Genomic DNA, 72,089 nt, shown 5'->3' with positions numbered 1-72,089 from the left:
ATTTTGTGGGTTTTTAGGGGAGTGGCGGCGTTCTTTCGATCCCCATGGACCGTTGCGGCGATTTCGGAATCGAAACGTCGTTTGGTATTGAAGCATTGTTTCGTGGTTATCACCATTATGACACACGTTTCTGGGAGACTGAGATGTTTCGTGCCCTATCAGATTCGATTGGCGACTCTTAGGTTTCGTGCTCGGGGGATTTATGTCTCTTATAAATAGAGAAAACTTGTCATTCGATTGACACACTTCATCTTTCACTTGGGAGAATCCTGCTGATATACTTCCTTTCCGATACCTCGAATTTCTTCGTGTCCCCTTTGTTTACTGAAAACTTTCATATCTTCTTTCTATTATTTCTTTGGCGTACTTTGTGACAAGGATGGCTGGTGATTCTTCTTGTGACAATCTTCTTGCTGTTGATCCGGCACCGGAAAGTGCTGCTCAGATCACCGGAAGGGCAGATGTGGTGGAGGATGAGGGGGTCCCATCAGTGATTGAGATCTTACCCCACCTTGGGAGAGAGCCGACTGACTTCACTATCCCGCCGGGGTCGAACCGGAACCTGTTCACTCTGTTCTGAAGGAGAGGGATATTGCAGAATTGAAAAAAAGGTATGGGATCCCTGGTTATGTCGATATGCGGCCAGCAGTGGGAAAATACATAGTTCACTTCGACCGCCCTGGGTACTGTGTGTTCTACGCCTACCCCTTTATTGTAGGGTACACATTTCCTCTTCCCCTATTGGTGGTGGATTTTTGCCGTTTCTACGAAGTGTGCCCTGCCCAACTTTCGCCATAGTTATACAAGGTATTCCTTATGCTGCTCAAGTATGCTGAACTCGTTGGTCATGAGGTCACTTTGGACCATATGCTCAGCATCTTTGCTCCTCAACTTATTCGCGGTTCGATGATTCACATGCGCCCTCGGGGGTCGAGGGGGCTGGTGGTGAAGATGGACGACAGGACTAACCGTTGTTTCTACGAGAATTACTTTTATGTGCTAACTGAGCATATCGTGGCGGACCCAATGGGATTCCCTGAGAAATGGAACTTTGCACGTAAGTTTGTATTTTTAGTCATTGAAGTGCTCGACCATTTTCTATGGGTACTAAATTTTATCATGTCTTTGCAGCTGAGAGATTGCCTCCTCCGCCTGTCGAAGGTATCCGTGAATGGGTGGAGGCCATACTTCCCCAAACGGTGGGGATTCGCACCTGATCAACCTTTCATGAGAGGTTCGGACGCAGGCCCCTTACAAGTGAGATGACGTCTTTGCCTACTATTCTTTCCCTTTTTATTTAGCTTCTAATGCGTCGTTTGTCGATTGTCGTCCGTTCGTTTTTTTTTTGGGTTGGCTTGGGCCATATGTAAGCGGCGATAGCCTGCATTGTGGCTTTATATAAAGGAGAGATTTTTTTTACTTCGTTGTCTTGTACTTCACCTTTATTTCAACTGTTTACGGCTTTGGTGCAAGATAGACGCTTGTATAGCGAGTCTCAGTTTTCTTTCCTTCCAATGGTCTTCGGCCTTATGAGTATTTTGATTGAGGTCTGGGTCTTCTCCTTTTGGCGAAGGCCCTTGGCCCTAAAGGATGTTATTTTGAACTTATCAAAATAATAGCACGTCGTTTCTCGATCGAGGTCAAACTCCTCTTTTTTTTGCGAAGGCCCTAAGCCTAAAAGGGTGTTAATTCGATCTTATCGAAATAGCAGCCCATCGTTTTTCGATTGAGGTCGAACCTTTCTCTTTTTTTTGGCAAAGGATCTTGGCCTTGAAGGGTGTCATTTCGAACTTGTCGAAATAACAGCCCGTCGTCTTTCGATCAAGGTCGAACCCTTCTTCATTGGCGAAGGACCTTGGTCTTAAAAGGTGTTATTTCGAACTTATCGAAATAATAGCCCGTCGTTGTTCAATTGAGGTCGAATCATTCTCTTCTTTGGCAAAGACCCTTAGCATTAAAGGGTGTTATTTCAAACTTATCAAAATAACAGCCCGTCGTCGTTTGGTCGAAGTCGAACCTTTCTTTTCTATGGCGAAGGCCCTTGGCCTTAAAGGGGTGTTACTTCGAACTTATCGAAATAACAGCCCGTCGTCGTTGAATCGAGGTCGAATTTTTCTCTTTTTGGCGAAGGCCATTGGCCTTAAAGGGTGTTATTTCGAACTTATCGAAATAACATCCTGTCATCTTTCGATCGAGGTCGAACCATTCTCTTCTTTGGCGAAGGACCTTGGCCTCAAAGGGTGTTATTTCGAACTTATCGAAATAACAACCCATCGTCATTCGATCGAGGTCGAGCCTTTCTCTTCTTTGGAGAAGGCTCTTTGCCTTAAAGGGCGTTATTTCAAACTTATCGAAATAACAGCTCGCCGCCGTTCGATCGAGGTCGAACCTTTCTCTTCTTTGGGCGAAGGCCCTTGGCCTTAAAGGGTGTTATTTCAAACTTGTCAAAATAATAGCCCGTCGTCGTTCGATTGAGGTCGAACCTTTCTCTTCCTTGGCGAAGGCCCTTGGCCTTAAAGGGTGTTATTTCGAACTTATCAAAATAACAGCCTGTCGTCGTTCGATCGAAGTCGAACCTCTCTTCTTTGGCGAAGGCCCTTGGCCTTAAAGGGTTTTATTTCGAGCTTATCGAAATAACAGTCCGTCGTCGTTCGATCGAAGTCGAACCCTTCTTTGTTGGCGAAGGCCCTTGGCCTTAAAGGGGTGTTATTTCGAACTTATCGAAATAACAACCCATCGTCGTTCGATCGATGTCGAACCATTCTTTGTTTGCGAAGGCCCTTGTCCTTAAAGGGTCTTTCGATCGAGGTCGAACCATTCTCTTCTTTGGCGAAGGCCATTGGCCTTAAAGGGTGTTATTTCGAGCTTATCAAAATAACTGCCAGTCGTTGTTCGATCGAAGTTGAACCCATCTCTGTTGGCGAAGGCCATTGGCCTTAAATGGGTGTTATTTCAAACTTATCGAAATAACAGCCCATCGTTGCTCGATCGAGGTCGAACCATTCTCTTCTTTGGCGAAAGCCCTTGGCCTTAAAGGGTGTTATTTTGAGCTTATTGAAATAACAACCAGCCGTCATTCGATCGAAGTCGAACCCTTCTCTGTTGGCGAAGGCCCTTGGCCTTAAAGTGGTGTTATTTCGAACTTATCGAAATAATAGCCCGTCGTCGTTCGATCGAGGTCGAACCATTCTTTTTTGGCGAAGGCCCTTGTCCTTAAAGGTCTTTCGATCAAGGTCGAACCATTCTCTTCTTTGGCGAAGGCCCTTAGCCTTAAAGGGTGTTATTTCGAGCTTATCGAAATAATAGCCCGTCGTCGTTCGATCGAAGTTGAACCATTCTCTGTTGGCGAAGGCCTTTGGCCTTAAAGGGTCTTTCGATCGAGGTGGAACCATTCTCTTCTTTGGCGAAGGCCCTTGGCCTTAAAGGGTGTTATTTCGAGCTTATCGAAATAACAGCCCGTGGTCGTTCGATCGAAGTCGAACCCTTCTCTATTGGCGAAGGCCCTTGGCCTTAAAGGGGTGTTATTTCGAACTTATCTAAATAACATCCTGTCGTCATTCGATCGAAGTCAAACCTTTCTCTATTGGCAAAGGCCCTTGGCCTTAACGGGGTGTTATTTCGAACTTATCGAAATAATAGCCCGTCGTCGTTCGATCTAGGTCGAACCATTCTATTCCTTGGCGAAGGCCTTTGGCCTTAAAGGGTGTTATTCCGAGCTTATCAAAATAACAGCCCGTCGTCGTTCGATCAAAGTCGAACCCTTCTCTGTTGGCGAAGGCCTTTGGCCTTAAAGGGGTGTTATTTGAACTTATCAAAATAACAGCCCGTCGTCGTTCGATCGAGGTCGAACCATTCTCTTCTTTGGCGAAGGCCCTTGCCCTTAAAGGGTGTTACTTCGATATTATCGAAATAACAGCCCATCGTCGTTCGATCGAGGTTGAACCCTGTTTCGTTGGTGAAGGTCCTTGGCCTTAAAGGGTGTTATTTCGAACTTATCGAAATAGCAACTCGTCATCGTTCGATCGAGGTCGAACCCTTCTTCGTTGGCGAAGGCCCTTGGCCTTAAAGGGTGTTATTTCGAACTTATCGAAATAATAGCCTGTCGTCGGTCCCAGATTCTGGAGAGTTGGACATCTTCCGTGGGAGTCCCAGTTTGTTTGGTATTGCTTGCACCAGATGGTGCAACGCTGGTGAATACGAGGTGTTGACGTTTCGCTTAGGTTCGTGCTGTGTACGCATTATAGTTTTCTTGTCTGACTCCTGCCGTCCAGCTCGGAGACGTTGCCGGCAAGAGGTATTTTAGCTGTGTTGAAGCAATTTTTGTCCTTCAATCGAGATGTTCCTTTGTACTTTTGCCCATATGGGTCTTATGTGCTTGCTTGGACAAAGAGTGGGAAGTGAGGATGAGCTTTTCTTCGCTGCCGCTCGGTGGTCCGGTGGGGGTGAACAGGTTGGTAACACCGTTTGCCTTATTTAGTATATCTGCAGTTGATGGGGCGGGGATTTCTAAGCTTGGTAATCCTACTCGGCTCTCCTTCCCTTACTGCGTTGCTCCCATGTCTCGTGTAGGTTGGATTCTCCCTTCGTGCTTCTTTTAGTGGGTAATTGTGTTTCTTGGCTTTGATCTAGGAGAAACTAGGAATTTTCACTAAGAAATCCCCACAGACGGCTTCAAATTGTTTGACTCAAAAGATATTAAAACATTTTTGAACAAATCAATCAAAGATGAAGGGGTAAATCTTATTGAGACATAATTAATTCCAGATCAAAAAGTTAACAACAATGATTGGACATGAGATGAAAGAAATATGATTGCTCTTATTAGGATTCAACGTTGTGTCTCTCATCAATCAATGAGGAAGTAGGCTTACATATTTTCTTCGAGTTCATTTAGAGCTTTTTGTTTTCTCTTAGAGAGATTGCTCAACCTCCCACCCCCACCCCACCCCCCATGGAGAGAGCTTTCCCTGGCTGCCCTTTGCTTGACTCGACATCTTCTTACCGCTAATGTGTCTTGGTCATGATTTTAGGCGTCACTCTTACCGATTCGTCGGATGTCATAGAGGAGAAATGGAGTAGACTCTGTTGACTTTCACTGCCCAGTTACTGAGGCGGGGCATCGATCAACTTGATCGTGACGGTCAGATTTTGACCAATACAACCCCAGTATAGTCCGCCTTTGCCTCTGATGATGTCTAAACTGCACATAATAGGGAGTATTTTAAATTCTTATCACAATTTAGTTTTTGGAAGTTCTAAGCAACTATCGTTTAGAAAAGTAGAGGGTGACATCCTTTGCTTATAGAAAGAAAATGTGTATAGTGTGTGGCACACTCACAAGTGACGGAAAAGTTAACGAGGTAACGAGTTAAATGGAAGACACTATATGTTTTTAGAGTAACATATAAATTAGCAATTTTATAAAAGACAAAATATGTATTTTATTAATTAGGAGATGCCAATTGTCAGAAATTATTGAGTTTGACTGGAAAATGTAAATATTTAGGATAAAGGCTGTAAAAAAACTCAACAAAGTTACAATTCTTTTCATTTAATAAAGGATTAATTTATATCTATCTTATATAAAATGTTGTTTAATTGAAAAAAAAAAAGATGTAGAAGAATGGGGAGGGATATGCTTATTGGAAATGGGGAAGTAGTGGACTTTGTGCCGACCGTACCAATACGGATTACGGAATCTATTGGAGATTGTATTATTTGCACTTATACCCTTTTTTGGCCGGTATAGGTTTTCAAAGTGGCCCCTCTTTCTTCTTGTAATTTTACATTTGGTTTACTAGTTACTCGTTCTTTTCTTTTCCTTGTCTTCCACAAATTTGATAGTGGAGCAAAGAGAATAATACAGTTTCTAGATTGAAGAAGAATGGAAGGAGCTTTCAAAACTCTATGTCACATGTGTCAATTATAAATGTGTAATTCAATTTTAATAAATTATGTACTTTTGTTTATCCCATTTAAATAAACTAATTCCCAAGATATGATTGATTATTATACCTCTAATCGATAATAGTTGTAATAAAATTTTATTTATATGCACCGACAATATTTCATAAAATGTGTGTGAGGTATATAATCTAAAAAATAAGATACATTATCGAAAAATAGGTAAAAGTAATTTTATCGTGTATATTTATTTTTTATACTATCAGTATATATAAGTTAAACGTTCTCGACTAACAATTACATATTCAGGGCTATCACACTTTTGATGCTTAATTCAGACAATTTTCCTTGTCGTCTCTTCTTAATTTACTTAGTTACCATTTTATATTGCAAATGACTTATGCACGCCTCTTTTGGTCATTGTGATTTATTATAGTCACTAGCATTTAATAATTTTTTTTAAAGCACAATCTTTTTTAAATGTTAATTATAGGTTAAGGTGAGCTCATATACAGTGAAAAAGAGGACAATAATTTTTTGGTGAGATTGTAACAATTAAACTAAGTGACGTATAGAGATCCCAAAATTGGAATTTCAAATTAAACAGTCCATATTTTTCTAAAGTTTTTCATTCTTTAATTCATGCTTTCACTTTTTTTCTCCACTATCAAAGGAGCCAGTCGATAAGATGCTTTGGTCCACCACTGAACTGATAACTACTCAGTGTTAAGAATAATGATTCTTTTTTTATTTCTTATTTTTTTATGTTAAGAGTAATGATTCATTTCTAGTTGAGTTTTTTTTTTTTTTTTCCTTTTCTTAACGAGGCCTATTAGTGCCTAGTGGGGTTCCAAATATTTGACAAACTAGTTTTAGTGTACATGATGTTGCTTCAATCAATAAATATATTTATATATAAGAAGAAAACAATTTCTGAAAGATAGCAATTTATATCAAAATAATTTAAATATTTTCTTAAGGAAATCATTTGTAAAAGGTGGTTAAAATTTTAATTGATTTTAAATTTTATACATTAAGACTTCTGACATGATTAAAATAATATATATTCGATAAATAAAACTACTTTTAAAATCTTAAATGAGTAAATATTAGGAAAATTAGCACATAAAATAATTATAGTTATGAAACAATTTAATAAAATATAATTTAAACAACCAAGAAAATATTTTCGTATGAAAAGGAAAATAAAGGATAACAATTGATCTTGTACGCTAAAATTTTCAGTGTACGATATAGGAACAAAATATTTACATGAAAACTATACAATATTTTTGTCCTGGGTTGAAAAGAAACTTTACTTTTTTATATTCTTTTTTTTTCTTAATATAATTTTATCCTTATTTAGTTGATTTCGAACTTCTAAATATTAGGTAATATTTAAAATTTTACTTTATTTTAAAATCCTAACTATTAAGAAAGTAACTTAAATTATATACTTGTCAAATGTGAAACTTATTTTAAAAAGTTAAAAAAGACGAACTACATTTCAGTAAGGGCATTCGTATTTTTAATATATTTAAAAATTATTGGATTATATTTTTTTAATAATATTTAATTCATATACTTAATTATTATTTTTATTATAATAATAACTCATTAGATTTTGTTGATTAAAGTTCTTAATATTAGCACATCCCAGATTTTAAATATTGAACTGTAACAAGAAAAAATGACAATTATGTCAAGGATACTAATATAAAGAAATAATTGATATAAGGTAATTTAAATTTAAATTAGTTTTAAAGTAACACAAAAAATTAATTAGCCCAAATAGTTTCCATGTTCCCCTATATTTCTTACCAATTGAATGTGCATGTATTGGGTGAGTTTATTAAAACGTTTAATTAATAGAATTTTAGTTGATTTTAAAATCCTACGTATTAAGAATTTAATATGGAATGATTATAGTTATATAAATAATTTAAATAAGGAAAAATCTTAATTGATTTTAAACTCCAAAATATTAGAACTTCATTCATAATTTAAATCGAAAACTAAGTCCTAAATATTAGAAAAATAATTTGAATTACTATTTTGTCCAATATGAAATTTATTTTTAAAGGGTAAAAAAGGCGTACGACATTTCGCTAAGGGCCTTCGTGCTTTTAATATAGTATAGATTAAAGAGAAATTTTCATAAAGCACTACCTTTTAATAGTAATTAGTCATCTATAGATATCATTTGCTATATTACGGATTATAGATACCTTTTTCTGTGGTTATAAGATGTATTTGATGTATTTAAGCTATTGTATTCATAAATACAGTAGCAAAAATAGGCGTGAATCAGGGAAGTCCAGCTAATCAGTTGTTGTATTCGAGTGTATTCGACTGTATTCAAGGAGTGAAACGTGGGATTACAGTTGGACAGATTATTGTATTCGACTGTATTCACGGCGTGAAATAGGAGATTACACTGTTTTTAAAACGGAAAGTGAATCAATTAACATAATAGACTCCTAATATAACTCAACAAACTCAATTATAACACACAAATTTTGTATTTTCAGTTATAAAAAAGATTCTCAACCGAAAAATACACCAAAAACATAGCAATCTTCAGAGAAATTATATAATATATCTGAATACATAAATTATATTAATTAAAAAAAACATATGAATACATTCATGGCATATAGCGAGACATCGAATACAATGAAATACATAGAATACAATGGGATACATTGAAATACAATGAAAAAAAGATAGTAAATTCAATGAAATACATGGAATACAACGAAATATTGAATTACAATGAAAAAAAGACAATGAATACAATGAAATACATGAAAATACAACATGATACGTTGAAAATACTTTGAAATATATTAATAGAAAAACAAGTTGCTCAGCCCCAAAATCCGTCGTCTTTGTTTAAGAACAAACCCTAATTTCCGACGAATCTGCCGTCGAGCAAAAACCCCGAATCTCACTGTTCTCACGCATCCTGTACATTGCTTTTGACACATCAGTACCATCGTAACTTTTGTACCACTTCTCGCAACTCCCAGGTACGAAGCCATGATCAAATTCACCAATCCAAGTTCAGATTTTCATCTGTATTTATCCAAAAATACCCAGGTACGAAGCCACGATCAAAATCTTGGATCAAACTCTCTTTATATGTATTTATCCAAGAATAACCAATCTAAGTTCAGATTTTCTCACTTTCCAGTAGCTACCTGCATACCCATTTTAGAGAACCAAAAAAAAAATCCAAGATTTTCACATTAGGGCAACGAACCAGAAATTGGCTTTTTCAGCCATGTTGAGTCGAACCAGAAAAGAAATCTCTGCTATAACCACTAGGGCAACGAACAGAGGCAACAATCGTAGTTTTGTGGGAGAAGAGAGTAAAGTGTATGCAAAAAGAGAAAGAACATGGTTTGTGAAATTTATCGTGATTATGTGAGAGAAAATCTGAAAAAGAAGAGAGAAAAATATTAATTAGCGTATATGGTGCCTTAAGTGTAGGATATAACTATAATTAGATATTTTGATATAAAGAGTAAAAGGTAGCTATATAATATATTTTTTTTAAATGGTATTTATTTAAAATAAATAGGGTACTAAGCTTTTCTATAGGGTGTAAAATTTCCTAAAAAATGATCCTTCTGTCCTAATTTGTGTACAAAGGAGTATTTGTATTAAGAACTACGATATCCGTACGATTTAAAATGTTTACGTAACAGGTTGTATAAGTACTATTAGTTTCACCTTTTGAAAAAAGGAAAAAAAAATAACGTCAAATAATTAGGTAAAAGTGAAACTATATGAATCACACGATGAGGATTTGAATTTATGTTTTTTTTTTTCAACAACTGCTAAGGAATTGAGAAAAGCAAGCAAAATTAGCTGGACGTTAAAATTAGTTATCTACATATTGTTAATATACTCTTGCTTACAAAGTAAAGCTCCTTTTCTACTTATAATAATATAAAGATCTTGTTATTCACATGCATAGTTTTCTATTATAATTGGACATAAAATTAAATAACACTTTTAAACCATGCAATAGGTTGATATACTTTTCAAATTATATAACTTCATCTAGTCAATTAAATATTTCTAGGGATTACATATTTTTATCATTAAGATAATTATCCATGTTATTTTATCTTCAATGATTGCCCTCTTTGCTTATATTTTTGGTTTGAGGACTTAATTCTTTATTTAAGCATAATGGGAAATGAAAGAGCATTATGCATGGCCAAGCATGGAAGCAACTCGAACATTTTTAGAAATTCTATGTTGTACTTTTCGCCCCCCTTTGTTGTTTCTATTTTTGAACTGGACAAGCTAGGAACCTTGTGTCCTAGAATAGTCCCAACTTGTATGTCACGACCCAAACCGATGGGCCACGACGGGCACCCGGTAATTTACTCAACCGAATACCAACGTAACGTATCTTTCTTATTACATCATCATATACACATGACATACGGGCCTAATAGGCCAACATGATCCTTTATAAACTCAAAACATAGGCCGACAAGGCCGTACAATCTTTTATGTACACGTCATTTGTCTACAAGTCTCTAAGAATACATAAATGTCATAAAGGTCGGGACAGAGTCCCGCCATACCAAACAATACACGTCTAAATCATACTAACCAAACGAGCAACTCCGAAGCAAGTGGAGCGCACCAACATCTTCTGTTGAGCTGATAGCCTACTTGGAGGGCTCTCGACCTGTCTATCGAGCCCTGGGGGCATGAAACACAGTGTTCCCAGGCAAAAAGAACGTCAGCACGAATAATGTACCGAGTATGTAAGGCACATAAATAAATACATAATAGACATGGAAGACATATAGAGTACATGACTCAACCTGTAAGTCTGAATAACATTGTAAATCATAAATTACTTTTAGCGTCATGCATATGCGTATGAATGGCATGTCGTGCATAGGTGCATGTTTCATAACATCATCAGCCTCTGAGGGCATCACATCATATCATACCGGTCACTGTGGGTAAAATCATCATTGTATACCAGCTGATCAGGTGGTGGTGCGTATATAACGCCATAACATTTCCCATATCCCATATACATATATATACATACACATATACACGTATATAACACTGTTTGAATCATATTTCAGCCACTGTGAGCAACATCATCATCAAATACTAGCTGATCAGGTGGTGGTACGTATATAACGTCATAACCTCTTCCCATATCCCATATATATATACATACATATATACGCGTATATAATGCCGTTGGAATCATATTTCAACCACTGTGGGCAACATCATTATCATATACCAGCTGGTCAGGTGGTGGTGTGTATATAACGCCTTAACCTTTTTCCATGCCTATATACATTTATTTACATATATACGCGTATATAACGCCATCTGGTCATGGGTCAATGCGCATGTATAAATGAGTGAAATGCATGAAAAATACATAATAATCTCGATATTCCTTCCGGATAAACTTTTCCAACTACGTATTATTCTGAGACCCATGAGCAGATCGTACGTTGTTCATATTTACCTTACTTACCTTGAAACCTGGCATCGTATCATCTTTCTCTTTCATGACATCCCTTCCACATAGGTATAATTTGTGTCCATAAATTGAAGCTATATTATAATACTTGCACCTCTGGTGCATACACAATCCGGTTGGAGCTTTGTACTAACTTCTTATGAGGCTGGTACTTTTCTAACCAGCTTTATCGTAGGGCCATTATAAAATACGATTGTTGTACTATCTCTCTTGCACCTATGATATTAAGAGTGATTCTGCAATGTTCTCAATCACGATGTCCATAATTTCCTGGGTCCAATAATCAAACTCCTGATTTACTTGGGTGATGTAATTCTTTAGTTTCCTCTTTCCTCTGATCAACCTTTATGTAGGCTTAATTTATCTTCCGATCCGCGGCTCATGGTGTTAGTTATTACTTTAACCCTTCAAGGACGCTAGGAATATCCATGATTCAAGCTTCTAACAATTCGATCCTTTGTCTATAACCTGGGCTCAATTCTTTTATTTAACTTATACCAGAGTCTTCTACGGTTGTATGATTGTCAACATATATACTGCATGGATAACACTCCAAAATCTTAAGTGCTTTCATAACGTAACTAACTCTGTATCATCGGTCAAATAATTCCTTTCGTTCCATCTTAGCTTTCTTCAAACGTCATCAATTACTTTTCTTGGTCTTCCTGCCCCTTGTTTCGTACATACTTAGCTTACCTTAGTGCCCACACATATTGGAATTCCATATAACTCATATGATCTTGAATATCACTTCTGATTTTTACTTCCCATTCATTAGCCATGGTGGGTGCCACTTTATTATGGAGTGCATGCAATGTTGTGTAGAGACTTGTTATTATAAGACCATTCCCTCTTTGGGTCACTGAGCTTAGGTTGAAGTCTTCTTTCTTATTTCCTCAACTAGTCTTTCATTGTAGTACTTAAGGAGGACCCTCTGACTCTTGTAAAGCTGCACGCTTATTACATCATATTCCCAATAGAATTCTTGATATTCGTACTCACCTATATTTATCCTTAATTACTTACCTCCACACGCATGTGCTCGTATGGTTGCTTTTGAACTAAAGTTTTGACTGTCTTCACGGTGGGATTATCTTTTATTTTCGTAACACTCATACAGTCCCTTTAACTACCCAAATGCTATCTGAATATTCCTCCAGTATTACAATGACATTACTGCGAGGCTGAATTCACTATATTAAGTTTTACTATGTTTATCTTGCATGATCTGCTGATTCGTCTGTAACCTCTTGTTTAGCCATAACTAGGCTCTTCCAAAATCGATTGTCAACTACTCGTTGGCCCATTCTCATATCAATATTCCATGTAATCTTTCCTGGGTTATTTCCTTTGTCTTAACTTATCGTTTGCACTGGCTCCTTATTTATCAATAACATCTCGGGTAGGAACCTTACTTCCTTTTCTTGACACTGTGTTTGCATAATATTCTGGAATCATAGCATATCTGTAGAATTTGAATCAGTGCAATCTCATTCTGTTTCTCATTTTTATCGCATTCTTTACCATTTCATAGTTACTAGAACCGCTTAATTCTGACTTAATGCCACATCACTTCATATTCCCCCATTTAGGGGAGTACTAATATTTAGTGCTACGATAATCTATGTATAGATGTTTTACCTCTTCATCTTTGATGTCTTTTCACATCATCGATGACCCTTACTTGCCTTGCGGTAATCCTTCTATACCACGGATAACAAATTTCCTTACTTGCGAGGATGACACTTAGTGTAACTGGCACATACAGTCCCTTAAGCTTAACTTTTCTCACATTACTTGATTTAGGGAGCGTCTTCCTGAATGATCATTCTCTGAATTTCTCATGAATTTTCTTTTGTCGTCCATTCTATTATTAGCGGAACAAAATATGAAGTTCTTATGATGGCGACTATCACCAATCATTCAGTCCCTAATTCATGTTTAGTTTATCTTGTTCACCAATCCATACTGGTTCTATTACTCTGGGGTCTAACTTTTCCTCTTGGTAATCACGCTAGAGTTGCGAATTTATTTCTTGAAATAAGGACATGATTGTATGGCCTATACTTTTTTGTTGTCCTAAGGCCTGTCACTTCTCGTTTCTTCCTTCACTTGACTATAGATTTTGTAATATTGTTATCTTTTGATATATCGTTATCATTCATGTATCACATCTTACTCATAATGCTTTATTAACTCTTTTCTTATTTCCCGCTAAAATTTATGCCTATCACTTTATTCTGAAAATTTGAACAAGACATTCTTTTGCTCTTAGCTTCCCTTTGCTCTATCCAATGGCTCTTCAAGTTGCTTAACGTTCTCGCTTTACTAGGGACGTGAGCCACACTAAGTAATATTTATCCCTTCAAGGCTTATAGTGCATGTCTTTGTAGTACTCATATCTGGATGCACTATTTCAGAGTGCACCATCTGGTGTGTCATAAAGAGATCTATTAGCATATTTGCAATATTCCTCGGAAATGTCATCTGACGCAAACAATTCATCCATCATATCTTCTTATACTACTTCTGTTAATCCCCATATGGCATATCTGGAATGGGTGCGACCAATTGTATATACCTCTATTACTATTGAATATAACTCAAAAAGCTTATGTTTCTCCGCCTTAATTATAAACGCTGTTAGCCTTCATTAATTGGGTGCCCCATACCCTTCTTCATCTTGCTTCTTTTGCTTGTTGAAACCTGTATTTATCTTCTTAATCTCTCATTGTCTTTTACCATAAAGATGGATAGACATTCTTGCCTTAAGGCTTCTTATCGGGAAGCTTTCACCCTTCAATACACTCATGATATGCTAAAGACCTCACATTTACTTATCGTAGGCATTATACAAAAATCCAATTCCTTTGACTCAGCTCTTCCACAACTATCTATCTTTCCAATCCTTCTTTCCGGATGTAGGTATCGTCTTTTTACGAATAATAAAAAAAGAATTTTGGAATTTGAATTCTTATAAGTGAGCTCTACCACACGATCTAGAGTAAGAAGAAAAGAGTGACAATCCTAAATGCCTTGTAGCCTCCTACTTATAAGTGTGGTGCATGACACACCCATAAACAAGACTCTACTAGACACGGCTTGTAGGCATCCCTAGGAAAGAACTACTCTGATACCACTTTTGTCACGGCCCAAACCGATGGGCCGCGATGGGCACCCGGTACCTTACTCAATCGAGTACCAACGTAACGTATCTTTCTTATTACATCATCATATACACATTACATACGGGCCTAATAGGCCAACATGATCCTTTATAAACTCAAACCATAGGCCGACAAGGCCGTACAATCTTTTATGTACATTCCATATATCTACAAGCCTCTAAAAATACATAAATATCATAAAGGTCAGGACAGATCCCACCATACCAAACAATACACGTCTAAATCATACTAACCAAACGAGCAACTCCGAAGTAAATGGAGCGCACCAACATCTTCTACTAAGCTGATAGCCTACTTGGAGGGCTCTCGACCTATCTATCGGGACCTGCGGGCATGAAACGCAATGTCCCCAGGAAAAAGGGACGTCAGTACGAATAATGCACCGAGTATGTAAGGCACATAAATAAATACATAAAAGACATGGAAGACATATAGAGTACATGACTCAACCTGTAAGTCTGAATAACATTGTAAATCATAAATTACTTTTAGCGTCATGCATATGTGTATGAATGGCATGTCATTTATAGGTACATGTTTCATAACATCATCAGCCTCTGAGGGCATCCCATCAATATCATATCGGTCACTGTAGGCAAAATCATCATCGTATACCAGCTAATCAGGTGGTGGTGCATATATAACGCCATAACATTTTCCATATCCCATATACATATACATACATACATACATATATACGCGTATATAATGCCGTTTGAATCATATTTCGGCCATTGTTGGTGGCATCATCATCATATACCAGCTGATCAGGTGGTGGTGCGTATATAACGCCATAACCTCTTCTCATATCCCATATACATATACATGCATATATACGCGTATATAACGCCGTTTGAACCATATTTCAGTCACTGTGGGCAACATCATTATCATATACCAGCTGATCAGGTGGTGGTGAGTAACACCGTAACTTTTTCTCATATTCCATATACATTTACATACATATTTACGCGTATATAACGCCATCTGGTCATGGGTCAGTGCACATGTATAAATGAGTGAAATGCATGAAAAATACATAATAATCTCGATATTCCTTCCGGATAAACTTTTCCAACTGCATATTATTCTGAGACCCATGAACAGAGAATAATAATAATACTCATGGGGAATCAAGAATATAGATACCCCTACTATTTCTATGAATAGAGTAACTTATAGAAATTGTGTATTTGCTCGTTTCTTCAGTATAATTTGGATCATGCCAAAAGAAAGAATGGAGGACCTTAATATACCTGGAGTAGAGAAAAATTCGTACGATATTCTTGGAAAAGATTGCACCGTATTCCTTTAGAACCGCAAAATTTTACGTTGCTAAAACTTTAACAATTTTCGTTGGAATTGTTAAGGTTTAATGTTGAAAGTTATAGGAATTGTTGCATTTGGATATGTCTTGTTGTTTGCTTGATTATTCAGAGAAGTTCTTATACGTTGGTATAGGTCGTTTCATTTCAAGTTGTAAACTTGTAATTTTTGGAAAGATCTTAGTTAACATTCTTCTTAGATTCCAAAATTTTAGAAATGTCATATCTTTTAATTATCCTATTAGGTTGACACCTAATCAACAATGACTAAGAGTCATTTGTATGATTTAGTATCTTTCTTCCACGGGGGGTAGGGGTTTTGATTTTATCCAACAATAATTTAATTTAATTAGGTAATATCCCGCTATCCGGTAATTGATCAATTACCCGCATAATTAAAAATGGTCTCAAATTACCTAAAATTTTACTTATTTATAATACACTTTATACATCCTACTATCATGGTCATATGGTACCTTGTATGGTACTAGTCCATAAATATCGGGTATTATCGCTCGGCTCATATTTTATCCCAATATGTCAACTTGGATAAAAATTCATTTTCTTTGACTTGCTTCCCCTCTCACCTTCACGAATTTACTCATCGCTTGTTTGAAATATAATAATGCTTATAATCTCAAAATAATCTCATTCCCGAACTTACGTCGATCAATTTACGGCAGAACTTTAACATACAAAAATACGGGATGTAACATCATAATAACTTTTAAATAGGACGAATAAATATCTTCATTACCAAAAAAGAGCATTATGCATGGTGACACTAGGCATTCGTACAAAAAAATGCACCGCTGACCATACTTTATTAATAGTCAAATAATATAAAAACATTTATGTCTTTTGGTCTTTCAATTCTTTTTCTCTTCCATTTCTTTAGCTAGTCATTGTCTCATCTTTTGAGTAGGACTGATCACGCTCAATTATGCCCTATAAAAAAAATTAAGCGGTCATTGCAAATATAATTTGGTTTACAAGTCCAAGGTCGAATTCCACAGAGAACTAAGGCCTAGCTACAACTGTTCACTACTACCAAGAAGACAAGCTTGAACAGTTCTTAACTTATAGATATTAATATTCTTGTGTTGAACTAATTAACTGTGACGACCCAAAGGGGGTCATCACCTGTTTTTAATTGAAATCTTCTCCAAGGCCCTGAAAATCTCATTTAGAGTCGCCTCGATTTGTGTGCGCAGTCCGGGGGCGTAGCCGGAAAGCTTAAACATGAAATCTTGTGAAAATTTCTAAGTTTTTACCTCGAAATGAATAAGTTTGACTTCGGTCAATATTTTAGGTAAACGGACCCGGACACGTAATTTGGCGATCCCGAAGGGTCCGTAGGAAAATATGGGACTCGGGCGTTGCCCGGAATCGAATTCCGAGGTCCCCAGCCCGAGTTATGAATTTTTAAGTGAAATTTTTCTCTGAAAATGTTTAAAGAAAAGTGAAATGAAAACTGATGTGAAAGTAATGGTATCGGGCCCGTATTTTGGTTCCGGCGCCCGGTACAGGTTTTATCTATAAAGTTTGGTAAAAAACGGACGTCGTTTGACGTGATCCGAACCCAAATTGGGAAAAATGATGTTTAAAAGGAAATCTGAGAAATTTCATGGATCTTGAGGCTCAATTTGATGTTCATGACGTTATATTGGTGATGTGATCACACGAATATGTTCGTAGGGTGTTTTGAGGTAGTGTGCATGCTTGGTTTAGAGTTTCGAGGGCTCGGTGAGTTTCTGGTAGGTTCCGGGATGCCTTAGGCTTAAAAAGATCAGATGTTGCAGGTTCAGAAAAAACATATTGCAGGCCTCTGAACCCTTAGGCGCGGCCCGCAAAGAAACGCGTACGGCCGCGGTCGCCTTTGCGCTGTTTATAGTGGGTGTTGCGCGGCCGCGATCGGCCTTGCGCGGTCCGCGCGGGGCATAGATCCGCAGGCCTTCAGGAAGCCTGTGCGGCCGCGGTCCTTCTTGCGCGGTCCGCGGTGGGGACTTCGGAGGGGTATAAATACACGTGAATTTCAGTTATTTTACACTTTTCAAAACCCCAAAACATAAGAGGCGATTTTCCAAACAACTTTTCTTCTCCAAAACGATTGGTAAGTGATTTCTAACTTATTTTCTTCACTTCTTAACATCTTTTAACATGATTTCAACTTCAAATCAAAGATTTTCATGGGGAAATTGAGTGATTTGGGTAGAACCTAGGTTTCTCAAAAATTGGGGATTTGGACCTCAATTTGAGGTCCGATTTCAAAACAAACCATATATTTGAATTTGTGGGGGAATGGGTAATCGGTTTTTGGTCCGAACCTCGGGTTGCGACCACGTGGGCCCGGGGGTGAATTTTGACTTTTGGGTAAAACTTTGGAAAACTCATTTTCATGCATTGGGGTTGATTCATTTAGCATTTATTAATGTGATTAAGTAACTTATGACTAGATTCGAGCGGATTGGTGGTGGAATCAAGAGGTAAAGCTATAATTGAGACTTGAGTGGTGTTCAAGGCATCGAGGTAAGTGTTTGGTTTAACCCTAGCTTGAGGGATTAGGAGTTGGGTCATAATTGCTACTTGCTTCTTGTTGAGTACGATGTATAGGCATGGTGACGAGTATCTATACGTTGGTGTCAAGCATGACCGTGGGTCTTAACTTGAAAATTGTTGTGTTCTTGAATGACACCTTGTATACTTTAATTAATGATCCTCTATGATTAAGTATTTTCATTAATTGAACTGAGTACTATTAAAGTGAGATTGGTTATAGCTGATTCTCCCTTGCCGGGATGACTATTTCGATATCCTTGTTCCCTTGCCGGGAAGTTATTATATTACTTATGTCCCCTTGCCAGGAAGTTATTATATTACTTATGTTCCCTTGCCGGGATTTCTTGTGATTGTGTGGTGAATTGAAATGGGAGCGGGTGGTACGCCTACCACAAGATATTATGAAATGGGAGCGGGTGGTACGCCTACCACAAGATATTATGAAATGGGAGTGGGTGGTACGCCTACCACAAGATATTATGAAATGGGAGCGGGTGGTATGCCTACCACAAAATATTATGAAATGGGAGCGGGTGGTACGCCTACCACAAGATATTATGAAATGGGAGCGGGTGGTACGCCTACCACGAGATATAATGAAATGGGAGCGGGTGGTACGCCTACCACGAGATAGAATGAAATGGGAGCGGGTGGTACGCCTACCACGAGATATGAGAAATGGGATCGGGTTGCACGCCTGCAGCAAGAGGAAACTGAAAGTGAAAGTTGCCTTTATTTTCTTCATTTGTGATAGAAGTTATAGTGCTAGCTTCCTTATTATTCCTTGTCATTCCTTTTAACTGCTATCCCCGAAGCATGTTCCCCTTCCCCAGCTTTAACTGCTTATTACTTGTTTACTTTTCTGCCATATGTTATATAACTGTACAGGTTTATCTGGAGTCTGGTCCTAGCCTCATCACTACCTCGCCGGGGTTAGGCCAGACACTTACCAGCACATGAGGCCGGTTGTGCTGATACTACGCTCTGTGCTCTTTTGCACAGATCCAGGTTTTGGACAGCAACAGTAGCGCGGGAGCCAGCCTTCAGTCTAGTGAGACACTGAGGTAGCCTTATAGGCGTTCGTAGGCCCGGCGTCTCCTCTATCTTTTATTTTCGTCTGTTATCTCATATATTCGAGACAAACAGTTTATATTTTCTTTCAAACGGTTGTATTTATCACTCTTAGAAGCTCGTGAGTAATGTGATACCAGTTCTTGGGTAGAGGCATATGTTGATTCTCGCATTATTGTTCAGTTTTTCTTTAAATTTAAGTCTCCCGTATATTTATTTAATTCCGTTGCTTTCATGCTATTGCCGATAATTGTAAAAAGAAGTAATTGTTAACGATGTAATCAGTTAAGGATTGGCTTGCCTAGTTCTCATTAGTAGGCGCCATCACGACTCCCGAGGGTGGAAAATTCGGGTCGTGACATTAACTAACAAATTAAAATAATAAATTAACACTAAAGATACTACAGGTTGGAGAAAAGATTAAGGAGGTCTAGAGTTATGATTTCCCCAATTGTCGGAATCCTTCCCGCTATGTCTTCTATAATTTCGCCTAAGTATTCTCTACCGATCATGAGCGCTATGCGTGTTGCAATTCTCTCCTGAGTAATTATGATAATTTACTAGACATACTCTCCTGACTTACGCTAGCTGGCTTTAATTACAACTCACTTAGATCGCACCTAAGGTTTCATTATCCCTAATCCCACCTTTAAACCCTTGGTTATTGATTCCTCACATACATCGGGAGTGATGTTCAACAACTACCTAAATATACACTCTCCCCCGAGTAATACATACTAAATAGGCATAGCTAATTGAGGATCCTATCAATTAACTACAACAAGAACGTAGTTGAACAAATAGATATTATACTACGGCTCAATTATATAAAAACATAACAAGAATTTATCCTACAAAAGGTTCCATCAAAACCCTAGATAACAAATTAGCTATTCATAGTAGTATGTAAAACTACAATACAAAAAGTCATAACAACAATAAAAAATAGGAAGAGGAAGGAAAAACTCGTAGAAGAATTCCCCGCCTTGCTCATATTGTGTCTCTGCCTCCTTAGGTCGAATCTGTGTCAAAAGTATGTCCAACCTCCTCAAAATAGCGTTTTTACATGTATTTATACCAAGTAGGGTCGAGCCCAGATGAAAACACCTTCTCCCGCGCGAAATAGGATAATCACTATGTAAAATTTGCACTACTGCGCCGCATGGGGCGACGCACCATGCAGTGCGGCAGTGGGAAAGTTCAGATTGCTGATTCTGACAGGTTGCAGGAAATTTCCACAAGCACGGCGCACTGCGTGCCGCACGACGCATTGCGGTATTGGGAATTTGCGAAAATTCAAAACATGAAAGTTGTAGCCCTTTCAAATAGCTTTCCAACGATATATTGTGGAGCCCAAACGGAGTTCTAAGTGAAACTTTATGTGCATTTTGTTAGACAATACACCGTATGCCCGCTTGATTCTTCGTTCGTTCTAACTATCATCTGTTGATTCCCGAACACGATCCCGGCTTAATTCCTTGGGTTTTTACTCAAACTTATAAGCTTCAAATCACTTGAATACATTTTATAATATCTACATAGCTCGAAATCACTCCTACAAGGCATAAAATACACAATTAGTGCAAAACACTAGTGATTAAAACTCAAACTCAATTAGAGTGCGGTACATTAAAGTGTAATAAGCGACTAAAATACGTAATTATAGCCTATTATTAACATCCCATACTTAAATCATTGCTCGTCCTTGAGCAATCAAACTATACTTTATATAGACACGACCTTTTTAAGCAATTTTTCTAACTCGTCATACCAAGAATATTTAAAGTAGACTAAGCATAAAAGCGTAACATCTTCACCTCAAGAATTGACTCACAAGTACCACGCATTATTCACAACTTACTTACTTACTCTGACATAGAGGTCACTGACATTACCTTTCCTTCATGAATCTAGTGCCCTCACACAACAAAAGTGAGTAGTTCCACATACCATAAACTTTAAGAACAATTAGAAATTCAAGATAGAAAGAATTCACTCACTCTCAGAAATAACATTCATATGCCACAAAAGATGCACCATAGGCTTGCCCGTAGTGTACTACTCTACTAATCGAGCTCATTCAGTCTAGGATCAAATAGGACTTTATTTGGTATTAATGTAGGCTAAGGGACGGGTAGGATACATTTGGATATAAGAGTGACTACACCTTCCTAAGCACATTAATACATATACTTTAACATCCAATCCCATGCTTACGTCAAACCATGACTCCACCTTCACATCGATATACATCAACTCCAAAATTATTTAAGCACAATTACATCATGAGTCACCACTTATCAATGAAAATTTGCACACAATACAACTATTTTTTTTTCAATTCAAGTGGCTCTTGATCTTTCAAATCAATGCACATTTCTCCTTATTTTATTAGTTCCTCTTAAAAGCCAAACCAACCACTTCACACTTTAACTTTTACAAAGTTCATAACAATTCAAGTGCTCATGAGAGGTGAAAAGGTTCAAATAGATGGTTAATTCAAACAATTGAGTAAGGCTTGTAATGTGGTTGCCAAAGAAACAGGATTATAGGTTCAAAGGGGTTAACTAGGATACATAACAATTAGGTGGGTAAAATATACATATTTGGCTCAACAAAGAAACGCCTATATCACTTCCAAGACTGAACAAAACTACTATTTCGCTTTGCAAACACACAGGGCAAGTTCTAGGCATCAAATGCAATGCACAGAATAACACACAAACTTCACACACACATGGCACATAACTTACTCAGGATTGGATTTATCAAGACACTCTAGTCAAAGCAGTTAAGCAACGTTAAAATCATACAATTTAAAGCACTTCTACAAGAGTCAAAAACTGAGCCTAAGCGTCACAACCAAAGTACTCACTATTCTCAAGGCATAACAAAGTCAAGAGATATTGCTTCAATTCAAAACACAACACAATGGCTCATATTTCTAAAAAAAAACTCACTACACCCGGTTCAAAACAAAACCCTTGGAAAAGAACCGTAGTTTAAAGAAAAATCAAGGGGTAATTGCTACACTACCTAACAAAAGAAAATCTTTTTTTAGACTTAAATCCCTCAAGAAAATTTTCTAGGATATCCATCGTCGGGAAAAGTCCAATTTTTACTATTTAAAAAAAATATTCAATTAAACTAACATAACTAAAATAGCATAGAAAGTCACCCAGAAAATCTCCTCACCCCACACTTAAAATTGTGCATTGTCCCAAATGCACACCATACTAATAAGAGGGTAAAAGAAACTCCCTGGTAGGCCAAAGGCCGAAGCACTAGCAGCTCATGAAGTACTCAGACTTCTCCCGGGCTTGGTCCTTCGTGCGGGTACCTCACACTTAGTTCCAACCATCTGGTTTGCTGTTGCATATTTCTAATAGCTTTGTTCTCCATGCTCCTAGAAACTTATAAATCGACACAACAAAAATAATACAATAAAAAAAATAAAAAAAATAAAACAAAGAAATAAAGTTGGGTTGCCTCCCAACAAGCGCTTGATTTAACGTCGCGGCATGACGTGAATCATTTTCTGCCTCCACTTGGAACTTATGAATTGGACCCCAAGTTTTGTTTCTGCTCTGTGATCATGCTCCCGGGGTGGTAGAACGAATTTGACTAGCCCAATAAAATAATGTAGTATTCTGCACTTCTTGGCCTTTGGATGAGGTGTGTAGTCCCGACTTTCTAGCAAGAAGAATTCCAGAATGCAAGCACCTTGTTCCTCATTCCTTGACTCCTCAAGGGGCTCGGACGACTCTATTTCCATATCATCATCCAAACAGAATGTGGAAAAATGCTTGGAGTGTGGATCAATGCGCTCAACTACATTAATATTGGGACTGTCTATATTCTCAACACCAATGACAATAGAGTCAACTAAATATGTATTCTCAATATCCTTGGTTGGCTCTAGTATCTCTTCTACAACATCGGCATCCTTAAAATCTAGCTCGATTGATTGTTGGTGTTCTACTCTGGTCTTCTTCTCTAGCTCATCCTGGTATTTTTGTTAATCCTCCAGTATAATGGCAATTTCTGCAGCCAATTCATACTCATATTGGCTACTATCCAAAATGTCAACTTGTTGCGCTTTACAAGGTTCAATTAATTTATTCGCTTGAGCCTCCAAGTTGTGAATAATTGCCCCTTGCCTTTGTACCCGCAGTCGTATCTCATCATATTGTTCCATAAGGTATTTTAGCATATCCTCAATCTCTTTCAGGTCCTCATACCAGGGTTCTTTATTCCTATTAACTTCACAAGAAAAAGAAGAACCATCAAAGTAAGGGATTGGGGAAAGATAAGAAATATAAGCACAACCATGAAAGTGACCATCTTGACCACCACACATATCATACACATTCCACACATAAGATTGAGTTGGTGCACAAAACTCACTCTCGGAAATATTTTGATAATTTTGCCCTGGGTGGTTTCCTTCACAATATGTATAAGGAGGATTAAAAGTAGAATTAACAACATCAAAATTCTCATCATTCCATGATGCCATGTTTCTCAAATAAAACTAAAATTAAAAAAAATTAAAAAAAATCAAATACTAAAAAATAAAATAAAAGATCAAACTTGAAACCTAGCAATATGTACATCTACAACTACACCGTTAGTGCCCCTGCAACGACGCCAAAATTTGATCACACCCAACTATGCCTTATAAAAAGAACTAAGCGGTCGTTGCAAATATAATCTGGTTTATAAGTCCGGAGTCAAATCTCATAGAGAACTAAGGCCTAGCTACAGCTGTTCACTATTACCAAGAAGATAAGCTTGAACAGTTCCTAACTTATAGATATTAAGATTCTTCTGTTTAACTAATTAACTAACAAATTAAATAATAAATTAACACTAAAGATACTACAGGTTGGAGAAAAGATTAAGGAGGTCTAGATTTATGATTTCCCCAATTGTCGGAATCCTTCCCGCTATGTCTTCTATAATTTTGCCTAAGTATTCTCTACCGATCATGAGCACTCTGCGTGTTGTAATTCTCTTCCGAGTAATTACAATAATTTACTAGACATACTCTCCCGAGTTACGCTAGCTGGCTTTAATTACAGCTCACTTATATCGCACCCAAGGTTTTGTTATCCCTAATCCTACCTTTAAACCCTTGGTTATTGATTCCTCACATACGTCGGGAGTGATGTTGTTCAATAACTACCTAAATATGCACTCTCTCCTGAGTAATACATACTAAATAGGCACAGCTAATTGAGGATCCTATCAATTAACTACAACAAGAACGTAGTTGAACAAATAGATATTATACTACAGCTCAATTATATAAAAACATAAGAAGAATTCATCCTATAAAAGGTTCCATCAAAACCCTAGATAACAAATTAGCTATTCAGAATAGTACGTAAAACTATAATACTTAAAGTCATAACAAACAATAAAAAATAGGAAGAGGAAGGAAAAACTCGTAGAAGAATTTTCCGCCTTGCTCCTATTATGTCTCTGCCTCCTTAGGTCGAATCTGTGTCAAAAGTATGTCCAACCTCCTCAAAATAGCGTTTTTACATGTATTTATACCAAGTAGGGTCGAGCCCAGATGAAAACACCTTCTCCCGCGCTAAATAGGATAATCACTATGTAAAATTTGCACTACTGCGCCGCATGGGGCGACGCACCATGCAGTGCGGCAGTGGGAAAGTTCAGATTGCTGATTCTGACAGGCTGCAGGAAATTTCCACAGGCGCGGCGCGCAGTGCGCCGCGCCACGTGCCACGGTAGTGGGAATTTGCGAAAACACAAAACATGAAAGTTGTAGTCCTTTTAAATAGCTTTCCAACGATATATTGTGGAGCCCAAACGGAGTTATGAGAGAAACGTTAGGTGCATTTTACTAGACAATGCACCGTATGCCCGCTAGATTCTTCGTTCGTTCTAACTATCATCCGTTGATCCCCGAACACGATCCCGACTTAATTCCTTGGGCTTTTACTCAGACTTTAAAACTCCAAATCACTTGAATTCATTCCATAACATTTACATAGCTCGGAATCATTCCTACAAGGCATAAAATATACAATTAGTGCAAAACACTAGCGATTAAAGCTCAAACTCAATTAGAGTGCAGTACATTAGAGTGTAATAAGCGACTAAAATACGTAATTATAGCCTATCATCAAGGACAATATCTTATTTTTCTTTATTTTCTTTTTTAGTGCATGTCTTTTTCTTTAAGATATATCAACAAGTCCATTCTTTGATAAAAAAAATCTTTTTAAAATTTTCGTGTGAAGCCCATATTTTCCTCTCAAGTTTCATTTTCTTTTGATGTTAACACAGTCTTCTCCCAGATTATAGGCAACTAGTAGACTTACCCGCGCTTCGCGCGAAGTTTAAAAAACATCAATAAAATTTTTAAAAAGAATTTATCGAGTTAATAACAAATGTAGATATTATCCATCTTTTATGAGAAAGAAAATCGCCAATAAATAAAATATGTTTGATTTAATTCATAAATTTAGTTTATTTGTAGCAAAAGCAAAATGGTGTATAGTTAATCGTACATTATCAATGAATATTACTTAAGTTTTGTCTAATTAAGAAATTTCAAGACCAAGAAAAATAAAACCTAAAATAAAAATAAAAGTCGCATAGATTCTTAAAGCTACCAATTACACAAATAAAATAAAATAAATTATTGTTAATTGTATATTGAGAAGCTGAAAATTTCTATGAGAAAAAATATGTACTTTTTGACAAAAGATCATTAGGAAGACCTTCTCCTCTTAATTTGTAACATATGTTAAAACTTTTATTCCATTAATTTATGTATTATTCTGGTAGTTAAAGCATGATTTTATGTGATACATTTAATTGAGTGACTGCAATATTAAATTAGAGATAATGTTACACTTTAAAGAATAAAATTCACCAAGTATTCACAAGAACAATTAATTTTTTAATAAAAAAATCACTCAAAATAACCACTTAATAAGATAAGAATCAAAACTAATTGTGTGTAAATCCTAACATTAGAATAATAGGTATTGTTTGCAACTTAATTATGAACTTCACTAAGTTTTCAATCATCGATAGTATATCCCGAAATCAAAAAATACATTATTTCATAAAGTTAATAACTCGTTGTCTAGTGATTTTTAAACTACTGAAAGCCTGCCCCATTCACATTGTTAAATTTTTTATCGGCAATAACCTATTACATGTGATTTCTTAATTAATTAGATTACATTGTATGTTAACATAAAGTTATCTACAAATTGTCAATGTCATAGATTAATGCCTGATTCAAAAAAGTTCATTGAACAAAAAATAGAGGCAAAAGAATTATGAACAAATAGAAAAATATATTTATAAAATAAATCTATATATAATAGGAAAAGAAAAACACATTAGAATCTCACTTCGACATCGGATAAAATCACGACTCAAAGTTATTGCAATTGTAGAGTACAAATATATACAACAAAAAACATATATCAAAATCTCAATGTATATATTATTTGAAAAAAAATCACTACTTCAACTTATACAACATCAACCTAAATATGACAAAATCAAAAACCAGTAATGAGAATTGTGAAATACGCTTTACTTCGATCTTCACCTCATTATTTGACACTTCTTCTTAAATATTCTTCTTAAGATTCATACATGCATAGAATATCTTCGTGTATTTACCTTAAACAAAAAACAAAGAATAGAAATTATACCATATCTTAGTATAATTTTTCTTCCCCACTACAATCTTTGACATAGAGATAACTCAAACCATTATAAGCAAAATATAAAGTTAGTGTCAATCATATTTGTTCAATACATAGAAGTCCTTATATAGGTACATATGTAGGAACATATAATAATTAGTCATAGAATTACACATTAAATATTTAGAGATTATGAATATGAAAGGCATGACTCATGAGAGTTATTGAGATAATTAAAAAATATAGGTTATGAAGATAAAGAGGTGTGAGTTATGGTGATTGAAGTTATAAGACTAAATAAATGGAAAAAATGATGAAAACCCCCCAAAAAAGGAGAAAAATGATAAATATGTTTCTTGGCTTAAGAGAGGTGCCATCTCCCTAAGCACTTTAATACATATACTTTCACATTCAAAACCACACACTTATGTCGAACCGTGACTTCATCTTTACATCAATATATATTAACTCCTTGCTTCTTTAAGCACACTTAATCAAGAGCCACTACTTATCAAAGACTATTTTCACAACAATGTAACTATTTTTTTTAAGTGGCTCTTACTTATTCAAAACCGTGCACCTTTTTCCCGATTTCATGAGTTCCACTCAAAAGGCAAACCAACCACCCTACACTTTAACTTTTACAAGTTCATCACAATTCAAGTACTTATGGGAGGTGAAAAGGTTCAAATAGATGGTTCATTCAAACAATTGGGTAAGGCTTGTAATGTGGTTACCAAGGAAACGGGATTACAGGCTCAAAGGGGTTAACTACGGTACATAACAATTAGGCGGGTAAAATATATATATCTGGTTCAACAAAAAAACGCCTATATCACTTCCAAGATTGAACAAAACTACTATTTCACTTTGCAAACACACAGGGCACATAATTTTATGAAAATGATAAATGTTAAATTGTTGATCCTATTTAGCTAACTCAGTAAAGAAAGAAATCATACAACAACAACAACAACAACAACAATAACAAATTCAATGTAACTCACAAAGTGAGATTTGAGGAGGGTAGTATATATACAGAATATATTTTGTATTCTACCTTTTTTCAAGTTTGCATTTTAATCAAGTTAACTCTTAATAGTATATACTAATGATTTTTCTCTATTTTCTTACTCAATTCTTTCATTGTTAGTAGTCTAACAATAAGATTTTTATCAACTTAAAAATAAATTTTATTTATATTAAACAATTCAAATACTTAATTATTTGTTCTTGAGATTAAACAAAATAATTAATTATTTGTTGAATTAAATTTTTAATATTAGCTTATACCATATTTTAAATATGTAAATCTAATTTACTTTTATTCAATAATTTTTTTTATGTTTTTAAAGAATTGGACTTTATACTTTGTTTTTGTAGAAGCTATATCAATTTGGTTGAGAGAAAATGTAGAAACTCTCTTGACTATTAATATGTTCATATATCGGAAGCTAAACCCCTTGATGAGAACAATCTTACTATTCGTTTATCCATATCTTGGATGCAAAATAGAACATGAGAGAGTAAGATTTATATTAGGTAGAGACCGACCAATTCGTCACTCACAATCCCTCATGTAGAATTCATTACCAATTAACATGATTATAACTCTGTAGTAATAGATAAACAGTACGGAAAATCCATAAAATATCAATATAAATCCCACTAATCTGGTGTCACGAGCCAAGAGCCTCTAATACAAGTCTGTGTAGCAACCTATATATAGAGTTGTCTAGAATACGGAAAATAAAGAGGATAAGGGGAGAAATCGGATCCTGCGGACGCCATGCAGCTACCTCGATGACTCCGGAATAAGCTGAACAGCAGCAGAAAGCTCAAACTATGCCTCCGGGATACCTGTATCTGCACACATGGTGCAGGGAGTAAAGTGAGTACTCTAACTCAGTGAGTAATAGCAATAAATAATGACTGACGGAAAGAAAACTCGTAAAATACTACGCAGTTCTATATTAAAACAGTGAGAATATCAAAACAACAACTGAATGAAGAAGTCAGTTAAAAGACCTTTAAGCCAATATTCATTTCATTTACTCCTCACGATAACCGAATTCATATTTGTAGTGCTGCGGCGTGCAGCCCGATCCATATAGTATACTACTGCGGCGCATAGCCCGATCCATATATATATATATATATATATATATATATATATATATATATATATATATATATATATATATATATATTGCTGCGGCGTGCAGCCCGATCCAAGAATAGTCGACTGCGCTCACTGGGGGTGTGCAGACTCCGGAGGGGCTCCTTCAGCCCAAGCGCTATACTACTGCGGCGTGCAGTCCGATCCATATAATATACTACTGCGGCGTACAGTCCGATCCATATAATATACTACTGCGGCGTACAGTCCGATCCATATAATATACTACTGCGGCGTGCAGTCCGATCCATATAATATACTACTGCGGCGTGCAGTCTGATCCGCATATAATATACTACTGCGGCGTGCAACCCGATCCATAGCATATCAAATACCCTCACAATGGGGTCCTCGACCCCTCTCAGTCAATATAAACTTGGCCTCTCGGGCACACTAAGATAAGACGGGGTTCTCAACCCACACGTTGCTCTCATTAGGATTTAACAATTTCTAAAGCTGGTTCATATTATGTTTACCAGTTAAGAACATGACTGAGGGTATGATTTCGACAAGAAAAGTGAGGTCAACCAATGCAAATGCCCCCTAAGGGTTCTACAGGTCGGCACAAAGCCTCAAACATGGCAACTAGCCCATAATATAATGATATTAATTAAGTCTCAATCAAAAGTACAGTAGAGTCATCAAACGGGATGGACCGAGTCCAAATACCCAGTAGTAACAGACCCCACGCTCGTCATACAGCGTGTGTCTCATCTCAACATAGCACCACGTTGTGCAAATCCGGGGTTTCAAACCCTCAGAACATCATTTATAACCATTACTCACCTCAAGTAGGCCGAAATCCTAGCTCGCTACTCCCTTGCCTCGCAAATTAACCTCCTCGAGCGTCGAATCTGATCAAAACCACAAGTAATACGTTACAATAGGCTAAGGGAATACAATCCAATCGAAAAGACTCGAAAAATATCGAAAATCACGAAGTTGGCAAAACCCGAGCCCCGCTCACTTCTCGAAAAATCAAAAAATTGACATCACCGGATTCCTTATCTCTCCACGAGTCTATACATGTCAAATTTACGAAAATCCGAGCTCAATTGCTCCCTCAAACCTCAAATTTACATTTCAAAAGTCAAACCCTAATTCTTCCCTTTTTAATCAAATTTCCATGAATTTAGATGTTGAATCTACAATTAAATGATGTTTTTAGGTCATAAGACTCACCTCCAATCAATCCCAGTCGAAACCCTCTTTAATCCTCGTCCAAAAGCTCTCAAGGATGTTCAAAAATGGAGGAAATGAGTTTGGGTTCGCGGATGAAATATTTTTAACATTCTGCCCGGATCACTGTAGCTAACTCTATGCGATCGCATAGACCAAAAATCCCATGATCTCAAATTACCATATGCGATCGCAACAGGCCCTATGCGATCGCAGTGCCTTACCAAACAACACTGTGCGATCGCAACCCCTTCATGCGATCGCATTGAGCAACCAAACAGCCCATAAAATCCTTCTATGCAATCGCAGCCCTTTGTGCTATGCGATCGCATAGAGCAAAATTGCTCTGCACTGACTGCTGCATTTCTGCAGCATTTTCCAACTTCAAAAATTCCCGTTAACCATACGAAATCACCCCGAGATCCCCGGGACCTCAACCAAAAGTGTCAACCCATCCTAAAACATCATTCAAACTTGTTCTAATCATCAAAACACCACAAACAATACCAAAACCATCAAATTACATCGGATTCAAACCCAAATTTCTTAAAACTTCCGAAATACGCATTTGATCAAAAACCCGACCAAAACACCTCCGAATGATCTGAAAGTTTGCACACACATCCAAAATCACCTAACAAAGCTACCGCAACTCTCGGAATTCCATTCCAACCCCCGTATCGAAATCTCACCTACCAACCGGAATTCGCCAAAATACTAACTTCGCCAATTCAAGCCTGATTCTACTCCGGACCTCCAAAATCAATTCCGATCACACTCCTAAGCCACATATCAACCCTCGAAGCTAACTGAATCACCGGAAATTACATCCGAGCCCTATAACTCAATAGTCAATAGCCGGTTGATTTTTTCCGAAACAAGCCTTCCTTAAAGAGACTAAGTGTCTCATTTCCCATCAAAACCAATCCGATTTAACTCTAACACACCGAATACCGATAACGAAATATGAAGGAGCATAAAATGGGGGAAACGAGGCAGTAACTCACGTGACGACGGTCCAGGTAGTCATATCCTCCCCAACTAAAACAAACGCTCATCCTCGAGCGGGTCAAGAAACATACCTGGAGCCTCAAACAGGTGAGGATATCTGCTCCGCATCTCCCGCTCGGTCTCCCAAGTAGCCTCCTCCACAGGACAACCTCTCCACTGCACCTTCACCGAAGCGATATCCTTTGATCTCAATCTCCGAACCTGACGACCCAAAATAGCCACTGGCTCCACATCGTAGGTAAAATCATCCTCCAAGTGGACCATGCTGAAGTCTAAAACATGAGACGGGTCCCCAACATACTTCCGGAGCATAGAAACATGGAATACCGGATGCACACTCGACAGGCTGGGTGGCAAAGCAAGCTCATAAGCCACCTTCTCAATCCTCCTAAGTATCTCAAAAAGGCCCAATGAACCGCGGACTCAACTTGCCTTTCTTCCCAAACCTCATAACACCCTTCGTGGGCAAAACCTTCAGCAAGACCTTCTCACCAACCATATAGGACACATCTCGAACCTTCCGGTCCGCATAACTCTTCTAACGTGACTGAGCTGTACGAAGTCTTTCCCAAATCACCTTCACTTTCTCTAAGGCATCCCAAACCAAGTCTGTTCCCAACATCCTAGGCTCGCCAGGCTCGAACCAACCCACTGGAGATCTACACCGTCTCCCATACAAGGCCTCATATGGTGCCATCTGAATGCTGGACTGATAGCTGTTGTTGTAGGCAAACTCTGCAAGCGGCAGAAACTCATCCCAAGAACCTCCGAAATCAATAACACAGGTGCGTAACATGTCCTCCAGTATCTGAATGGTGCGCTTAGATTGTCCATCCGTCTGAGGATGAAACGCTGTGCTCAACTCTACTTGAGTACCCAACTCTCTCTGCACAGCTCTCCAAAACTGCAAAGTAAACTGAGTACCCGTATCTGAGATAATAGACACTGGAACCCCATGCAATCGGACAATTTCCCGGATAAAGATCCCTGCCAGCCGCTCCGAATAATAGGTAGTACATACTGGAATGAAGTGCGCAAACTTGGTCAGCCTGTCCACAATCACCCAAATCGAATCAAACCTCTACAAAGTTCGAGGAAGACCACTCACAAAATCCATAGTAACTCTCTCCCACTTCCACTCAGGAATAATCATCCGCTGAAGTACGCCACCCGGTCTCTGATGCTCGTACTTTACCTGCTGACAGTTGAGACACCGAGCCACATACCTTACTATATCCTTTTTCATCCTTCTCCACCAGTAGTGCTGCCTCAAATCCTGATACATCTTCGCGGCACCTAGATGGATGGAATACCGCGAGCTGTGGTCCTCCTCCAATATCAACTCCCGAAGCCCATCCACATTGGGCATGCAAATTCGGCCCTGCATCCTCAACACGCCATCACACAATGGTCACATTCCTAGCATCATCATGCTGAACCCTGTCCTTAAGGACAAGCAAATATGGATCATCATACTGGCGCTCTCTGATGCGGTCATACAAGGAAGACCGAGAAACCACACAAGCCAACACCCGACTAGGCTCTGAAATGTCTAATCTCACCATCCGATTGGCCAAAGCCTGAACATCAACTGCAAAGGGACTCTCCCCAACTGGAATGTACACCAAACTCCCCATGCTAACCACCTTCCGGCTCAACGCATCGGCCACCACATTGGCCTTCCTGGGGTGATACAAAATGGTAATATTATAATCCTTGAGCAACTCAAGCCACCTTCGTTGCCTCAAATTAAGATCCTTTTGCTTGAACAAATGTTGAAGACTGCGATGATCGGTGAATACCTCACAAGATACGCCATATAAATAGTGCCTCCAAATCTTCAAAGCATGAACTATGGCAGCCAACTCTAAGTCATGAACAGGGTAGTTCTTGTCGTGGGGCTTCAACTGACGAGAAGCATATGCAATCACTTTACCCTCCTGCATCAACACACAGCCAATCCCAACTCTCGAAGCGTCACAATAGACGGTATAAGATCCTGAAACTGATGGTAACACCAACACTGGAGCTGTGGTCAAAGCTGTCTTGAGCTTCTGAAAGCTCTCCTCACACTCGTCCGACCATACAAATGGAGCACTCTTCTGAGTCAACTTGGTCAAGGGCGATGCAATGGATGAAAATCCCTGAACCAACCGGCGATAATAGCCTGCTAACCCAAGAAAGCTACGAATCTCTATGGATGAGGACGGTCTAGGACAACTCTGAACCGCCTCTATCTTCTTTGGATCAACCTGAATACCCTCGCTAGACACCACGTTCCCCAAGAAAGCCACTGACCCAAGCCAAAACTCACACTTGGAGAACTTTGCATAAAGCTTCTCCTCCCTCAATCTCTGTAATACCACTCGCAAATGTTGTGCGTGCTCCTTCTGGCTACGCGAGTACACCAATATATCATCAATAAAAATAATCACGAACGAATCCAGATATGGCCGAAATACACTGTTCATCAAATGCATGAACGCGGCTGGGGCATTAGTCAACCCAAAGGACATAACAAGAAACTCATAGTGCCCATATCTAGTCCTGAAAGCAATCTTCATAATATCTGAATCCCTGATCTTCAACTGGTGATAGCCTGAACGAAGATCAATCTCCCCTGAAGCTTGTCAAATAAATCATCGATACGGGGCAGGGATACTTGTTCTTCACTGTTACTTTGTTCAATTGCCTGTAGTCAATGCACATTCTCATTGTGCCATCCTTCTTTTTCACAAATAGAACCGGTGCACCCCACGGTGATACACTGGGCCGAATGAACCCCTTATCTAGGAGTTCCTGAAGCTGATCCTTTAGTTCTTTCAACTCTGTCGGTGCCATACGATATGGAGGAATGGAAATGGGCTGAGTGCCCGGCACCAGGTCAATACCTAAATCAATGTCCCTGTCCGGTGGCATGCCCGGCAGGTCTGCAGAAAACACATCGGGAAACTCCCTCACAACTGGAACCGAATCAATGCTAGGAGTCTCAGCTCCAACATCCCTCACAAGAGCCAAATATTATAGACAACCTTTCCCAACCATATGCTGGGCCTTTAGAAAACAAATCACCCTACTAGGCACATAGTCAGTCACGTCACGCCACTCGATCCTCGGAACACCCGGTATAGCCAAAGTGACTGTCGTAGCATGACAGTCAAGAATAGCACGACATAGAGATAGCCAATCCATGCCCAAAATAACATGAAAGTCCACCATGCTCAACAACAATAAATCAACTCGGGTCTCCAAACCCCCAATAGTCACCAAACATGACCAATATACATGGTCTACAACAATGGTATCACCTACCGGGGTAGATACATGAACAGGTAAGGCAAGACATCCTCGGGTCGTACCCAAATGGTGAGCAAAATATGAAGACACATAGGAATAGGTGGAACCGGGATCAAATAATGCAAAGGCATCTCTGTGGCAGACTAAACAATACTTGTAATGACAGCATCCGAAGCAATAACATCAGGTCTGCCTAGGAGTGCATAGAAACGGGCCTGACCGCCTCCTGATCGATCTCCCCCTCTAGGGCAACCCCTGGCTGCCTGACCTCCACCCCTAACTGGCTGGGCGGGTGGTGAAATAACTGGAGTAGAAGTCGAGGGCTGACCCCTCTACTGAGATGAGATAGCAGCACGGTGAGGACACTCCCTCCGCATATGCCCGAACTCTCCACACTCATAGCAACTCCCGGGTGCTGGGAACTGGGACTGAAGGGAGCCCCTCGTGCCAGAGTGGCTAGCTGATGCACTCGGCCTGGAAGAACCTTGAGCAGATGGAGCACGAGATGAACTTTGTGCTGGAAGAGTGCTGAGAGATGGCTGACTCTGGTGAGAACCCTGATAACCACGACCAGAAGATCCACCTCGGTACTCAGGTCGAGCTAACTGAGCGGGCCTGAAAGAATGATCCCGACCCTGCTGGAACTGGCCCCTCGAAGAAGCACCACTAAAATTGCTAGAACCTCGAGACCTCTTGGCCTCCCTCTCCTCTCTCTCCTGACGGCGAGCCATCTCAATATCATGAGCAATATCGACTGCATCCTCGAAGGAAATACCTAAAACTCTCTCTCTCGAGTCATCAGAATATGAAGGTAATAATTAAGACCATCCATGAACCTCTTAATCCTCTCCCGATCTATCAGAACTATCCATGAGGCATAACGAGCCAACTCAGGAAATCTCGCCTCATACTGAGACACAGTCATATCTCCCTAGCGAAGCCACTCAAATTGTCTACGCAGCTCCTCCTTCTGAGACTACGGTATCCACTTCTCCAAGAAGAGAGTGGAGAACTCCTGCCAAGTCAAAGGTGTTGCACCTGCCAGCCTACGCCGATCACATGCCTCCCACCAAGTGAAGGCCGCTCCAATAAACCAAAATGTAGTAAAAGCTACACCGCTGGACTCAAGAATCCCTGCTGTCCGAAGCATACGCTGACACTTGTCGAGAAAACCCTGGGCATCCTCGCCCTGAGCACCACTGAAAGAAGGAGGCAGAAGTCTACTGAACCTCTCGAGACGATGTTGCTCATCGTCTGGCATAACTGGAACCCTGTACTCCTGAACGGGTACCACTGGCTGAGCTGGAGGTGCCTCTGGAGTCTGTAATCCCTGCACTACCTGCTCCGGTGTGCGAGCAGCGGGGGTCTGATTGCCTCCCCCGGCCTGCGAAGTAGCTGCTGCTGCTGTGGCGGCTGAAACCACCTGAGCCAGGCCCGTACAAAATGTCAATATCTGGGCCAATGTCTCCTGGAGACCCGGTATCACAATGGGCACAGCTGGTGCCTGCACTGGTGCTGCTGGAGCCTGGTCCTGAGCTGGGGTAACTAAAGGATCCACAGGTGCTGCCCCTGCTGCTCTGCCTCTACCACGACCGCATCCACGGCCTCTAGTAGCCTCAGTAGGTGGTATTGGTGGTTGTCTGGCACATTCGATAGCTCGAGTCCTCACCATCTGTGAGAGAATGGAATAAAGAGAAATTTAGTATTTGGATCAACGAGTTCGCACGACAAGAATTTCAAGAATGTGGAATTTTCCTAACAGGTTCTGCAGCCTCCCGAGGATAAGTACAGACGTCTTCGTACCGATCCGCGAGACTCTACTAAACCGGCTCAAGACTCGCGAGACCTAGTAACCTAGGCTCTGATACCAACTTGTCACGACCCCAATCCCCGGTCGTGATGGCTCCCAACATGATGCTAGGCAAGACCGACCAATTCGTCACTCACAATCCCTCATGTAGAATTCATTACCAATTAACATGATTATAACTCTGTAGTAATAGATAAACAGTATGGAAAATCCATAAAATATCAATATAAATCCCACCGATCTGGTGTCACGAGCCAAGAGCCTCTAATACAAGTCTGTGTAGCAACCTATATATAGAGTTGTCTAGAATGCGGAAAATAAAGAGGATAAGGGGAGAAATCGGGTCCTGTGGACGCCATGCAGCTACCTCGATGACTCCGAAATAAGCTGAACAGCAGCAGAAAGCTCAAACTATGCCTCCGGGATACCTGTATCTGCACACATGGTGCAGGGAGTAAAGTGAGTACTCCAACTCAGTGAGTAATACCAATAAATAATGACTGACGGAAAGAAAACTCGTAAAACACTACGCAGTTCTATATTAAAACAGTGAGAATATCAAAACAACAACTGAATGAAGAAGTCAGTTAAAAGACCTTTAAGCCAGTATTCATTTCATTTACTCCTCACGATAACCGAATTCATATTTGTACTGCTGCGGCGTGCAGCCCGATCCATATAGTATACTGCTGCGGCGTGCAGCCCGATCCATATATATATATATATATATGTGCAGCCCGATCCGCATGAATATATATACTGCTGCGGCGTGCAGCCCGATCCAAGAATAGTCGACTGCGCTCACTGGGGGTGTGCAGACTCCGGAGGGCTCCTTCAGCCCAAGCGCTATACTACTGCGGTGTGCAGTCCGACCTATATAATATACTACTGCGATGTGCAGTCCGATCCATATAATATACTACTGCGGCGTGCAGTCCGATCCATATAATATACTACTGCAGCGTGTAGTCCGATCCATATAATATACTACTGCGGCGTGCAGTCCGATCCATATAATATACTACTGCGGCGTGCTGTTCCATCCACATAAATACTTATTGCTGCGGCGTGCAGCCCGATCCATAGCATATCAAATACCCTCACCATGGGGTTCTCGACCCCTCTCAGTTAATATAGACTTGGCCTCTCGGGCACACTAAGATAAGACGGGGTTCTCAACCCATACGTTGCTCTCATTAGGATTTAACAATTTCTAAAGTTGGTTCATATTATGTTTACCAGTTAAGAACATGACTGAGGGTATGATTTTGACAAGAAAAGTGAGGTCAACCAATACAAATGCCCCCTAAGGGTTCTATAGGTCGGCACAAAGCCCCAAACATGGCAACTAGCCCATAATATAATGATATTAATTAAGTCTCAGTCAAAAGTACAGTAGAGTCATCAAACGGGATGGACCGAGTCCAAATCCCCAGTAGTAACAGACCCCACGCTCGTCATACAGCGTGTGTCTCATCTTAACATAGCACCACGTTGTGCAAATCCGGGGTTTCAAACCCTCAGAACATCATTTAAAACCATTACTCACCTCAAACAGGCCGAAATCCTAGCTCGCTACTCCCTTGCCTCGCATCAACCTCCTCGAGCGTCGAATCTGATCAAAACCACAAGTAATACGTTACAATAGGCTAAGGGAATACAACCAAATCGAAAAGACTCGAAAAATATCGAAAATCACGAAGTTGGCAAAACCTGAGCCCCGGGCCCACTTCTCGAAAAAACAGAAAATTGACATCACCGGATTCCTTATCTCGCCACGAGTCTATGCATATCAAGTTTACCGAAATCGGAGCTCAAATGCCCCCTCAAACCCCCAAATTTCTATTTCAAAAGTCAAGCCCTAATCCTTCCCTTTTTAATCAAATTTCCATGAATTTAGATGTTGAATCTACAATTAAATGATGTTTTTAGGTCATAAGACTCACCTCCAATCAATCCCAGTCGAAACCCTCTTTAATCCTCGTCCAAAAGATCTCAAGGATGTTCAAAAATGGAGGAAATGGGTTTGGGTTCGCGGATGAAATGTTTTTAACATTCTGCCCGGATCAGTGTAGCTAACTCTATGCGATCGCATTAGAGCTCCTGCGATCGCATAGACCAAAAATCCCATGGTCTCAAATTACCCTATGCGATCGCAACAGGCCTTATGCGATCGCAGTGCCTTACCAAACAACATTGTGCGATCGCAACCCCTTCATGTGATCGCATTGAACAACCAAACAGCCCCTAAAATCCTTCTATGTGATCGCAACCCTTTGTGATATGCGATCGCATAGAGCAAAATTGCTCTGCACTGACTGCTGCATTTCTGCAGCATTTTCCAACTTCAAAAATTCCCGTTAACCATCCGAAATCACCCCGAGTCCCCCGGTACCTCAACCAAAAGTGCCAACCTATCCTAAAACCTTCCAATCATCAAAACACCACAAACAACACCAAAACCATCAAATTACATCGGATTCAAACCCAAATTTCTTAAAACTTCCGAAATACGCATTTGATCAAAAACCCGACCAAAACACCTCCGAATGATCTGAAATTTTGCACACACATCCAAAATCACCTAGCGAAGCTACCGCAACTCTCAGAATTCCATTCCAACCCCCGTATCGAAATCTCACCTACCAACCGGAATTCGCCAAAATATTAACTTCGCCAATTCAAGCCTGATTCTACTACGGACCTTCAAAATCAATTTCGATCACACTCCTAAGCCACGTATCAAACCCCGAAGCTAACCGAATCACCGAAAATCACATCCGAGCCCTCTAACTCAATAGTCAATACCCGGTTGATTTTTTTCAAAACAAACTTTTCTTAAAGAGACTAAGTGTCTCATTTTCCATCAAAACCAATCAAATTTAACTCTAACACACCGAATACCAATAACAAAACATGAAGAAGCATAAAATGGGGGAAACGGGGCAGTAACTCACGTGATGACGGGCCGGGTCGTCACATAACTTATTCGCGCTTCGCGCGGTAAAAAATGAATCCACCAACAACGTTTTTGTAAATTTAGGCTGAGAAAAAGGATGTGTGTGTGTATATATATATATATATATATATATATATATATATATATATATATAGATAGATAGATAGATAGATAAGACATACGTATGGAAAAAAATTATTAAAAAAGAAAATCACTTAGGAAAAATTACATGTGCGAACTAAAATAGGAATAAATCTAAAAAAAAGTATCAAACTTTTTGTACTTTTATATATACTGACAGTATGTTGGGGAGCCAAAAAATGTCTTCTTAATTGGAAGAAAAGTTTCATCCCTATTTAAATACTATCGAAAATTATATTAACTATATATATTAGTAATTGTATTTAAAGACTTTTGAGATTTGAAGAATAAGAAAGCCAAAAATGTCAACAAATTAATAAATAGGTATTCATAAGATACCATGTTATCTCTAGTAAAAAAATATTATATAAGTACCAAAATGAAAAGTAGTGGATATTTAAAGTTTGATGCCGAAAAAGACCACAAATGGATATTTTATTAATAGTAATAAATATTAATTATAATGGTAGAGGATAGTTGATTAATCATATTTAGAGACGTTTTGGCTATTTAAATAAAGTAAATGCCAAAATGGGGGAAACCTTCTAGTTTCAAACAATTAAAAGAGTAAGATGAGATTTTACTCCCTCCTAATAATGACCCAACGAATCTGTATAAGGAATTCAAATTGGAAAAAGACAATTTTCTTGTGCTCAAGTCAATACTAAAATGCATAAAACGGAAAGCCGAAAAAGAAAAAATGAAACTGGATGATCAAGAGGCATCAACTTTTGATGATCATACGGTGTTAACAAACTTGCCATTAGACTTAGTTGTCACCGATTGATGAAGCATTCTGACACGTGTTACGTATAGTATTAACTAATATAATCTAGATGTAGTAAGAAGTTATGATAAACACATAGAAAGTCTCAATTACTTCATTAAAGACGGAGCAACTAACATGGTGAACAACGAAGATAGACGACACAGGTATTTGCAGATCACACCATGGCCTTCAAAGAAAAATGCATACTAAATGTGGGTTACTATGACATCTTACGAACATGCAAACTTACAATCGTAAACCAAATAACTTTGCCAGATGACAGAGTGTACAGATAAAAAAATCGCACTTATAGAATGAAATGCAGACGAACATAAAATGAATCACAAAATTAGTGAGATTCCACCATGGCCCAAAAGAAAAAAATGTTCGGGACATGTTCCTGCAATTTCCTCATTCTTTCACTAATTTGAGTTCAATTTACCACCACATGAATAAAAACTTTAGTAAAAGAAAGAAAAAAAAGTCGCTCAATCACCAGACTTCCTTCATAGTATATTAAATATAAATAAAAGAACACAATCAAATAGAAATCCAAGGAAATTTGTCAATTGATTAAAGTTTTGTATAGAATTGCAAATGAAGTCAATCAAATACATCATGGAAACTTCTTTAAGAGATAAATATACATTCATTGACTACTGGTTGTAGGTACCTGTACCAATTCACTTACAACTTCGTTCAATCCACTTCTTTTCTGTTGAAGCAAAAGCTAATTCTTCTATATTTTCATATCACTTTAATTTGTTAGTGTTGAACTTTATGAAAAGGAAGTGCGTAAAAGATTGGGTGTGAAGAGGCAGTGTATTGCTTTCTTTCTGCTTTAGTAGATATCATTGTATTGAATGCTGCAACCTTTCCATAATCAGGAGAGTGTCCGTTCAAATTGCTACTTCTGTGGGAATTAATTGTTGTAACTGTCCACTTTTTTTGGAAGAACACGATCTTTGAGAACATAAATTTTAATGTTAAAAGGAAGTTTTATATCATAGTAATAGAGAACATAAATAAATGAAAAAAAAATAGAAAAAAGGATAAATGGCAATCCTTATATATGCCACATCACCTCTTCCATTCCCAACTTTATATATTATATAGGGCAAAATACATAAGTACCCACCTAACCTATGACTCAAATCCCCCTTACACACTTTCTGTGGACGATAATAATATTACACACACAACCTTTTAAAATTGTGCCTAATACATACTACGTTTGCCAGATGGCACACGCGTGTTTAACAAAAAAAATGAGCGCGTCAAACCAATGCATTATCTGTCCAAGTCCTTATATAAGCACACATGTCTAAATCTTATTTGTCCACTTATTTTTGTTAATTTAATAATTAAATGAAAAGAAAATGATATCCAAGCCCTTCTTCCCCATTTGGAGCCCTCCCCGGAAGCCGGCGACAACCGCAGCCTCCTCATCTTCTCCCTCTTGAATCTCCTTTAAGAAGATGTCAGCCATAACTCGTAATACCGGCAACGACCTCAAGCAACAAGCCGAGAACTCCCTTGTCAGGTCATTAGTTTCACTGTTAGTTCATGATCGATGAGCTCAGATCTTCTCCGCGTGGGTGGAGCTATCAGATCTTTCGGCAAGCTGGTGTTCTTCGTTCAAATCTGGTCTCGTTTGGTTAAAAAAGGCAAACAACAGCGACCTCCATTTTCGATCACTGTTACAGTGGCAAACCCATCGGTAACAATGGTGATTCCACAGCAAACAAAACTTAGAAACTAAAAAAAAAATGAAAATTTTATAGACTAAAAAAATGGTAAAAATTCATGTTAATATTTTGTTTTGGTGGGGATTTTTCCATGGCTGATGGAGTTTAGAGGAGGAGGTCGACGGGTATGGGGTTCAGAAGAAGATGAGAAACGTGGGGGGGGGGGGGGGTTGGGGCTTTGTTTGTTTTCTTTTAAATATTATCAATTGGTGTAAATTTAGTATTTTTTTTTTCTTGAGTTAGGACACGTGTCACGACCTTATTGGCACGTGATCTCACACATATTTTGAAAAGCTGGTCAAGAAAAAAATGGTGTGTACTAGCTACACTTTAGAAAGATTGCATGTGTAATATTATTATCGTCCACAAAAAGTGTGTAAGGGGGATTTGGGCCATAAGTTAGGTGGGTACTTATGTATTTTGCCATTATATAGATATATAGATTCAACTTCGTCAATTGAATTTATTTGTAACGGACTAAAGTTTATAGTTGGCTTTCAATATATTTTAACGCCTAGGATTGTTTAAAAATTATTCTTTCAATCAAGAAGAATTATTTTCTCAACCGCATGGATGCAATGAAGCCGTGGACGGTGACCAATTACTAACAATTACCTATTGCAATTCATGGTCATAAACCGCAGCGTACGCACAAATTTTCGTAGGCAGTATCAATATTTAAAAAGTTTAATAAATAAATAAGTTACCGTAATAACAAGCGGTCTCATTTTTTATATTTATATTCATTTTAATTTTATTTATGATTTATACATATAAATTATAAAAATATTTCGACTAAGCGGTGTCACGTAAACAAGATGCCTACGCCTCATGGATACTCCCCCCTCCCCCATGATAGGATCAGTACAGGGGTGGACGTACCATATAAGTTACTGATTCAACTGAACCGAGTAATTTTGGTTCATATCATGTATATATATGTTAAGAAATTAATTTATTAATATTAATTAATTTCTAACCTAGTAATTAACTCAATAATTAGTGGATTTAATAGCTTCCAAATTCATAAAATTTAAATTAAATAAACCCCACATTTCACTGATCCCCTTTGACACGATTCTGGTCTGCTCAGTGCTGCCAGCATAGTATTATTCCACGCATTTCATGTATATATGCTTATTGTTCTTTTATTTTTTTTCCCTCTTCGAGATAAACATAAGACTGATTCTAGAATTATCCCCTTTATTTTTTTATCCTGTGCACTGAATGCAAAAATTAACGGTGATACATTTGTTTTTGGGTTAGGTACGCTTCACATTCTTCACTTCTGAATTGTGATAATAAGGTTCATTGATGGAACTCTAATTTCTATCTTCTTTTTTCTTTTATCGATTATTACCAAATAAGTTGTGTGATTTCTGTGTGGAACTATATAGTAGATTGGCATGTAAAGTATTTGTTTTGCAGCATGGTCCACAATGCAGGATTATTAAATATATTTTGATATACTAACATGTTACTCTCTCCGGTACATAATAAGTGATCAATTTGCTTTTTTATCTTGGTCCAATATAAGTGTCCATTTATATAATCAAGAAAATATTCAATATGTTTTTTTAAAATTACCCTTATATACGTATCCCTAAAACGTTTTTTACTCCTCACATTAAATTATGCTGCAATATTTAATTAAGGGTAGTTTAGTCACACTAACTATCTTCGTTTAGAATTTAGTATTTTCTTAGTGGGTGTACCCAAGTCAAATTGATCACTTATTGTGGACCGGAGGGAGTATACATTAACAATTAATGTTAACTAAATATTGCATTGATTCATATCTAATTAATTCATTACAATAAAGTTAGTTCAAGAATAATATGGAGGCTTAAAGTTAGATAAAAGTCAGATTTCAGCAAAAGCTTTAAGTACTCCTTCCAACCCAAGGTAGTTTTTGGCCAAAATATAAAAGAGTTACATACAGAAACTATTTTAGATAATTATTTGAAAATAGGTTAAGGGTTTTACAAGTAATTTTGAGTGTTTCAAAATGAGAATTATTGATATACTTTCATTTTCATTTCCTTAGTTACCAAATTTAGAAACTTGGTCGATGAAATCCTGATCTCCAATATCTACCTATTGATTTTTGCATAGTTTTATTGTGCCATTTTTTGGTGAGGAAAGATCTTCTTCAAATCTGATCTCCATAACAGGTACATGCACTTTCAATCATTGAAACTTGGAAGGAACTTTAAGTAAACTCAGAAGCAGATATTTATCTCCGAGAAAGAGGCGAATTCAAAATTTAAATTTAATGAATATAACTTTACATTGAATTTATTGTATCGTTAAAATTATGAGTTGAAATATAAAATTTGTTAATTTTTTAGTAAGTTTATATATATGTATTCCGTGTTGAAATTCTGAATTCACGTGAACTCATAGTCAAAAGACTACCCCTCCAAACTCTGACTTGGTATAAGTGAGTATGGTCTTGCAGGGGCGGAGCTAGAGCTTCAAACGCGGGTTCAAACGAACCTAGTAGTTTTAGTTCAAATTCTTTGTTTACTTTTAAAAATTCATTGAATATAATATATACAAATTATTAATTTAGAACTCACTAACTTAGAAGAAAAATCCGAACCCATTATCTTTAAATTTTGGCTATGCCTATGTACCCTCGCCCACTCCACCAATTTGCTTTTTAAGTCAATTGAGTCGAGCAATTGTACAAACTAGATAAAGAAGGTGACATTGTGACAATCACTAGACCGCCCAACACACTTGAACCATTTGCTATTATTGACCTTGCCCGCAAATTTTGATTTTTGTTCAAGAAGATGTAGCATTTCTAGAACCTCATAACTAAAAGTGAAAAACATTCCCAACTCTCATGTCCACGCCACATTTTTGGATAGGGATGTGGGCCTTGACTTCTTCTTGTAGGATGCAATGCCCTCATGATTATCGTCAATTTAATCCTTTTCTTAAAGATTTCTATTTTTTATTTATTGAAAGTTGGGATTTCACACCTTTTGCTACTTAGTGCTTTATTTTTATTGTTTCTTCGGCCAATGGTCTATTGGAAACAATCTCTCTATCTCTATGAGGTAGGGGTAAGGTCTGCGTATATACTACCTTCCCCAGACCCCATTTATAGGATCAAACTGGGTTTTTTTTTTTATTTATTGTTGATTTCACACCTTTGGATTAATCTCTGAGATATTATTATACAAGTTTATGTTAAAAAACTATTTAATTACTCTCTTTCTTATTATTATTATTATTATTATTATTATTATTATTATTATTATTATATGAACAATAGATGCTAAATATCCAACAATCATGAGAGAAAAGAGCACGAAAAGCATAAATTGAACATAAATCGTAATTATAAAGCGGAATTGATAAGAAAATATTAAAGCAAGTAAATGATAAACTTGTTCGCGTTCAGAGTCGTTGAGACTTGATACGCAATGAGTATATATATATATATACTGTGGATTCGGTATCCATAATAGGTACTCAATTATTTTTAATCTCCTCTTGTGTGACGACCCAAAGGGTCATCACCGATTTTCTCCCTTTTTCCGTGCTTCCGAGGCCTTGAAAACCTCACCTTTAGGTGCCTCGATTTGCGTGCGCAGTCCAGACACGTAACCGAAAAAGCCTATGTGTTAAATTATGTGAAATTTGATAAATTATGGCTTTAAAATAGTTAAAGTTGACTTTGGTCAACATTTTGGGTAAACGGACCCAGATCCGTGATTTGACGGTCCCGGAGGGTCCGTAGAAAAATATGGGACTCGGGCGTATTCCCGGAATCGAAATCCGAGGTTCCGAGACCGAGAAATGAATTTTTGGAAAGAAATTGTTTTCTGAAATTTAATATGAAAATTTGAAATAAAAATGAATTAGAAAGCATTAGTATAGGACCCATATTTTGGTTCCGGCGCCCGGTACAGGTCTTATATGTGGTTTAAGAGCTTCCTGTGAAATTTGGTTGAAATCGGACGTCATTTGACGAGTTTCGGACCTAAAACTCTAAGTTTGAAAGTTTATGAAGTTTGATAAAAAAAATGATGATTTTGAGGCTTGATTCATTGATTTTGATGTTATAGTGGCGATTGAATCGCATGGTTAAGTTCGTAGGATGTTATTGAGTTGGTGTGTGTGTTTGGTTAGGAGCCCAGAGGGCTCAGGAGTGTTTCAGAGTGGTTTTGGCCTTAGAAAAGTTGCAGAAGTTTCAGTTCTGGTGTTCTGATATCTAGTTCTATGCGATCGCATAGGTAGCATTGCGATCGCATAGAGTAATCCTTCAGGTGCCCCACATTTGTTCTATGCGATCGCATAGATTCATCCGCAATCGCATAGCTTAGCCAGATCCTTCAATGCGAACACAATCTTTAATCCGCGTTCGCGTTTCATTAAGTCCAAACCTGGAATGCAAAGCCTTTTCTTCTATGCGTTCGCAGCAGCCCTTCCGCGATCGCAATGACCAGCTTCCCCTTACCCTATGCGATCGCATTACCTTCTTCGCGATCGCGTAGGGCATTTTTGCCCAGTGATTTTAAATACCCAAAACAGACCAGTGACGAGATGTAATCCATATTTCACACGAGTTCTTCTTCTCCACAGCTCTTGAGCGAATTTTTTTAGCACTTCTTCACCAAAGCTTCTTGGGTAAGTAATTTCCCACCTATTTCCTTCACTCTTCTTCATTAATTACTGAAATTCTAAACCTAAATCATGAAATCAAAGTAAAAATTAGGGCTTTTTGGTAGAGTTAGGTTTTTGGGAATTTTGAATGATTCGGCCTCAATTTGGGGTCGGATCTTAAAATAAATTATATATTTGAACTCGTGGAGTTATGGGTAATCGGGTTTTGGTCCGAGCCTCGTGTTTGGACCATGTGGGCTCGGGGTCAAATTTTGGTATTTTTGGAAGAATGCTAGGAACTTCATATCTAAGCTATGAGATTTTGTTATAGAGTCTTTATTGATATTATTGAATTAATTATGCCTAGATATCGTTGTTTCGGAGTCAGATTATAAAGAAAAGGCGGTATTTGAGGGTTGATTGCTATTCTTTGGACCGAGGTAAGTGTTTGTTCTAACTTTGGCTTGAGGGAACAGGATTAGAGTGTTGTTTGTTATTTGCTAATTGTTGAGTACAGCGTATAGGCATGGTGACGAGTATTTATACACCGGAGTCTAGCATGACCGTGAGTCTTATTTGTGTTTATTCAGATTTAGTGATACCTCTTCCTTGTTAAATTGATAAATTTCATATAATGTGAAGAGTTTGAGGAAGAATTATGATTTGTACATTCTTGGAGCATTGGCTCGAGTATATCATAAAGCGTGAAAGTATATGAAATGATTGAACCCCTTTGGAGCGTTGGCTTAGGTGGTAAAGTGAGATAAGAGGTAAAAGTGAAAGAAAGAGAAAGAATTATTGAATTGCTCCCTTGCCGGGATGCTTGTTGCTTTGTTGGCTATTTCCCTTGCCGGGATGCTGAGATTATTGATATTGTTCCCTTGCCGTTCCTTTTTTTTAACTGCTTAATTGTGCTCCCTTGCCGGGAGTTAGCTGTATATTTGTATTCCCTTGTCGGGATTTCTATCATTATTTGTCTACTCCCTTGCTCCTTGTTTGTGATTGTTGCTTGGGTGAGGAAGAGTGATAAAGCACGAAGGGTGATGCCGTGCATTGTTTGCTATTGTGACGAAAGAGTGTAAAGCACGAAGGGTGATGCCGTGCCGCACGATGTACCATTCCGTGCCGATTTTATTGATTATATGGTGAGGGAAGAGAGTAAAAGCACGAAGGGTGATGCCGTGCATATTTCATTTATATGATTGCTTTGGTGAGGACGAGAGCGTAAAAACGAAGGGTGATGCCGTGTATTTGTTGCTTTCTGATTCTTTGTTGATATCCAAGTTATGTTGTTTCTTTCATTACCTGTTCTTATTTGATTTACTTCGAGGTTATAGATTTCCTTACCCTATTTTCCTTGTGATTGTTGTTTGGGTGAGGAAGAGCGTAAAACACGAAGGGTGATGCCGTGTATTGTTTTGGTGAGGACGAGAGTAAAAGCACGAAGGGTGATGCCGTGCAAATTGTTGACTTTTGATTCTTGTTGACATTCTGGCTTTGTTACTTCTTTCTGTTATTGAGGATTTCTATTTGAAACTGTTAGCTCCCCATAGCATGCTCCCCCCTCTTAGCTGTTTAAATTTTGTATATTTCCTTTTATTGCATATATCTGCACAGGTTATTTTTGGTAGGTCCTGTCTAGCCTTGTCACTACTTCGCCGGGGTTAGGCCAGGCACTTACCAGCACATAGGGTCGGTTGTGCTGATGCTACACTCTGTGCATCTTTTTGCATAGATCCAGGAGCAGCTTTTGGACCTCAGCAGTAGGATTTGATCGGGAGCTGACTTCAGTCCAGAGACACCGAGGTAGCTTTTCTGACGTCCGCAGGCCCGGAGTCTCTCTCTCTTTATTCTGTTTGTTATCTTTTGTACCGAAACAAACAATTTATAATTTTCTTTCAGACGATTGTATTTAGTTAATCTTTGAAGTTCGTGAGCATTGTGACACCAAATCTTGGGTAGAGGATTATGTTAAACTTTCTGCATTTCTATTCAGTTTTATATAAGTTAAGACTTCCGCTTGAAATTTTAATTATGTTGCCTTTATTACATGTTGATAATTATGGAAAAGAATGCGTGTTAAACGGAAGGTAATTTAAGTTGGCTTGCCTAGCTCCTATTAGTAGGCGTCATCACTACCCCAAGGGTGGGAAATACGGGTCGTGACAAGTTAGTATCAGAGCACTAGGTTACTTAGGTCTCACAACTCACGAACAAGCTCGGTAGAGTCTGAGGGATCAGTACGGAGACGTCTGTATTTATCCCGTAGAGGCTACTGAGTTAGGAAAACTTCACATCTGTTCTTTCTTGTCGTGCGGTTCTGTTTCCCCAATACTGATTAAATTTCTACTCCGTTCTTTCGCAGATGGCGAGGAAACGTGCTCCCTCATCGACCGCGTAGCAGCCCGAGCCCCCAGCAGCAGCTTCTATTAAGGGCAGAGGGCAAGGCCGTGCCAGAGGCCGAGGCAGGGGCAGAGCTCAGCCCCGAGCAGCAGTTCCTGAGGTGGAGCCTCATGTTGATTATGATGAGGAGGTTCCAGCTCCAGCAGCTCCGGTGGGCCCAGCTTAGGTCCCAAAGGGTTTCATTGCCACCCCAGTTCTTCAGGACACCCTGGTTCGATTGGTGGGCCTTATGGAGAGAGTCACACGAACAGGTTTGCTTCTTGTAGCACCAGCCACTTCTCAGGCTGGAGGAGGGGCTCAGACTCCTGCTACACACACTCCGGAGCAGGTAGCTCCTCAGATTCAGACTCCAGCGGTTCAGCCAGTTGGGGTAGTTCAGCCGGGTGCCATAGCTCAAACCGGCGATGGAGCAGCTCTGTCCGCCGATGCTTTGTGGAGACTGGATAGGTTCACCAAGCTCTTCACTTCTACTTTTGCCGGTGCATCTACTGAGGATCCCCAGGATTATCTAGACAGCTGCCACAAGGTTCTCAGAAACATAGGTATTGTTGAGACCAATGGGGTTGATTTTGCTACATTTCGCTTGTCTGGATCCGCCAAGACTTGGTGGAGGGATTATTGCTTAGCAAGAGCAGCCGGATTGCCATCTTTGACTTGGGAGCCATTTATAGTGTCGTTTCTAGAGAAGTTTCTCCCCGTTACTCAGATAGAGGCCTATCGAAGGCAGTTTGAGCGCCTCCAACAGGGTTCTATGACTGTCACCCAGTATGAGACCAGGTTCATCGATTTAGCTCGTCATGCTCTCATCCTACTTCCCACCAAGATAGAGAAGGTGAGAAGGTTTATTAATGGTCTTATTCTGTCGATTCGTCTTCAGATGGCCAAGGAGGCCGGGAGCGAGATCACATTTCAGGAGGCGACCAATGTGGCCCGTAGAGTTGAGATGGTTCTGGCACAGGGAGGTGGTCATGGGTCAGATAAAAGGCCCTGTAATTTAGGCAGATTCAGTGGTACCTTGTCTGGAGGTAGAGATTCGTATGGTAGAGGCCATCCTCCTAGGCCCTTTCAGTCAGCTCTCCAGGTATCACATGGTATCTCAGGTGGTCGTGGTTCTCAGACGTATTATTTGGATCAGCAGTCCTTTAGTGCACCACCACCTCCCATCAGTGCACCGCCACTTCAGAGTTTCCGAGGTGGTCATTCAGGGCGACAGGGTTAGCAGTCTCAGTAGCCGAGGGCTTGTTACACTTGTGGTGATATGGGTTACATTGCCAGGTTTTGCCCTCGAGCTTCAGGTAGTTCTCAGCAGCAGGGTCCTCGTCCTATGATTCAGGCACCAGTTGCTCCACAGCCTGCCCAACCAGCTAGAGGCGGGGGTAGAGGACATAGAGGTGGAGGTAGAGGTCATAGAGGTGGAGCCCAGACCGCCAGAGGTAGGGGTCAGCCAGCAGCCGATCGTCCCAGGGATGTGATTCAGGGAGGTGGGGCCCAGCCCCGATGTTATGCTTTTCCAGCCAGGCCAGAGGCTGAGTCATCCGATGCTGTTATTACAGGTACTATTTTGGTCTGTGATAGAGATGCTTCAGTGCTATTTGACCCTGGATCTACGTATTCATATGTGTCATCCTATTTTGCACCCTACCTGGTTATGCTTAGTGAGGCCTTGAGTATTCCTGTGTATGTATCTACACCAGTGGGTGATTCTATAGTGGTTGATCGGGTTCATCGTTCCTGTGTTGTAGTGTTTAGGGGACTTGAAACCCGTGTTGATTTGTTGCTCTTAGATATGGTGGATTTCGACGTTATATTAGGGATGGATTGGTTGCCCCCGTATCATGCGATCTTGGATTGTCATGCCAAGACTGTGAATTTAGCCTTACCGGATTTGCCCCGTTTAAAGTGGAGAGGGACTCCTGGTCATTCTACCCGCAGTGTTATTTTGTATGTGAAGGCTCGGCATATGATCGAGAAGGGGTGTTTGGCCTACTTGGCTTATGTTCGTGATTCCAATGCTGAGATTCCCTCTATTGATTCTGTGCCCCTGTTTTGTGAGTTTCCTGAGGTTTTCCCATCAGACTTGCCAGGGATGCCACCCGATAAGGATATTGATTTTATTATCGATTTGGCTCCGGGCACTTAGCCCATTTCTATTCCGCCATGTCGCATGGCCCCGCCAGAGTTGAAAGAGCAGTTGCAAGACTTGCTTGAGAATTAGACCCAGTGTATCGCCTTGGGGTACGCCCGTTCTGTTTGTAAAGAAAAAGGATGGCTCGATGAAAATGTGCATTGATTACCGGTAATTGAACAAGGTTACAATTAAGAATAAGTATCCACTGCCGAGGATTGATGATTTGTTCGATCAGCTTCAGGGTGCCAAGGTATTTTCAAAGATTGACTTGAGATCTAGCTACCATCAGTTAAGGATTAGGGCATCCGATGTTCCTAAGACAGCATTCCGCACTCGGTACGGGCATTATGCGTTCTTGGTTATATCATTTGGGTTGACCAATGCCCCAACATCCTTTATGGATTTGATGAACCGAGTTTTCAGGCCTTATTTGGACTCGTTCATGATAGTCTTCATTGATGATATTTTGATATATTCTTGCAGCCGGGAGGAGCATGACCAGTATCTTAGAGTGGTTCTTCAGACCTTGAGGGATAGTCAGTTATATGCTAAGTTCTCGAAGTGTGATTTCTGGTTGAGCTCGGTTGCATTTCTGGGTCACGTTGTATCAGCAGAGGGTATTCAGGTGGACCCGAAGAAGATAGAGAGAATCAAGAACTGTCCTCGACCAGCTTCACCCATAGAGATTCAGAGTTTCTTGGGGTTAGCAGGTTACTATCGTTGGTTCGTGGAGGGGTTCTCATCTATTACAGCCCCGATGACCAGGTTGACCCAGAAGGGAGCCCAGTTCAGATGGTCGTACGAGTGTGAGGCGAGCTTTCAGAAGCTCAAGACAGTTCTGACTACGGCACCGGTATTGGTTTTTCCCACAGGTTCAGGGCCTTATACAGTCTATTATGATGCATCTCGTATTGGACTTGGTGCAGTGCTGATGTAGGATGGCAAGGTCATTGCCTATACTTCGAGGCAGTTGAAGGTCCATGAGAAGAACTATCCAGTGCATGATTTGGAGTTGGCAGCCATTGTTCACGCATTGAAGATTTGGAGGCACTATCTGTATGGTGTGGCGTGTGAGGTGTTCACGGATCATAAGAGTCTTCAGTATTTGTTCAAGCAAAAGGAGTTGAATTTGAGGCAGATGAGGTGGTTGGAGTTGTTGAAAGATTATGACATCACTATCCTATATCACCCGGGAAAGGCCAATATGGTGGTCGATGCCTTAAGTAGGAAGTCAGCCAGTATGGATAGTCTTGCTTATATTCCGGTCGGCGAGATACCGCTTGCTTTGGACATTCAGGCTTTGGCCAATCAGTTAGTGAGGTTGGATATTCCTGAGCCTAGTAGAGTATTAGCTAGCATGGTCACCCGTTCTTCGTTATGAGAGCGTATCCGTGATCGGCAGTTTGATGATCCCCATTTGTGTGTCCTTAGAGACACGGTGCAACGTGGAGGTGCCAAGCAGGTTACCTTAGGTAATGATGGAGTTTTGAGATTGCAGGGTCGAGTTTGTGTGCCTAATGTGGGTGGGCTTTGAGAGTTGATTTTAGAAGAGGCACATAGCTCCCGGTACTCTATTCACCCGGGCGCCGCGAAGATGTATCAGGACTTGCGAGAACATTATTGGTGGCGTAGAATGAAGAAGGATATCGTTGCCTATGTGGCTCGGTGTTTGAATTGTCAGCAGGTTAAGTATGAGCATCAAAGGCCTGGTGGTTTATTTCAGAGGATTGAGCTTCCCGAGTGGAAGTGGGAGCAGATCACTATGGACTTCGTTGTTGGGCTCCCGTAGACTCGGAGGAAGTTCGACGCAGTTTGGGTCATTGTTGATAGGCTGACCAAGTCAGCGCATTTCATTCCTGTGGCAGTCTCTTATTCATCCGAGAGGTTAGCTGAGATCTATATCCGGGAGGTTGTTCGCCTTCATGGTGTGCCGGTATCTATCATTTTGGACCGAGGTACGCAATTTACCTCGCGTTTCTGGAAAGCAGTCTAGCGAGAGTTAGGCACCCAGGTTGAGTTGAGTACAACATTTCATCTTTAGACGGACGGGCAGTCCGAGCGGACTATTCAGATATTGGAGGATATGCTCCGAGCTTGTGTCATTTACTTTGGAGGTTCGTGGGATCAGTTCTTGCCTTTAGCAGAGTTTGCCTACAACAACAGCTACCAGTCGAGTATCTAGATGGCTCCTTATGAGGCTTTGTATGGTAGGCGATGTCGATCTCCGGTTGGATGGTTTGAGCCGGGAGAGGCTAGATTGTTGGGTACAGATTTGGTTCAGGAGGCTTTGGACAAGGTCAGGATCATTCAGGATAGACTTCATACAGCTCAGTCCAGGCAAAAGAGCTATGCAGATCGAAAGGTTTGAGATGTGGATTTCATGGTTGGTGAGCGGGTATTGCTCCGAGTGTCGCCTATGAAGGGCGTGATGAGATTTGGGAAGAAGGGCAAGTTTAGCCCTAGGTTCATTGGTCCATTTGAGATTCTTGATCGAGTGGGAGAGGTGGCTTATAGACTTGCATTGCCACCGAGCTTATCAGCCGTACATCTAGTGTTTCATGTGTCCATGCTTCGAAAATATCACGGCGATCCATCCCACGTGTTAGATTTCAGCACTGTCCAGTTGGACAAGGACTTATCTTATGAGGAGGAGCCGGTATCTATTCTAGACCTGCAGGTTCGCCAGTTGAGGTCGAAGAGTTTTCCTTCGGTTCATGTTCAGTGGAGAGGTCAGCCTCCTAAGGCATCGACCTGGGAGTCCGAGTCCGATATGCGGGACCGTTATCCTCACCTTTTCCCCGACTCAGGTACTTCCTTCTTATGTCCGTTCGAGGACGAACGGTTGTTTTAGAGGTGGAGAATGTGACGACCCAAAGGGTCATCACCGGTTTTCTCCCTTTTTCCGTGCTTCCGAGGCCTTGAAAACCTCACTTTTAGTTTCCTCGATTTGCGTGCACAGTCCAGGCGCGTAGCCGGAAAAGCTTATGTGTCAAATTATGTGAAATTTAATAAATTGTGGCTTTAAAATGGTTAAAGTTGACTTTGGTCAACATTTTGGGTAAACGGATCTGGACCCGTGATTTGATGGTCCCGGAGGGTCTGTAGAAAAATATGGGACTCGGGCGTATTCCCGGAATCGAAATCCGAGGTCCCGAGCCCGAGAAATGAATTTTCGGAAAGAAATTGTTTTCTGAAATTTAATATGAAAATTTGAAATAAAAATGAATTAGAAAGCATTGGTATCGAGCCCGTATTTTGGTTCCGGCGCCCGGTACAGGTCTTATATGTGGTTTAAGCGCTTCCTGTGAAATTTGGTTGAAATCGGACGTCATTTGACGAGTTTCGGACCTAAAACTCTAAGTTTGAAAGTTTATGAAGTTTGATAAAAAAAATGATGATTTTGAGGCTTGATTCATTGATTTTGATGTTATATTGGCGATTTAATCGCATGGTTAAGTTCGTAGGATGTTGTTGAGTTGGTGTGTGTGTTTGGTTAGGAGCCCCGAGGGCTCGGGAGTGTTTCGGAGTGGTTTTGGCCTTAGAAAAGTAGCAGAAGTTTCAGTTCTAGTGTTCTGGTATCTAGTTCTATGCGATCGCATAGGTAGCATTGCGATCGCATAGAGTAATCCTTCAGGTGCAATACATTTGTTCTATGCGATCGCATAGATTCATCCGTGATCGCATAACTTAGCCAGATCCTTCAATGCGAACACAACCTTTAATCCGCGTTCGCGTTTCATTAAGTTCAAACCTGGAATGCACAGCCTTTTCTTCTATGCGTTCGCAACAGCACTTCCGCGATCGCAATGACCAGCTTCCCCTTACCCTATGCGATCACATTACCTTCTTCGCGATCGCATAGGGCATTTTTGCCCAGTGATTTTAAATACCCAAAACAGAACAGTGACGAGATTTAGTCCATATTTCACACGAGTTCTTCTTCTCCACAGCTCTTGAACGAATTTTTTGAGCACTTCTTCACCAAAGCTTCTTGGGTAAGTAATTTCCCACCTATTTCCTTCACTCTTCTTCATTAATTACTGAAATTCTAAACCTAAATCATGAAATCAAAGTAGAAATTAGGGCTTTTGGGTAGAGTTAGGTTTTTGGGAATTTTGAGTGATTCAACCTCAATTTGGGATCGGATCTTAAAATAAATTATATATTTGAACTCGTGGGATTATGGGTAATCGGGTTTTGGTCCGAACCTCGTGTTTGGACCATGTGGGCTCGGGGTCGAATTTTGGTATTTTTGGAAGAATGCTAGGAACTTCATATCTAAACTATGGGATTTTGTTATCGAGTCTTTATTGATATTATTGAATTAATTATGCCTAGATATCATTGTTTCGGAGTCTGATTATAAAGGAAAGGCGGTATTTGAGGGTTGATTGCTATTCTTTGGACCGAGGTAAGTGTTTGTTCTAACTTTGGCTTGAGGGAATATGATTATAGTGTTGTTTGCTATTTGCTAATTGTTGAGTACGGCGTATAGGCATGGTGACGAGTATTTATACACCGGAGTCTAGCATGACCGTGAGTCTTATTTGTGTTTATTCAGATTTAGTGATACCTCTTCCTTGTTAAATTGATAAATTTCATATAATGTGAAGAGTTTGAGGAAGAATTATGATTTGTACATTCTTGGAGCATTGGCTCGAGTATATCATAAAGCGTGAAAGTATATGAAATGATTGAACCTCTTTGGAGCGTTGGCTTAGGTGGTAAAGTGAGATAAGAGGTAAAAGTGAAAGAAAGAGAAAGAATTATTGAATTGCTCCCTTGCCGGGATGCTTGTTGCTTTGTTGGCTATTTCCCTTGCCGGGATGCTGAGATTATTGATATTGTTCCTTTGCCGTTCCTTTTTTTTAACTGCTTAATTGTGCTCCCTTGCCGGGAGTTAGCTGTATATTTGTATTCCCTTGTCGGGATTTCTATCATTATTTGTCTACTCCCTTGCTCCTTGTTTGTGATTGTTGCTTGGGTGAGGAAGAGTGATAAAGCACGAAGGGTGATGCCGTGCATTGTTTGCTATTGTGACGAAAGAGTGTAAAGCACGAAGGGTGATGCCGTGCCGCACGATGTACCATTCCGTGCCGATTTTATTGATTATATGGTGAGGGAAGAGAGTAAAAGCACGAAGGGTGATGCCGTGCATATTTCATTTATATGATTGCTTTGGTGAGGACGAGAGCGTAAAAACGAAGGGTGATGCCGTGTATTTGTTGCTTTCTGATTCTTTGTTGATATCCAAGTTATGTTGTTTCTTTCATTACCTGTTCTTATTTGATTTACTTCGAGGTTATAGATTTCCTTACCCTATTTGCCTTGTGATTGTTGTTTGGGTGAGGAAGAGCGTAAAACACGAAGGGTGATGTCGTGTATTGTTTTGGTGAGGACGAGAGTAAAAGCACGAAGGGTGATGCCGTGCAAATTGTTGACTTTTGATTCTTGTTGACATTCTGGCTTTGTTACTTCTTTCTGTTATTGAGAATTTCTATTTGAAACTGTTAGCTCCCCATAGCATGCTCCCCTCTCTTAGCTGTTTAAATTCTGTATATTTCCTTTTATTGCATATATCTGCACAGGTTATTTTTGGTAGGTCCTGTCTAGCCTCGTCACTACTTCACCGGGGTTAGGCCAGGCACTTACCAGCACATGGGGTCGGTTGTGCTGATGCTACACTCTGTACATCTTTTTGCACAGATCCAGGAGCAGCTTTTGGACCTCAGCAGTAGGATTTGATCGGGAGCTGACTTCAGTCCAGAGACACCGAGGTAGCCTTGCTGACGTCTGCAGGCCCGGAGTCTCTCTCTCTTTATTCTGTTTGTTATCTTTTGTACCGAAACAAACAGTTTATAATTTTCTTTCAGACGATTGTATTTAGTAAATCTTAGAAGTTCGTGAGCATTGTGACACCAAATCTTGGGTAGAGGATTATGTTAAACTTTCTGCATTTCTATTCAGTTTTATATAAGTTAAGACTTTCGCTTGAAATTTTAATTATGTTGCATTTATTACATGTTGATAATTATGGAAAAGAATGTGTGTTAAATGGAAGGTAATTTAAGTTGGCTTGCCTAGCTCCTATTAGTAGGCGCCATCACGACCCCGAGAGTGGAAAATCCGGATCGTGACATCTTGATATTGTAGAACTGTTGCTGAATTCATGGAATTTATTGAAGACGTGAAGCGAAGCTTTTTACTACTACGCTACTCTAAAGCATGTATCAACTCCACCAGTGTGAGCTTGCTCGCGTTGCTAGTATTAAACTCGGATAAATTAGGAGGTTTATAGTAAGTTAACAATTAGCATAAAATTTGTTAATTCATAATAAATAAATTATCATAATACGTTAATCTAAAGCAGGCTTTGTGTAGAAGGTATAACGATCATAAATAAGGCTGACTTGCTTGATTTGTTAGTCTACTATATCTGTTGTGCCTTTTAGGTATTTTTGCTTAGTTTGCTGTATGTTTAGGATATGACAAAAATTTACCAATACCAGTTGCATATTATTGCTATTATTCTCCAATTTACTGGGGCTTTTGGTTTTTAGATAAAGTAGAATAACATCAAAAGTTCAAACAATGAACACGTTATAATTATGAATAAGTACAAACATACTAGCCAAGGGAGAAAGAGCTAGTAAGAAGGCAAAGATCACTTTTAATAACACTCCATCATCCCATGTTTTAGGGAATTAAAATTATACATGTTCACCAAAAAGTTCACCCGAATAATTTCTCTATCAAGTCCTCCATAATCTTTTTCTTCTCTTTCATCTATGTAATCAAAAGAAAAATAAATAACGTGACAATGTTCTAATTTGGGATTTAATATATAAACTAAAATAAAATATTAGAATATGCTATTCAAACCAATACACCACAATATCCTAATAAAAAATACATTATTCAAATCAAACATCGATGATATTCCAATTTGGAATATTCAAATCAAACATAACATAATATTCTAATTTGGAATATAATATTCAAATCAAACATACCACAATATTCTAATTTGAAATACAGTATTTAACCCAGATTTTTTCAAATTAAAAAATTGTAGAATATTTGGTTTGTATATTGTATTCCAAATTAAAATATTATTTGAATATTGTATTCCAAATTAGAATATTATAGTATGTTCTGTTTAAATATAGTATTACAAATTAGAATATTATGGCATATTTAGTTTGAATGTTGTATTCCAAATTAGAATATTATAGTATTTGAATAATGTATTACAAATTAAAATATTATGGCATATTAGTTTGAATAATATATTCTAAATTAGAATATTGTAATATGTTTGGTTTAGATAGCATACTTGTCATTAGAACATTGTGATATATTCGATTTGAATTGTATTTCAAATTAGAATATTGTGGTATGTTCAAAATATATGGGAAGATTTGAAAGTATAGAGTATACAATATCAAAAATGAAATTTTGATGGAAAATAGGAATATGGTTTAATTAGGGGAGATGTGAATCTCAAAATTCATTGAGTACGGGTTTCAATAACTACGGCTACATTTAAGGGATATTATTCCCTTATTAATAGTGGTTGTTACACACATAAGATTCTCTATCAAATTATATGTTGTAATTTCTTTATAGGTATATGGTGTAACTTTTATAATTAAGCTACAGTAAATAAAGAGATTTATAGAGGGGTATATGGCGTTAAAACCACTAAAACAAATTCCAAAGTACGTGGGAAAAACTTAGGGCAATTTCCAAAAGCGGGATTCTTACCCTTTTAGATCGCGCAAAAAACTATTTATATTCGGTAGCTAAAAAATTATATAAATTTATATAAAAATTGTATTATATATATATATATATATATATATATATATATATATATATATATATATATATATATATATATATATATATATATATATATATATGTATGTATATATATATATATGTGTGTATATATATATGTGTGTGTATTTCAGCTATTATTTTGAGAGCGGCTATGCAGTGTCATTTTCCCAAAAACTTACATAATAAAAACCAGCTTTCACAAAAAACAAAAAAAAAAAAACAGCTTTCTGAAAATAAAAAGTAAGAAAGAAATTTCATATATATTTTATTAGGAATGTGAAGACGAAATAGTCCACCGTGTTAGAAGATTAGATGAAAATTAGACAAAAGGTGTAAATGTTCAAGAAAGGATGTATTATCTTTTTGCTAGAAAAAATGCATCTATAATATTGTTATTATTGAGGAGATAGCTCCAATTTTCAAAAAAAAAAAGAAAAAGCAAATGTTAGTTTATCTTAAGAATTCAAGACTTAACCAATTTTTTAACTTCCAAAGGTGATGAGTGATGACTAAAGTATATATCACGTAATCCGTTACTGAAAATATTACAACTTAAGATATTATCATACGAATGTTAACTACATAAATGAGTTTTCGAGGGTCTTATTACATTAGCCCTTCGATTTTAATTTACCAAATTGACTAGGAATTATCAGTATCTTCCTTCTTACTTCTTTTTTTAATCACTTTAAATTCATTGCTCGAATTGTGAACGGATCAATTCTATTGTATCCCATTTATAGTCTTATAGATTCATAAATATGTAAGAACTAAGTTCTAAATCAAGTTTGAGAATCGGCCTATCCAACTTATATGGAGAAAATCTCAATTTATATTCATTAATCTTAAACTATTTACCCTTTAATGTCCAGACTCAAATTATTTACTACTCTTATTCATGGGGCCCAAACTATTTACCCAATTTTTTCCTTTTCTCGTTTCTTCTTCTTCACGGAGGTATCTGAAATACAGTGAAACAAAAAAAAAAAACAAGAAATAGCAAAGAAAAAGGTAGCCATGGATGCAGAAGAAGGAACACAACAACCCCAACTAGTTCTTGCATACAAACTCTTCCTTTTGACACACCCAGATGTCAATGACTTGGATAAAGTTCGCCTCCGTAAAGAAGACTTGGACAAACTCTTCCATTTCCCTTATATCCTTCTTCAAAAAGAAATTAGATCTGATTATCTGAGAAGTTGACCTCTGGCTAATTTCAATTCTGCTCCACTTTTTCTTGATTATTCTTTCCCTAGCTCTTGTTCTTGCCTTGACCCTTGAATTTAAAACTTTATTTTGAAGATTTTTTGTTTGATTCAAAGTGGGTGTTGTTAAATATTGCTTATAGTACCTTCTGGAAGTTCATACTGAAATTTGATAGCATTTGGAGCTGATTTGAGGTGATTGAGATCGAAAATTTTGGTTGAAAATCGAAGAAGAATACAGCTACAGTATACCTGTATGGTATACAATATGCAGTAAGTGTATATAGCTATACTGCAACAGTATACTATTATAGTTTACAATATACTGCAACGGTATATTATAATAATCGAATAAGAACACAGTTACCTAACAGTATACCGCTACAGTATACAATATATTATATGAGTATATAATTAAACTACAACAGTATACTATTATAGTATACAATATATTATTATAGTATACTATAATAATATGTAATATACTGTAACATTATGTCGTAATAGTATACAATATACCATAATGGTATACTTATTACCCGTAAATTCACTTGCCTTTTCCCTTTTAATTTGCTTTAAGCTTTTATCCAGCATTTCCACGATATCGTTATGATCAATTAATGGGACTTGGCCAGAAAGTGAGGGGCAAATTGAAAATATAAAAAAATAATAATATTATAGTATGATATATAATGTAACAGTATACTCTTACAATTAGATCCTTTTAGAATTTTTTGAAATTTTTGTTGACAACTGATATTATTTCAGTTTAATAATTAAATTAATTTTTTTAACTCTTTGCGTATAATTGTATACCCTGTTGGTATAGCTATATACTATATTAGTATCATATGTTAGTTAATATTTTTTTGGTTGTATTAGCTACATTTAGTTGGTACACAATTTGATTTTTCTTTAGTAATAATATTAAAAAAAAAGAATAATAAAATAGTGAAAACAGTAAATAAAATTAGATTATGAAGAGAAAAAGAATATAAAAAAAAGAAGTTAAATGAAATTAGAAAAGGAAAAAAGAAAAAAATAAGAAGAAAAGGTGAAAAGAAAAAAAAAGAAAAAAGAAAAGAAGCATAGAAATAAAAAAGAACTGAAGAATAAAAAAAAATCCCCACAAAACCTACTATAGGTAGAAAATGTAATTAGTTTATGGGTAGAAAAATAAATGGGTAGACAAGGGTAAATAGTTTTGTTTTTGTGGGTAACTGTGTCAAAACCCCTTATATAAAGCTTCTTCATATAAAAACTGATTTTCTTAGGAATCTTTACACAAATAGCCATCTGGATTCACTGTTTATTGTTCTAGCCGGTATACATGTAACGACCCGATCAATCATTTTGGGAATTTGCACTTGATAGTTTGGGGGGCACAAGTAGCTCTGTATGACGTATCAGGACTTGTGTGCAAAATTTGAGTTCATTCATAGTTGATTTGATAAGTTTCGGCGCGAGTTTTTGGAAGTTGAAAGTTCGAAAGTTCATTAAGTTTGATTTGAGGTGCGTTTCATTGTTTCGATGTTGTTATGCGTGATTTAAGGCCTCGAGTAGGTCCGTATTTTGTTATGTGACTTGTTGGTATATTCGTACGGGATCCCGAGGGGCTCGAGTGACTTTCGGATAGGTTTGAGCTGTGTTGCGCTCGTTTTTCTTATGTTTCGACCTCGTTTCTTCAAGCATAAATGGTACCACATTAAACAAATGAGCTCTGATTTATATTTTGATTGAAGCATTAGATCTGTATTGTAATTAAGGAGCTATAGAAAAAAGAATCGTCAAATTTGGACATCGTATGAGGATTTTATGGTCATTTTACTAAGAAATGGGTTGTTAGATTTTTCACCGAAATTGCCACTGATTTCGTATTTAAAAATCTGCACTATTTCCGAATATTAAAACCAACATATCTCCTTCATTATAAGGTCAAATGGAGTGATTCAAAAGCCTAACTTTACTGAAATTTCATAAGGAATCCATTGGAGGCATCAAAAGCGAGTTTCAGAATCGTTTGGCATGCAAAACGAGGCAAAATAGCTGGGGCAAACATAATTGATATCAAAAGTTTGTTCATTTGGTCATATTTTGAGTTGGGGAGCTCGGTTTTGAGCGATTCTTTGTGGGGTTTTCAACCAATTCGATTGGGGAAGTATTTTTCACCTAGTAATTAATGTATTCCATGATTTTATCTTCATTTTTATCATTTAATTTGTGTTTTGGGTTGAGGAAAATGTTGGTTTTTGAAAAAAAAATTAAAATGAAAAATCATGATTTGAGGGACCAAATGGTGTCGGAATTTGATAAATTTTATATGGTTGAACTCGTATCGGAATGGGTATTCGATTTTTGTAAAATTTGTCAGGTTCCGAGGTGCGGGCCCGGGGGTCGACTTTTGGACCGATTTTTAGAATTTGATAAAGATTAAGACTTTATGATCCGAAATAGTTTCTTATGAGTTTTATTTGTACTTTGAAGTTATTTTGGTTAGATTTGAGCCGTCCGGAGGTCTTTTCACCCGAGAAGTTCATATTAGAGTACTGGTTTATCTTCTTTGAGGTAAGTATCTTGCCTAACCTTGTGTGGGGGATTTTTCCTTAGAATTTGAGTCTTTTATGCTAATTGTAATCCGTGTACGCGAGGTGACGAGTGCATGCTCGGACTTATTTGTGGAAAATTTGCCTTTTAGGATTCTTAGGTCCTTAAATTCACTAAGTAGGATGTTGTTCTGATATGAGTGAGTTTCCTATTTGCTAGTTTCACCTCTACATGCTCTATATGATGTTGTTAGTACTTCTTTACCTCTTACTTGTTATTTGGCCCCTATTTGCCTTAATTAAAGTGATTGTCTTCCTTATTGTTCTTGTTACTTTATAATTATGAGTTCCTCTATGACTTTGTGCATATATGCTACCTGTCCAAATTGTTGTGGTTGCCTGTGTAGTTATCACGTGCCTTACATGTCTTGGTGTTTTTGTAAAGGTTGTTGCATTCCTTTGATTTTTACGTTAATTTCTTGTTGATGTGTACTCATACTCTTGGTGGTAGAAATCCTTATAATTGAGTTGTTAATTTGTTGTTGTTGATTGATATTGTACGGTGGGATCGGGTTGCACGCCGCAACAGGAGGAATAAGGGTGATATATTGAGGAGGAATAAGGGTGAATTGATATTATATGGTGGGTTTGGGTTGCGCGTCGCAACATATTATGTTTATTATTATGATATTGATACTGTACGGTGGGATCGGGTTGCACGCTGCAACAGGAGGAATAAAGGTGATATATTGAGTAGGAATAAGGGTGAATTGATATTAATGGTGGGATCGGGTTGCGTGCCGCAACATATCTTGTATTTTGGTATCCCCTGTTTTACTATATTGACTTTAGTTCCTTCGTGCAAGATTTTGATAATTTGTATTTCTGGTTTCACTAAGTTTTGAGGATCGAGTTATTGTCATTGACTTGCCACCATTTCCTAAGTTCTTTTTCTAATACTATTATTCTGGTGAATTAATTTTCAAAGTAAATTTACTACGTTGAGTCATTTCCTCCTGCCCTGTTGAGTCGTTCGTAATATCGTGATTTAAAATGAAGAAATTAATATCATGCTTCCTTGTGTACTTTTAAGTTAGAACTCGAAGTATGTTTTAGTATCTACTATTCCTAATAATTGTTATATTTTATTTCAACTGGTTTCTCAACTAAATCTCCTTAACCTGTCAGAGGTTATATTTTTCTTAAAAAGGAATCTCTATTAAGTTTTAATTTAACGAATCCTATATTAAAGGCGATAGCTTATCCAATATTGTATTTCAATTTGAAAAATATTATTTTCTTTACTCAAATGATTTCTAAAAATAACTTCATCTTTTCTTGCTGGTTTTCCTATTTGGTTTTGCAACTGTAAACTTACATTATATGATATATAAATGGAACTTCTTGAACATCTTAATTAGCATTTGTCACGGATATTATGTACTGAGTAGCACGTCGATCTTTGACATGCAAAGTGAAAGGGAAATATGTGGGTACAAGGTTTGGAAGTTGTGATTGTGATATGAGCCTTCGAAGTTTGGGATGGTCGGAATTGTGTACTAGGAATGATGCGATTGGTTGAGTTAACGTCGCTTTCCTTATTTGAGCGCATTTGTTTACTTGTCTGTATCATAGCTATGTTGCTGTTAATTTATTTGGTTACTTTTCGGTACCATCCGTGTTTTCCCCTTTTTGTTTCTACTATTTGTAATTTGATTTCTTCCTTCTATTGGCATTACTTTGTCATCTTTATCTCGTTGGTTTATTATCATATCATGTCCAGCTTATGAGACCAGTAGGTGTCTTGACTGTTCCTTGTCACTACTCCACTGAGGTTAGTCTTGATACTTACTGGGCACCACTATGGTGTGCTCATACTACACTTCTTCATTTTTGTAAAATCCAAGTATTTGATCGTTAGTGGCTGTGCGGATCGTTGTTGTGGAGACTCAAGGTAAACTTGCTGCTGCATTCGCAGGCCTCGGAGTCACCTTCTATTGTTTCATTTTGTTTTGGAACATTGATGTATTCATTTTGTATAACTTCTCCTAGAAAGACTTATGACTTGTACTACTAGTTTTGGGAATTATAAATTGTTCAGAGGTATGTAATTCGAAGTTAGTGAATATTATCGTTATTTTTGTTAATGTTAGGCTTGCTTAATTTTAGAAACTAGGTGCCATCACGACCCCTTTGGAGGGATTTTGGTCGTGACAAGTTGGTATCAGAGCTTTAGGTTCATAGGTGCTACGAGTTATAAGCAGGTTTAGTAGAGTCTTGCAGATCGGTATAGAGGCGTCTGTACTTATCTCCGAGAGGCTATGGAAACTATTAGGAAATTACACCTCTTTCTTTCCTTATCGTGCGACATTGATTCAGCTCGAAGCATATAACTTATGTTCCTTTACATCCACTCATGTACGATATTGCTCTCTCCATGTCCGCTATGCACCAATGGTTCGTGATGCTACAGATGGGCTACGAGGAAGCCAAGAATGCTCAAACATTGTCTCAACATGTCATCTAGAATGATGATACAGAGGTATTGAAAAACTATTTAGTTGTTCACATGGAGGTGCAGCGGGTTCAGGCATTTGGTGGATGAGTACGAGCTTAGAAAGGTTTAATTGGTTGACTAGTCATTGAGATTGTGGTGGGGATCACGAGGAGCATGTTGATTGAGGATAATTGGTGGTATTGAAGACTATGTGGTTGTATGGGATTTCTAGTCAGTGAAAGGTACATATTATCATTCAAGGAACTAGAGAAAGCGAGTTTGACGGTCACGAGAATGAACGTGCGCTCAGTAGATGACTTGGAGTACCTTGTGATTGGTGTTGTGCGAGCTGTGAAGGTTAGTTTTGCGGATCATCAGATGTTGTTTTCTATGGCTTCGCACCAAGTGGGGGAGTCCACTAGTGGCATTCAGATTGCAGAGTCAGATTCACATCAGTTTTGGCTTGAGGTATGCATATATGTGGTATTAGATGGTTTCCGGAATTTGTATATGACTAAGGTCTGAGATCTTCCATGGGATGATATTGGGGCTTATGGTGTTTCTGCTTTATTAATGAATCTATATTTCAGTATCAAGGGGAGTCGGAGAAACAACTTCAGATTTATAAATGGTCTATTCAGCGTGGGCATCGTGGTTGCGGCAGAACGGAGTGCTTCAAAGGAAATGCGGTGGTTTATGAGCTTCTAGGCTACGTGGTTCGTGCTAGGATTATCTGCATTTGGGGCTTTGATTGGGATCATTGCATATTAACTATCCGAAGAAATGGGTCAACTCTGTGGTATTGGGTCAGCATAACAATGGAAGTAATTTGTCCTTTTGAATAGGAATTCTCTACTGGCAATTGTGACAGTACACTTGGGGTTGGACGGGTAGTGTGACTCGGTTGAGTTGGGGAGATGCGGTCCCAATGGCTTAGTTACGTGTGGGCGGATCTCGTAGAAGTTCTCGATGGTTTCGACAATGGCTCGAGTCGGCTGTCTACTATGGGCATAAGGAATATGTTGTACATTATGGTTTTCTCATGGATGGCTATCAGAAGTTAATGGAAGGTTGGTATTATTGGATATCATATGTGAAGGACATGCATTTTAGGAAAGACCCTTGAGTTTTGGTTTGCGGGTGCGTGGCTACTGGCATGGTGATCACTGGGTTTTGAGGCTTTTGAGGTTCAGGCTTTGTTACGCGATCGAAAAATCTATATGGGTGCTTTAGTAAGATGATGGGGTGTGAGTGATGTATCGGCCATTCGATTAGCGTAGTTGAGTTCGAGTATGGAAATTCCGGTATTCATGAGATTTTGGGGTTGGATGTCCTCATATGTGGAATATTTCTTGTTTGCGCATTATGAAGGCATGTTGAGAATGGGATAACTGAGAGAATACATTATCGATAGGTTGCTATGGACTTTTGGGAGGATATTTACCTATTTGGGAATGATCAGGATTTGGGTTGGGGGCTATTTGAAAGCTCAACGAGAATATGTATTTTATATCAGGTCAAGTTTGGGTGCTCTTGTGAGATTGTTATCACGGTTATGTTACCAGGCATAATGGATATTATTTGTGCCCCTGGCCTATGTCGTTATGGGTTGTGAGGCTGGGCTGTGAGGTTGTATGGTCATTCTCCATGCATGTTGAAATTCCGTTCAGGCCTTATGGCGATGTAGGCGAAATGGTTCTCGTGATGTTGATTAGCTTATTGCACCTTAGTTGTACTTGCTTTCTTCCATATTTTATTAATTCTATTCATTTTTCCCATAGTTATACTTGTGCACTCTACTGTGTTTGATATCAGTATTCATGTGATCAGTGAACCCGAGCACTTTGGCTTGATGAGTATCTAGATGCCGCAACGGATGTTTTGTGGGATACCCTTTCCTTGTGTTTATTTGATGTTTTGTTTTTCCTCTGTGGGATGATTTAATGAAACTATACTTTTGTTATTACACATGTTATACTTGTTAGATAATCCTTATACCTTGCTTTCCTTCTATTGTACTGCATAATTGAGCTATTGCTGAGTTGGTGTACGAGCTGTGTGGTGTGAGAATCCTTGCGGTTCTGTGATGAGTTGTTAGTTGGGCTACTTGTATTGGCTGAGATGAGGTTCTTAGACCTGAGATTTGCACTATCGTATTGGGGGCGAGGAGTGTTTGGAAGTATGGGGCTGTTTCTGCTAAGATTTGGGCAATGGCCCTTGACGGACGAGAGAGCTTCTTGACTTGTTGACTTTATGGGCGGTTATGAGTTCCTGTATGTTTCTTTATCATGGGCAGCATTATGGAGGTCCGAAACAAGGTTCCATTCAATGTGAAGTGTATTGCCGATATCCAGAATGTTATTTGGGCAATCATGGTGGTTAGAAGTTATTACTATGGGCATTTGAGTAGTGTGGAACATAATGCGATTGTACCCTGGGTTGGAATTATGGCTCGATTCGGCTTGTTCAGGTTTATACAGTGAGATGATGCGAGATTCGGGTCCTATAATGAATTTCAGATGTTGAGATTTGGGTTTTGTCCCAAGGTTATGGACTAAGGATGAAGTGAGGTCTTCAGTTAAATTACGTTGTTAATCCAACATAGGTTTGGGTGATGGGGAATCACCCCCCGGGTGTATGTATGGTGAGCTCTTGCAGTGGTTTGATGGCTTTGGAATAACTCTTGGCACGTTTAAGGATGAACGTATATTTAAGTGGAGGAGAATGTAACGACCCGGTCAGTCGTTTTGAGAATTTGCACTTCACTCGATAGTTTGGGGGCACAAGTAGCTCCGTATGATGTATTGGGATTTGTGTGCAAAATTTAAGTACATTCTAAGTTGATTATATGTTTCGGCGCGAGTTTTTGGAAGTCGAAAGTTCCAAAGTTCATTAAGTTTGATTTGAGCTACGTTTCGTCGTTTCGATATTGTTATGCATGATTTAAGGCCTCGAGTAGGTCCGTATTTTGTTATGAGACTTGTTGGTATGTTCGTACAAGGTTCCAAGGGGCACGGGTGAGTTTTAGATAGGTTGGGGCTATGTTGCGCTCGTTTTTCTTATGTTTCGACGTCGTTTCTTCAAGCATAAATGGTACCACATTAAACAAATGAGTTCCAATTTCTGTTTTGATTGAAGCATTAGATTCATATCATAATTAGGGAGCTATAGCAAAAAGAATCGTCAAATTTGGACATCGTATGAGAAATTTATGGTCATTTTACTAAGATTTGGGCTGCGAGATTTTTCAGATTAACTACGAAATTGCCACTGATTTCGTATTTAAAAATCTGCACTATTTTCAAATATTGAAACCAACATATGTCATTCATTATAAGGTCAAATGGAGTGATTCAAAAGCATAACTTGATTGACATTTCACAAGGAATCCATTGAAAGCATCAAAGGTGAGTTTCGAGATCGTTAGGCATGTACAACGAGGCAAAATAACTGGATAAAAATACATAATATTAAAAATTTGTTCATTTGGTCATATTTTGAGTTGGAGAGCTCGGTTTTCAGCGATTCTTTGTGGGGTTTCAAGCAATTTGATTGGGTATGTGTTCTTCACTTAGTATTTAATGTATTCCATGATTTTATCTTCATTTTTATTATCTTCATTTTTATCATTTAATTTGTGTTTTGGGTTGAGAAAAATGTTGGTTTTTGAAGAAAATTTCTAAAATGAAAAATCATGATTTGAGGGACCAAATGGTGTCGGAATTTGATAAATTTTGTATGGTTGAACTCGTATCAGAATGGAGATTCGATTTTCATAAAATTTGTCGGTTTCAGAGGTGCGGGATCGGGAGTCAACTTTAGGACAGATTTTTAGAATTTGATAAAGATTGGAATTTTATGATGAGGAATAGTTTCTTATGAGTTTTATTTGTGCTTTGAAGTTATTTTTGTTAGATTTGAGCCGTCCAGAGGACTTTTCACACGAGAAGTTCATTTTAGAGTACCAGTTTGTCTTCTTTGAGGTAATTATCTTACCTAACCTTGTGTGGGGGATTTCCCCTTAGGATTTGAGTCTTTTATGCTGATTGTAGTCCGTGTACGTGAGGTGACGAGAGCATGCTCGAACTTATTTGTGGAAAATTTGCCTTTTAGGGTTCTTAGGTCCTTAAATTTACTAAGTAGGAAGTTGTTCTGATATGAGCGAGTTTCCTATTTGCTAGTTTCACCTCTACATGCTCTATACGAGGTTGTTAGCACTTCTTTACCTCTTACTTATTATTTGGACCCTATTTGCCTTAATTGAAGTAATTGCCTTCCTTATTGTTCTTGTTACTTTTTAATTGTGAGTTCCTCTATGACTTTGTGCATATATGCTACATGTCCAAATTGTTGTGGTTGCCTGTGTAGTTATCACGTGCCTTACATGTCTTATTGTTGTTGTAAAGGTTGTTTTATTCCTTTGATTTTTACGTGAATTTCTTGTTGTTGTGTACTCATACTCTTGGTGGTAGAAATCCTTGTAATTGAGTTGTTGATTTGTTGTTACTGATTTAAATTATGTACGGTGGGATCGGGTTGCACGCTGCAACATGAGGAATAAGGGTGATATATTGAGGAGGAATAAAGGTGAATCAATATTGTACGGTGAGATGGGGTTGCATGCCGCAAATGGTGGAATAAGGGTGATATATTGAGAAGGAATAAAGGTGAATTGATATTATATGGTGGGATCGGGTTGCGCGCTGCAACGTATTATGTTTATTATTATGTTATTGATATTGTACGGTGGGGTCGAGTTACACGCCGCAACAGGAGGTATAAGGGTGATATATTGAGGAGGAACAAGGGTGAATTGATATTATATGGTGGGATCGGGTTGCGCGCCGCAACATATCTTGTATTTTGGTATCCCCTATTTTATTGTATTGACTTTAGTTCCTTCGTGCAAGACTTTGATAATTTGTATTTCTGGTTTTCGCTGAGTTTTGAGGATCAAGTTATTGTCATTGACTTATTGACTTGTCGTCATTTCCTGAGTTCTTTTCCTAATACTATCATTCTGGTGAATTTTCAAAGAAAATTTACTACGTTGAGTCATTTCCTCCCGCTGCTGAGTCTTTCGTAATATCATGATTTAAAATGAAGGAATTAATATCATACTTCCTTGTGTACCTTTAAGTTAGAACTCGTTGTATGTTTTAGTATATAATATTCCTAATAATTGTTATATTTTATTTTAACTGGTTTCTCAACTAAATCTCCTTAACCTGTCGGAGGTTATATTTTTCTTAAAAAGGAATTTCTTTTATGTTTTAATTTAATGAATCCTATATTAAAGGCGATAGTTTATCCAATGTTGTATTTCTATTTGAAAAATATTATTTTCTTCATTCAAATAATTTCTAAAAATAACTTTATCTTTTCTCGCTAGTTTTCCTATATGGTCTTGAAACTGTAAACTTACTTTATATGATATATAAATGGAACTTCTTGAAAATCTTAATTAGCGTTTGTCACGGATATTATGTACTGAGTAGCATGTCGATCTTTGACATGCAAAGTGAAAGGGAAATATGTGGGCACAAGGTGCCATGTGGGTTAAAGGTTTGGAAGTTGTGATTGTGATATGAGGCTTCGAGGATTGGGATGGTCGGAATTGTGGCGATTAGTTGAGTTAACATCGCTTTCCTTATTTGATCACATTTGTTTACTTGTCTGTATCCCAGCTATGTTGGTGTTAATTTACTTGGTTACTTTTCGATACCATCCGTGTTTTCCCCTTTTCGTCTATAGTGTTTGTAATTTGATTTCTTCCTACTATTGGCGTTACTTTGTCATCTTTGTTTTGTTGGTTTATTATCATATCATGTTCAGCTTATTAGACCAGTAGGTGTCTTGACTGTTCCTCATCACTACTCCACTGAGGTTAGTCTTGATACTTACTAGGCACCACTGTGGTGTGCTCATACTACAGATCCAGGTATTTGATCGTTAGTGGCTATGCGGATCGTTGCTGTGGAGACTCAGGGTAAACCTGCTGCTGCGTTCGCAGGCCTCGGAGTCACCTTCTATTGTACTTATTTCTATTGTTTCCTTTTGTTCCGGAACAGTAATGTATTTATTTTGTATAACTACTCCTAGAAAGGCTTAATACTTGTACTACTGGTTTTGGGAATTATAAATTGTTCAGAGGTATCTAATTCGAAGTTAGTGAATATTATCGTTATTTTTGTTAATGTTAGGCTTACCTAATTTTAAAAACTAGGTGCCATCACGACCACTTCGGAGGGATTTTGGGTCGTGACAATACATAAATTTAACTAACTGATTATATATGGTTATATATATATTTACCCTAAAAATCGAGTAACAATTAAACTAATAATGTGGTTTTAAGTATATGTTATTTCACTTAATACCAATTCATTAACTTAGAGATAAATGATGGGAATTGACAAGAACGTAAAACAAACCAATGCTTGGACAATGCCCT

The sequence above is a fragment of the Nicotiana tabacum genome, chromosome 11 (genome assembly GCF_000715075.1).
Source record: "Nicotiana tabacum cultivar K326 chromosome 11, ASM71507v2, whole genome shotgun sequence".
In the NCBI taxonomy this organism is placed as follows: Eukaryota; Viridiplantae; Streptophyta; class Magnoliopsida; order Solanales; family Solanaceae; genus Nicotiana; species Nicotiana tabacum.
Note: the sequence above shows the minus strand (reverse complement) of the source record.